The sequence below is a fragment of the Schistocerca nitens genome, chromosome 11 (assembly GCF_023898315.1).
Source record: "Schistocerca nitens isolate TAMUIC-IGC-003100 chromosome 11, iqSchNite1.1, whole genome shotgun sequence".
Classification (NCBI taxonomy): domain Eukaryota; kingdom Metazoa; phylum Arthropoda; class Insecta; order Orthoptera; family Acrididae; genus Schistocerca; species Schistocerca nitens.
In genome coordinates, this window is record NC_064624.1 from 51,348,562 (window position 1) to 51,420,650 (window position 72,089).

The window sequence follows — 72,089 nt, forward strand, 5'->3', positions numbered from 1 at the left end:
TTCTCAAATGCCTAAGTTTACTGTATGACACTTATGGCGAACGATTTGCACCACTTCTTTCCACTGCCGTCTACTGCAAAACGGCGGAAGCAAAGTTGTAGACCTAATAGTTTTACTGAGACGCATATGAATCAAAATTTAATAAAACAATTATATAGTGTTACTGCAGACAGCTGTAAATAGTCACATGGGTCCCCACAGCAAAACAGGAACCAATCTGACTTGCTCTTGGTTACCAGGTTTCAAACTGATGTGACATGCCTTCCATCCCTCTCTCGGGCAGTATGCCTCTCAGTGTGTTAGTGGCCTCCCAGGCAGGTCGATTACAAAAGTAAACACCAGTCAGTTGTCTTGAATAACAATCCTTCGTTCTCTTTTAAAGAATATGCTCCATTTTGATGCATTTCTGGATCCCACATCCTAAATTCTCTTGTCCGTGACAGTTATTATACAATGGGTTGTTCATCAGTTAGCATGCATTTCGTTTACGATTTCATTAGGTGCAGATACACTCATGAATTTATGAGTAACTATTTTGTTTCCGCAGGTCAAATTCTTTGAATGGTTTTCGACACAACCACAAAATATGATGTACATTTTCTGTTTACACTTCACATACCAGATAAACACTATACTGAATATCCATCTGTGTTAGTTAAAGATTGGTAATACTTACTGTGGCGCCTTTTTTATGTCACTAAAAATTTCATTGTTTTTCTTGCACATTCATAATGTATAGTCGCCACATTTAGTAGGACATTTTCAGTTGCAACTGAAGAAGGGCCTGTTATCCTTAAAGCTTTTTGTGCTTTCCTTTTATTGGAAAATAAAATTGAATACAAATGTATGTGGTGTTACCAATTACGAATAATCTACACAGCTGTTGTGTATGTCCTACCAAGAGAAAGACGGGATAAAACACAATCACTTCACTACCAATTGTCACAGATGAAGTGTAGCAAATCTGATCAATACCAATCACTTAATGATAACTATCTCAAGTTGTTACACGTATGATGAAATACACCAAACCATTTTCACTAATAACAAATACATAGGATATGAAAAACAAAAATAATCATTCTGAATTTGAAAACAAAGCTTAACACTTTCGCTGCAGCATCGGTGCAGGCGCGCAGCTCACCAGCGCGGCCCAGCAACGTGTGAGTGCGGGCCGGTAACGCTCGAGAGTGGGCCAGTAACACTCTGAAACGGCAGGTACCGCTCGGAGCTGACGCTCCTAAGCACCCCTGAGCCACAGGCTGACGTCAAGAACTTGTAAGATCTGCAGGATCATGTTCTCTACTGACTTAATGATGACACCTTAGATGCATTACTTCAAATGAGCTTCGATTGTATTGTGGACATGTTTTAAAGTCAGTCTGCTGTCTGACACCTATAGGGGTCACAGGCGTCACTCAAAATTCGTGGTTTGTTGGTAATGTAACAAAAAATACAATTAAACCAAGCAACAAATCCATTGCATTCAGGAAACATTTGGATTCCAAAACGCAAATTCTTAAGAAAGAAAAAAAGGAAAAAGGAAACTGGATTCATTTGAAATTATATTTACTTCAAATGCGCATTTTTAAGATTGACTCTGATAGAGGTCGTCAATTTAGTAGCATGTTTGCTCCTTCTATGAGAGAATTAGCCATCTACATTTATCACAGACGCCCAGGGGATGCCAGGAAATGTGGAAATTAGTAAGCGAAACACACCCTATGTAGAGGCTTCTCTCGTGTCCCCCATCACTTCAACTGTGGTGCTATTAAAACAAATTTAGCACAACAAATTATTTCGCAAAAAACTGAAGTGAATGCTTTACAACGCAGTAAGAAATAAGTCGACTTAACACAAAAGAAAACCTCATTTCTGAGTACTCGTGAAAAAAAGTTCTAACCTTTCACGTCATAAAAAGAAACCATGAAATGTCAAAATAAATAAAAGAATTTGTCTTTGATAATCGGAATTTCCGCGATATTATGGCGTTTTTGGTACTTATGGGAAATTATACAGCAGTTCAAGCAGTATCCAGGTTTGTCTGGGCAGGTTGTACACTCGTATGGTGTATCAGTGCGCTTGCCTTGTTCCGCGCACTTCTTACACCACTTCCTCATAACTTGCTTCTTCCCTGCAGTAGCTTCCCGCATTTGCACAACGTGTGTTTTTTGGTGATGTTTCTTGCTCACACTTCGCGGAAGGAAGGCCTTTATAATGTTCAGTCTGTAATCATACCACGTAATTTTATTTCCTGATACTTGTGTACAGATATAGAAAAATGGAAAGCTAGCCTGTCAATGACGTGAAAGAATAGTTTTTCGGCCACAGGATAGTCTTTCGTTCACATAAATAATACAATAACATCTGATCTTTTTTATCAGTCCTAGACATACACGCATTGTGCCTAATAACAGGCAAAGGTTTCGTGACTATTTGCTGGCGCACATTCATCACTTGCTCCATAACATTTAGATGTTCTGTGGAAATGTAGGAAATCTCTCGTCGATCCTTCCATTTTCCAATCATAACTCCATTAGAATACTGCGCAATTGTCTCTCCTATCCCAACTTTTGCCGATACAATGTCTTCAGGGCTGTATTTCCTATTTAATTTTAAAGTACCCATGGTGTATTTCCTATTTAATTTTAAAGTACCTATGGAAAGTGTTTTTAGGTTCAACAGAGTTGTAGCTAAATGAAAACTGTTATAATAATTATCCAAGTAAATGTGATGACCAACATGCAGCTTTTCTGCCATCAAATGCAAAACTACCTTTTCAGCGTGACCTTTCCCCCCCCCCCCCCCGAATCTCCGCTACTTCCCGTGTACACAGCACACTTATTTCTGAAACCGTCTGGATTGTTGAGCATGTAGATTTTAATGCCATATTTATTACGTTTGCTTTTTATGTATTGTGTAAATGACAATCTTCCCCTCCAAAGAATCATTGATTCATCTATTAATAAATCTCTTCCCGGGTAATACAGTTTAGACATTCTCGTGTTAAAATAATCCAATGTAGGTCATATCTTATATAAACGATCGTCTGGTTTCGGGTTTCCTGGAAGTGGTTTTTTTGCAAAATGCAGAGATCGTAATATGATCAGATACCAGTCTCTGCTTATACTTATCACTATTACTCTATTCTCAAACAGCAGTTATTCCTTCCAGTAGTCTTGCAATTGCCGCCATTTAACGTTGGTAACGAAAGACCCAGGAAAACCAGTAATTTGCCTATACTTAGAGATTTCCATTTATCCTAGTTCCCTCTTTTGTATTTTCGCTCAGCAATATGTTGACTGCGTTATCGTTCATTTCGTCAACTACAAGTTGCAGCTTTTCGTCTGTTACCAATAATCTGAAGAAATCCACAGGAGAATTGCCAGCAGGATTGCCACTTCTTCCTTTGTAAATAGGTGATATCGCATATTATGTGGTTCTATATGCCAGGACTCACCTGGATTATCTCCGTGTGACAGGTCAGGCTCTTTTTTGTCGTCGATTTCCACACAATCGTCGTGATCCGTATCGTCAGATTCGGAACTGCCACGAAACAGATTCGAAAGCTGTGCTTCCACGCTATCATCACCCTGCAATTCTTCTGCAGCCTCTAAATGACAATCTCCGTGGTATGCCTCGTTCTCACTATACAGAAAATCACTGTTGTCTAGTACACTAAGTAACTGTTCCTCTGTCAATTTAACACTTTCCTACTCCTTTTCAAATTGGAAGGCCCAGGTGTCGGTTCATTATCCGCCATTACGAAAAATATAGTTCAATAACTGACCAAACAAAACAACTAGACTGAGTAATACGACAGTGAGCGCAGACTCTTATAAGCGTCAGCCGCAGGGAAAGTGTTAAGTACAGAACTCCAAAAACGTCATGTTTACATGTTTATTTACAGAAAGTATAAAAATAACCAGAATGAAAACTTTTTAAACAACACAACAAAAAAAATTCTCATTTGAAGCATTTATTTACTAGCATAAATATTATTCACTTGGATTAAATTCATGTAATTAATAATCACATTCTAAGCTGTCTGAAGTGTTGTTCTTATGTATGCCAATACCTGGAACCAAACTGTATCATTAAACATTTACCTGTTTAATTTTGTATAGTGTTTACACAGTATCAAATGCTGAATATGTGATTAAGAGCTTTGGTGCATAACACATGTCTACGTTATATCTTAATCATGTACAAAGCTTTGTGAAACCCAAAAAGTATTTCACAGAAAATGTAGCTACTCTGCATTGGTGTGAAGGGCAACCAAAGATGACGAATTTGTTAGACTACACATTTTACCAACTGCCTCATTTATTTGATTATGCATGAATGAACAAAACGTTTATGAACACTGTCCACCAGGAGACTGAATGCCACATGTTGCAGGCACAAGACACTGTAAGCAGAGTGTGAGTATATAAGCAGACCACAGATCAACAAGGAATTATTCTAGCAAAGATATGGGTTGCCAACATACAACACTAATTATATAAGTGACTTTGACAAGGAGCAAATTGTTCCAGCTTGGCAGCTGGGAACTAGTGTCAAAGTGAAGCTGGTCTGATGGTAGTATGCTACCACTGCAAACGTCTGTGGAAAGTTGCTGAAGGCTGATAAATCCAAAACCTGATGAAAAGGTGAAGAACACAACACCTCATAACAAAACATAGAGGTCACGAGCTTTACTGCTCCATGAAGATGGACAGGTGGCAATATGTGGCATATATAATGACAAAAAGCAATGATGGTGCAGGCACACACATTTTGCAACACAACATTCAGAGCACATTGTTCAACATGGGCCTCCACAACATATGGCCACTGTATATTCAATACCGATAAAACAAAATTTTCAATCACAATTGCAGTTGGCGAGGGACAATTGAGACTGGAATGTAGGTCAATGTAAATGTCACCCACCAGAATGAGTGACATTTCGTCTTACACCAGGCCAGCAGGCACATTTAGATATGTCATCATCTAGGTGAACGGCACCACTTGCAGGCATTCACTTGGGCCCCCATGGGACACCCGTTAGCAAACGAATGCACGATTGTAGCTGCAGAGTAGATGACTGTTATTGCAACTGATTATATTCTTTCATGCATGAAGTGCTCTCAGATGGTGAAGGCATCTTACAGCAGAGTAACTGCCTATGTCAAGTGACTATGATAGCTCCACAGTGATGTCTCGCCCACGTAATTTATCCGATCTGAAGCTGATAGAATACATCTACAATACTGTCAGGCAATAGGTCTGCACTCACAAACCACCTGATGGAAATTTACAAGAAGTAAGAAAACTATGTACAGCCATATTGTGCAACATACTTCCAGAAACCTGTCAACAACTGGTCAAGTTCATGCCATGCAGAATTGTTGTTGTATTGTATTCCAAAAGTGGACCAACGTGATATTAAGCAAGGGCTCATAATATTTTGGCTTATAAGCATATATATGTCATTATAAGATTATTATTAATGGATAATTAGTATTAAAACAACACAGATTGCACATACTATTAATTACATAAAACATACATCTCTTGACAAAGCATACATGAATAGAATAATTGCCACAATCATCTTTGGTTGGCTGGTTTAAGGAGTAAAGGGAGCAAACTACAGTCATCAGTCCCAATTATCTACCTCCACAGTTTAGTTTACTAGCCTGAATTTAGGATGTGCCATAAATATATTTTGGCTGTCACTGTATCTATGATGCAGAACTGCAGGTATTATATGATGACTATCTTTCGACTAATAAGAAGGAAACCATCACACTTCCTTACCCATACACTGAATACTCCATGTTGCTTCCGATTACTGACATAGGTGAAGGATTAATCCAATACAAAAAATAGCAGCGTAAATGACAAAAACACATTTGATTCACTTTTCAGTACAATTTAGTACTACAATTTCATGACGTTTCACAATATATATTTATATATTGTCACACTATCTATGAATCATCTATAATACACATTTTTTGCGCCTTTTTTCAAAATTCTGGCATATTTTAATGTTACTTCACAAGCAGCACCAATTTGATTTCTCTCTGAAATATCCATTATTCTATAGAACTTGTGGGTACCAACTGGACCAACCTAATAGCTTAAAGTAACACTTTTTTGTGGCTTCTTCCTGATATTCATTACTTCACATGTCTTGAGAGAACACAACACAGCAAAAGATTTGCCACAAATATCTCATTTGTATGATTCTGTTCTAGTGTGAATTAATGTGTGTCTTTTGAGAGTAGCCATCACACCAAAAGATTTGCCACAAATATCACATCTGTGACATTTCTTTCCAGTGTGAATTAATGCATGTCTCTTGAGATTACCCACCTCAGTAAAACATTTGCCACAAATATCACACCTGTGAGATTTCGTTCCTGTGTGAATTACAACGTGTTTCTTGAGATTACCCAGCACAGCAAAAGATTTGCCACAAATATCACATCTGTGAGATTTCTTTCCAGTGTGAAATAATATATGTGTCTTCAGATAACGTGACCAAGCAAAAGATTTGCCACAAATATTACATTTGTGTGGTCTCTCTGTAGTGTGTATTAACACATGATTCTTCAGATAACCTGCACTACGAAACGATTTGCCACATACCTCACATTTGTGAGTTTTCTTTCCAATATGAATTAATGTGTGTTGCTTGAGATATTCTGGCCTAGCAAAAGATTTGTCACAAGTATCACATTTGTGAGATTTCTGCGCAGTGTGAATTACAGAATGTCTCTTGAGATAACCCAATACAGCAAACGATTTGTTACAAATACCACATTTGTGGGATCTGTTTGCTGTACGTAGAACAGCATGGGAACCAGCTGTCGGTAAAGTTCCATGACCACCTGGTTTCTCAAAATCATGTCGTATATGAGCGTTACATGTGTCATTACAGGACTTTTTAGAAGGTTTCCAAGTTTCCTTACGTGAAGATTGCTCAGTGTCTTCTGTGAGAGAACGTTCTATCTCGCTATCTAAGAGGATACTGTTCTCCTGATTGCCAGCAGTAAGGACTCCATAATTCTCACTCATTCTCAAATGTTTTTTCAAGCTAAAATTACTGTAAAATACCTCACCACACCATTTACAAACATACATAGGAGGTTTCGTGCCATCAATGTGCATGAACACATGCATTATGAGTCTGTATTTTGAAGGAAAGCTCTGTAGGCAGAAATTACAACTAAATACATTAAATTCCTTTTCTGTCATACTACATTCATATCTGGTGCTAAGCGAGCTATCCTCATCCATAGTTAATTCTTGTGTATGAATACCACACTCATGTGTTGACTTCTCTCTCCCTCTCTCCAGCTCATTCTTGACCAGTCCATGGTGAACAGTTTCTTCAAACGAAATCCCACAGCTCCCACTAGTACATTGAATCAATCTGAGGAGTGAGGAGGAGAATGTTAAACATTGATATGTACAAACCATAGAAACTGTACGTCAGTGTCCAGAAATCCAGGACCATAGGCCAAAACTCATAGATGTACTTACATACAAAATCAGACATTCAATAAATGTTAGCGATTTAAAATTATAATATTCTACCAGAAGGAAGGAAAGGTAAATCAAAGGCGGTTTAAAGAGAAAATAACCAGAGGAAATTCAATAATAATCAATATGATTCATTGATGATATGATTTGGAACTTTTAGGTAGATTGTTATAATTTTTTTAGTGTTCCTCTTCCATCATAATAGCTCTGCAAGTGCCTTTGATTTCGAAAGAAATTGATACAACCACCAATGATTAATTTATTTCACCAAGTAAAAAAGAATTCTTTATTGTTTGATTCCTAGTGAGTCAAGAACTAGCGCAATCTCGAATATTTTTACTGGCTATCTAGTATAACTGCCAATCAGTTGGGTAATGACTGCCATAATTTTAAAAAAATTAAAAAAAGCAATTTGCATACTCATGAATGAGCGTGAAGACACATTTATGGATCTTTTCAGTCTGTGTTTTTGGCACTGCTGCTTATGTGAAGCCTTGAGCAAATAGAAATACTATTTGGAAAGGTGGAAACGGTTGTAAATTTGCCAGTACACTTAGAGCTAGCCATTTTGAAACATATGTACATCTTCCCAACAGCTGGTCATGTGGCATTCCAGTAGAACCTTGAATGAATCAGACCCACATATCAATGGCCACCTCACCACCCATCAGACACAGTGCAGGCTAACATACTCTACTGACTGTCAGCGATGGCTGCTGGTGCACAAGCTACCCCTGTAGTATTCTGGTGCAATCATTCCACAAGCAATTAAACTCTTTCCCACAGAATGGAAATGAGATGCCTTTCAGGTTCACATTATGTGCATAATGTTGGGAATTGAAGATTGCAAACTTATGAGGGCATGCATGCTCCAGTGTTTTTCCTTGTATTCTGATTGTAACTTGTGACTATTCTGCATTGTGTTGGATATATATACATTTTTTTGGCATGGTATACAGTAAATTTAGGATGTTTTTTAACTATTACCTGGTATCATACGAATTTTTACTGTATCTGGCATCATTTTTGTCAGATTCTAGACGTTAACAAATGAATCAGTACATACTGTCTTAAATTTTTGGATTGTTTTCATTCAACTAGTTACAACATGTATTTTCATACACATGGAAGTGAAGCAACTGAATATTAATAACGAACAAGAAAATTTAAAAAAATGCAAATAAGGTTCCAGATAAGTACTCCCCTATGCTTCTTAAGATATCAGAAATAAAGTTTTTAATCATAATTTTTATGCTACGCCAGTCTTTGATAAACAACCGAAAACAAGGAACACAATTTCTGGAAAACTTTAAGAATACACAAATTTTGATGTTAATTACCAATTTTTTAAGCGGTCAGAATGTAGATATTATGTAAGTACTGGGTCGTGGTGTCTCTCATATACTTAATCTTTACTCCGCATTTCAGAAGTTTTCTTGGCAGGTACATCCATTAACTAATCACACATTGATCTGGAAATGTACAAGCACTTTATCAACATATATAGTACAGCCTGGAAAGTGATATTGCTGATGGTTTACAGTACAGCTCAAAAAGTTTGACACTATGGCAGCTGCCTTTATTTCATTCCTTTATTTCTTTCCTTTCTCCTTCTCTCTATTCTCAAATTGAAGAGCTGTTGCTATGAACAAATACAGTTACTTTCCAATACTGTGTAAAATATTATATCTCATTCCACCTACTAAGAAAGGATTATCTATTTATTTGATTTCAGATATGAAGACTGCTGCGAATACAAGGAATCCTATAAGTGCTTAGAAACATCAATATCATGCATAAAAGATATATTCTTTTAAACGTGTTCTTATATTATCAAAATTTTGTTTCACCATTGTTAAATGTCATCTAAAATATCTTGAGTGGAAAGTACACCCATTTACTTGTTGAACATCGGGATTCCTATCTAATGCTTTACCACTAATTCACAGGCCAGGAATTGACAAGAGCAACAAATGGCTTGGCTCTGAGCACTATGGGACTTAACAGCTGAGGTCATCAGTCCCCTAGAACTTAAAACTACTTAAACCTAACTAACCTAAGGACATCACACACATCCATGCCCGAGGCAGGATTCGAACCTGCGACCGTAGCGATCACGCGGTTCCAGACCATAGCACCTAGAACTGCTTGATCACTTCGGCCGGCCAAGAGCAACATTATGCTGTCTTATGTCAGCATTGGTTTGTGGTTGTACATTTCTCCATTTCAAAGTGTATCCCTGACCATAAAAGCACTCATCACTGTGATATGTCTTTGTTCTCTGTTCCTCTGTGGACATCGTCATCATTATCATCCAATTTGTGTTATGAATTGGTATCACCACCGATTTCTATTACATAGCCTTGATGAATATCACTGTCTTCCAGAACTTCATCATTCATTTATCCTACATATATGTTGAAGTATGGTTCACTTACTCTCATAACTCATGGACAATAGCAAGCCTTTTCAGGCTGTTTTGAATGGTGAGACAGACGTGACACACACTCCAATATCGCGCAATTTAATTACAAGAGACTGAGAGAGGTCACAATTATCACACTGTAATAATCAAGAAAACACGAACTGCTGATAAAAAAGCCTGGTGAATGATAATCACAGAACTTGTATAACATGTCCTTGACAGATCACAGCGCCTATATTCTGAATTTACTAAAGGTCAAATTGTATGAAAAGCACCCTGCTCTCATAGCAAGAAGTCGATATTAAGCATACCAAGTGGTTGTAATTAAACTGACAGTGTTTCAAGCACTGCAGTGTGGGTTGTATACATGGCACAATGCTGAAACATCACAGAATGTTCATTAATTGGCGTCCTTGCAGAGTATGCTGAAAAATTGTAGTTGCGCTACTGCCACCAGATGGAAATATGGCGCTGTAAGTAGTCAGAATGTGTAGTCGGTCCAGAAAAGTGGAGAAACAATCAAATAAATGATAACAGAGATTTTACTATGTTTGTCAGGATATGGTCAGAAGTTGTGTGTTCAAAATAGTCAGTGACTCAGCAACATGCTGCATACATAACATCGTATGGTCAACAGCTATGTGCAGCATATCCAGTGTAATCAGACTGATATGTCATCATATACTATCCATCAGATCAAGAGTAGTCTGAATACATCCCCAATAGATATTTCAGATATCTCAACATCCACGTCACATAGGTTTAGGTCGGGGATCTCGAAGGCCACATATCTTGAAATTGCCTGGATATAATGTGACTGATACTGAAGGTTCTGCAAAGCATATATATTTCACTTGGCAACTAACATGTAGTATCACCCCATGGTGCAGACACTGCTGTGTGTCTGAAAAGGTGGAATCGTGTTTCATAGCAAAGTCATACATAGCAGATGTCACTGTATACCTAAAAGGTCTGTGAGGTCTCATCATCTCCAAGAAACACATACTGAGAATTAAGGCACTTGTGAAACCACACCACATGGTCGTATAAGCTGAGTGCAGTGTTCCTGCACAACATGTGATAGAAGAGAAACCTGTGTGACAGTTCTCTGCATTCACTGCCCCATGTGGCGTAAAATGTGCCTTGTCGTTTGAAAGAATATTTCCCAGCCACACGTAATCCATTTCTATTCACGCCACAAAAACGAAGGGCGAAGTCACAGCATTGTAGACTCTCTTGGGGCTTCGTTTGTAACACATTCTGAATCTTGTAGAGATATGTCTAAAATATCCCACAAACACGTCTGAACTGATTAGCAGGGGTGAGAGCGATTTCCGTGACGCAACTCTAGCCATTACTGCAGAATTTGAGTCGTCTGTTGCATGGTCGGCCATAGCTAAAAGCAACTTCAACAACTGCCATGGGAGTGGGACACCTTGCTCTCCCTGCTGCATCACGTAATTCAATTGTTTCTCCAAATGTCTTGATCGTTCGTACTCCTTAGCACATATACTGACATGTGACCTCTTCACTGAGGTTTCTTCCAGCGAAATTCCTTCAATGTGGAGCTACCGCTCTGATAAAACAACTTTGCCAGCAGTTCACGGCCTTTTTTCTTCACAGCCACTGCATTTCATGTGGAAGACTTATACCTTATGTGTATGTGAGCAAGAAAAACAAATTCCCAGATTTTTCAAGATTTCCTAGTCAAAAACACACTTTTTCAGGTGAACAAACTTTTCACTTGGTGAAAATACACTTTCCATGAAAAGTGATGATGTATTTTCAGTCAGAGCTGTAAAACTGATCACTCATTTAAATGGTGAAGGATTTATACACTAGTATACAACCTTCTGGCACTTCAGCAAACGCAATCTAGCAAAGAACAACGAGTTTTTGAAAGCACTTTGATACACAGCATCATGTACACTGCATAATTTCATATTGTGAAAGTATAAACAGGAATTCCAACAAGTACACCGTGGCAGCTTCCAAAGCACTGAAATCAAGATTTTGATTCACTTTTGTCAGCCTATCATAGCTTATGTAATGCGATATCTCCAGCCAATGACAGCAGATATTCAGAGCATATGAAATGTGATGTAGTCAGCCAACAACAACATCATTGTTAAGCAGTGCAAACACACAAATAGAAAAAGTTGATGACTTTAATTAATATACATACAGCATCCTGACCCCCCCCTCCATGAACCATGGTCCTTGCCATTGGTGGGAAGGCTTGCGTATCTCAGTGATACAGATAGCCGTAATGTAGGTGCAGCCGCAATGGACGGGTATCTGTTGAGAGGCCAGACAAACATGTGGATCCCGAAGAGGGGCAGCAGCCTTTTCAGTAGTTGCATGGACTATAGTCTGGATGATTGACTGATCTGCCCTTGTAACACTAACCAAAATGGCCTTGCTCTGCTGGTACTGCGAACGGCTGAAAGCAAATACAGCTGTAATTTTTTCGAGGGAATGCAGCTTTACTGTATGGTTAAATGATGATGGCGTCCTCTTGGGTAAAATATTCCAGAGGTAAAACAGTCCCCCATGTGGATCTCCGGGCGGGGACTACTCAGGACGACGTTGTTATCAGGAGGAAGAAAACAGTCGTTCTACGGATTGGAGTGGGGAATGTCAGATCTTTTAATCAGGCAGGTAGGCTAGAAAATTTGAAAAGAGAAATTGATAGGTTAAAGTTACATATAGTGGGAATTAGTGAAGATCTGTGGCAGGAAGAACAAGACTTCTGATCAGGTGAATACATGGCTATAAATACAAAATCAAATAGGGGTAATGCAGGATTAGGTTTTATAATGAATACAAAAATAGGAATGCGGGTAAGCTACTACTAACAGCATAGTGAATGAATTATTGTGGCCAAGATAGATACGAAGCCCACGCCTACCACAGTAGTTGGTTGGTTGGTTTGTGGGATTAAAGGGACCAGACTGCTATGGTCATCGGTCCCTTTTTCCAAGTACTAAAAACACCCACAGAGAGCCCGCATCTCGTGGTCGTGCGGTAGCGTTCTCGCTTCCCATGCCCGGGTTCCCGGGTTCGATTCCCGGCGGGGTCAGGGATTTTCTCTGCCTCGTGATGGCTGGGTGTTGTGTGCTGTCCTTAGGTTAGTTAGGTTTAAGTAGTTCTAAGTTCTAGGGGACTTATGACCTCAGCAGTTGAGTCCCATAGTGCTCAGAGCCATTTTGAACCCACAGAGAATAAAAATGAGTAACAGAATAGAGCACAGACGACACAGAACAAGAGAAACTCAGACAAAGACCAGACAAAACGAACTAAAATCACACAGTGTGTGACGGTGGTTGGCCGACTATAGAAATAAAAAAGGAAAAGCCAACCACTTAAAACACATTAAAAAATTAGTTTAAAACCAGAGGCCAAAGGCCAGAATCAACACAAAACAATAAGATAAAACAGAAACACTTAGATTAAATGATAAAAACCCCCTGCCCGAATAAAACGTAAAACTAAGTCAGCCGTAGCAGAGTCATCTGTTAAAAGGGCAGGGAGCGTGTCAGGCAGTGCAAACGACTGCCTGAGCGCAGCTAAAAACGGACACTCCAATAAAATATGAACCACTGATAAAACGGAGCCGCAGCGACATAGAGGTGCATCCTCACGGCGCAATAAGTGGCCGTGCGTAAGCCGAGTGTGCCCAATGCACAGCCGGCAGAGGACAACAGACTCCTTGCGGGAGACCCGCAAGGACGACCGCCACACAGTCGTCGTCACCTTGATTGGACGGAGTTTGTTGGGCGTGGGCAGATTGCGCCATTCAGCGTCCCAAACCGAAAGAACTTCACGGTGTAAGACTGCCCGCAAATCAGTCTCAGGGAGGCCAATCCCCAGAGATAATTTACTAGTGGCCTCTTTCGCCAGGCAGTCAACATTCTCATTGCCAGGTATCCCGACATGGCCTGGGGTCCACACGAAGAGCGGCCGCAACGCGCAAGAGTATGCAGGGACTCATGGATAGCCATCACCAGACGAGAACAAGGAAAACACTGGTTGAGAGCTCGTAAACCGCTCAGGGAATCGCTACAGATAATGAAGGACTCACCTGAGCAGGAGCGGATATACTCTAGGGCACGAAAAATGGCGACCAGCTCAGCAGTGTAAACGCTGCAGCCATCCGGCAAGGAACGTTGTTCGGAATGGTCCCCTAGAGTTAGCGCATACCCGACACGACCAGCAACCATCGAACCGTCAGTGTAAACAATTCCAGAGCCCTGATACGTGGCCAGGATGGAATAAAAGCGGCGGTGGAAGGCCTCTGGAGGGACTGAGTCCTTCGAGCCCTGTGCCAAGTCAAACCGAAGGCGAGGGCGAGGAACACACCATGGGGGTGTACGCAGAGGTGCCCGGAAAGGAGGTGGAACAGGGAAAAAACCCAGCCCAGAGAGAAGCTCCTTGACACGTACGGCGATCGGACAACCCGATCGGGGCCGACGGTCTGGCGGATGGACGACTGACTGCGGGAACAGGATACGGTAATTTGGATGCCCGGGCAAGCTAAAAACATGGGCCGCATAAGCAGCCAGTAACTGTTGGCGTCTTATACACAGTGGAGAGACACCTGCCTCCACTAGTATGCTGTTCACAGGGCTGGTGCGGAAAGCACCAGTGGCAAGGCGTATCCCGCTATGGAGGATTGGGTCCAGCACCCGCAACGCAGATGGGGAAGCTGAGCTATAAGCCAGGCTCCCATAATCCAGACGAGACTGGATTAACGCCTGGTAGAGCCGGAACAGGGTAGATCGGTCGGCGCCCCAGCGGGTGTGGCTCAAACATCGCAGAGCATTGAGATGCTGCCAACACGCCTGTTTGAGCTGCCGGATATGAGGCAGCCAAGTCAACCGGGCATCGAAAACCACCCCCAAAAACCTGTGTGATTCCACCACTGAAAGACGTTCGCCGTTAAGAGAAAGCTGCGGCTCCGGGTGGACAGTACGTCACTGGCAGAAATGCATAACGCAGGTCTTGGCTGCCGAAAACTGGAACCCATGAGCTACAGCCCAAGACTGCGCCTTGCGGATAGCGCCCTGTAGCTGACGTTCAACAGCTGCAATGCCAGTAGAGCTGTAGTAAAGGCAGAAGTCGTCAGCATACAGGGAAGTGGAGACAGAATTTCCCACGGCCGCAGCAAGCCCGTTAATGGCTATTAAAAACAGGCAGACACTTAAAACAGAACCCTGCGGCACGCCGTTCTCCTGGACATGGGAGGAACTATAGGAGGCTGCGACTTGCACGCGGAAGGTACAATACGACAGGAAATTGCGGATAAAAATCGGCAGAGGGCCCCGAAGACCCCATCCATGAAGTGTAGAAAGGATGTGATGACGCCATGTCGTATCGTACGCCTTCTGCATGTCGAAAAAGACAGCGTCTAGGTGCTGACGGCGGGCAAAGGCAGTATGGATGGCCGACTATACGCTCACCAGATTGTCGGCGGCGGAGCGGCCTTTACGGAACCCACCGTGAGACGGAGCCAGAAGGCCCCGAGACTCCAGTACCCAATTCAAGCGCCGGCTCACCATCCGTTCGAGAAGCTTGCAAAGAACGTTGGTGAGGCTAATGGGGCGGTAGCTGTCCACCTCCAAAGGGCTCTTGCCCGGTTTCAAAACGGGATGCCCTCCCGCCATTGCAACGGAAACTCACCCTCGACCCAGAGACGGTTGTAAAGGTCGAGGAGGCGTCGCTTGCAGTCCACTGAAAGGTGTTTCAGCATCTGACAGTGGATGCGATCAGGCCCAGGTGCGGTATGAGGGCAAGCAGCAAGGGCACTGTGAAATTCCCACTCACTGAATGGAGCATTGTAGGATTCAGAAGTGTTTGTGCGAAAAGAAAGGCTCCGACGTTCCATCCGCTCTTTAATGGAGCGGAAGGCCTGGGGGTAATTCACAGAAGCGGAACTCATAGCAAAATGCTCTGCCAAGCGGTTTGCAATGACGTCGGAGTCAGTACAAACTGCGCCATTCAGTGAGAGCGCAGGGACGGTGACAGGGGTCCGATAGCCGTAGACGCGTCGAATCTTGGCCCAGACGTGCGATGGAGTGACATGGAGGCCAATGGTGGACACATACCGCTCCCAGCACTCCTTCTTGCCTTGGCGGATAAGGAGGCGGTCCCGCGCACGCAGCCGCTTGAAGGCGATAAGGTGGTCTATGGAGGGATGTCGCTTGTGACGCTGGAGCGCCCGCCGGCGATCTTTAATCGCTTCGGCGATCTTTAATCGCTTCAGCGATCTCAGGCGACCACCAAGGCACAGCTCTCCGCCGAGGGGACCCAGAAGAACGGAGAATGGCAGATTCGGCGGCAGTAACGATGCCGGTGGTGACTGATGTAACCACCGCATCAATGTCATCAGTAGAGAGAGGCTCATTAGCGGCAGCGGAGGAGAACAAATCCCAGTCAGCCTTATTCATAGCCCATCTGCTAGGGCGCCCAGAAGAGTGACGCTGTGGTAGTGACAGAAAGATCGGAAAGTGGTCACTACCACACAGGTCGTCATGCACACTCCATTGGACAGACGGTAAGAGGCTAGGGCTACAGATTGAAAGGTCAATGGCGGAGTAGGTGCCCTGCGCCACACTGAAGTGTGTGAAGGCACCATCATTTAACAACGAGAGATCGAGCTGCGACAATAAATGCTCAACGATGGCGCCTCGACCTGTTGCCACTGACCCACCCCACAGAGGGTTATGGGCGTTGAAGTCGCCCAATAGCAAGAAAGGTGGCGGCAATTGGGCGACCAGTGCAGCCAGGACATGCTGCGAGACATCACCATCCGGTGGAAGGTAAAGACTGCAGACGGTAACAGCCTGTGGCGTCCACACACGTGCAGCGACAGCCTCTAAAAGTGTCTGGAGAGGGACAGACTCGCTGTGCAGAGTGTGAAGGACATATATGCAGACGCCACCAGACACTCTTTCATAAGCTGCTCGGTTCTTATAATAACCCCGATAGCCACGGAGGGCGGGGGTTCGCATTGCTGGAAACCAAGTTTCCTGGAGAGCAATGCAGAAGAAAGGGTGAATGCTGATAAGTTGGCGGAGCGCAGCTAGATGTTGGAAGAAACCGCTGCAGTTCCACTGGAGGATGGTGTTGTCCATGGCTGGGAAAGGCGTCACGGGACTGGGAAGGCAGATTACGCTGCTGGGTCACCTGCTGCCTCCGATGGAGCACCCGTGCAAATGCTATCCATTGCGTCCAAGGGACCGGCGAGACCGAGGTCCTCAGCGGACGCCAGAATCTCCACCTCGGCCTCAGACGCAGAGCTGGAAGGTGGCGGTGGGGTGGCAGACACCGCGAATTCCTTGGGCTTAGAGCTCTTCTTCTTGGATTTCTCATGCTGCTCCTTGGGTTTAACTGGCTGGGAAGGCTTCACCGATTCAGTCTCCGGGACTGAGGAGGATCGTGAAGCCCTTCGACCAGCTGGTTGCGGGCACTTACGCCACTGTCGGTCGTCAGTCTTCCCACTGGTGGAAACCTGGGAAGGGAGAGACCCAATGGACCCCTTGCGAGCGTGAGAAGCCGAAGAAGTTGGACACTTCTCCGGCTTAGAAGCAGGGACGGACGTCCCTGATGGGGGGGATGGTGTTGCCCCTGAGGTAGGTGGCGCAGGAGCAACCTGGTGGGTAGAGCCCCCCACTGGCAAGGGGGCAGGAGGAGTTGTACCATTCAGCGATCCGGCCGGAAGTCGCGAAACTGAGGGGGCGAGCGCAGGTGTTGTAGCAGCGGCATAGGATGATGTCATTCTCACAGGATGTAATCGGTCGTATTTCCTTTTGGCCTCAGTATAAGTCAGTCGGTCCAGGGTCTTATATTCCATGATTTTGCGTTCTTTCTGGAAGATTCTGCAGTCTGGCGAGCAAGGTGAATGGTGCTCCCCGCAGTTGACACAGATGGGAGGCGGAGCACATGGAGTATCGGGATGAGATGGGCGTCCGCAATCTCGACACGTGAGGCTGGAAGTGCAGCGGGAAGACATATGGCCGAACTTCCAGCACTTGAAGCACCGCATCGGGGGAGGAATATAGGGCCTGACGTCACATCGGTAGACCATCACTTTGACCTTTTCCAGTAACGTATCACCCTCGAAGGCCAAGATGAAGGCACCGGTAGCTATCTGATTTTCCTTCGGACCCCGATGAACGCGCCGGATGAAATGTACACCTCTGCGCTCTAAGTTGGCGCACAGCTCGTCATCAGACGGCAAAAGAAGGTCCTTATGGTAAATAACTCCCTGGACCATATTTAAACTCTTATGTGGTGTGATCGTAACAGCAACATCCCCCAATTTGTCACAAGCAAGTAACCGTCGTGACTGGGCAGAGGATGCCGTTTGTATTAGGACCGATCCAGAGCGCATTTTTGACAAGCCCTCCACCTCCCCAAACTTGTCCTCTAAATGCTCGACGAAGAACTGAGGCTTTGTGGAGAGAAAAGACTCCCCATCAGCTCTCGTACAAACTAAGAATCGGGGCGAATAACTGCTACTGCCATCCTGAGATTTACGTTCCTCCCACGGTGAGGCCAGGGAGGGGAACGTTTTCGGATCGTACTTCTGAGCATTAAATTGAGCCCGAGAACGCTTAGAGACTGCTGGCGGCTGGCCACCAGCGAGAGACGATGTACCACGCTTCATTGCGGGTCATCCGCCCTGATGCCACCTACTCCGACCAAGGGCCCTCCCCACGGGCGCCACCCAGCCACAGCAAAGGCCACCTGGCAGGATGGCCATTGCCGGGAGTCCCAATACCCCAGGAGGATAGGCATCTACTCCTTGGCATACGTGGGGAGTTAACGGCGCAGGCATCAGTAGAGCGATCCCTGTGTTCTCAGGGGGCTACAACCAAGAGGGTACATGGCGGCCCCACCACAACGGACTGGCTACCGTGCTGGATCTTAGGTGCAAAAATGTCCAAGGTCGTCGTCGCAGGTAAAAGCAACACTGCAGAGTGCAGCGTGGTAATCATACCCAACAGATGGAAAACGAGCGGGACACCATTGCAACGACGAAAAAGCCAGCTAAAGGTCTCAATGCACGACGGATACAGAGCACCATGTAAGGCGCCCTTCCCCAACTGGCTCGCTCTGCGGAATAATTTAGAAAGATGGAGGTCAAACCCGAGAGGGGACCATCACATAAGGCCGAAACATTTGAGACTCCTTTTAGTCGCCTCTTACGACAGGCAGGAATACCTCGGGCCTATTCTTACCCCGGACCCGCAGGGGGGTACCACAGTAGTAAAAGTTTATATGCCAACTAGCGCCGCAGATGATAAAGATATTGATGAAATGAATGATGAGATAAAATAAATTATTCAGACAGTGAAGGGAGACGAAAATTTAATATTCATGGGTGACTGGAACTCGATAGTAGGAAAAGGAGGAGAAGGAAACGTAGTAGGTGAATATGGAATGGGAGTAAGGAATGAATGAGGAAGCTGCCTGGTAGAATTTTGCACAGAGCATAGCTGAATCACAGTCAACACTTGGTTCAAGAATCATAAAAGAAGGTTGTATACATGGAAGAGGCCTGGAGATACTACGAGGTGCATTCAAGTTCTAAGGCCTCCGATTTTTTTTCTCCGGACTGGAAAGAGATAGAAACATGCGCATTGTTTTAAAATGAGGCCGCGTTCATTGTCAATACGTCCCAGAGATGGCAGCACTGTATGGCAGATGGAATTTTACCGCCAGCGGCGAGAATGAGAACTGTTTTAAATACTTAAAATGGCGACGTTTTACTTACTTGAACAGCGTGCAATCATTCGTTTTCTGAATCTGCGTGGTGTGAAACCAATTGAAATTCATCGACAGTTGAAGGAGACATGTGGTGATGGAGTTATGGATGTGTCAAAAGTGCGTTCGTGGGTGCGACAGTTTAATGAAGGCAGAACATCGTGTGACAACAAACCAAAACAACCTCGGGCTCGCACAAGCCGGTCTGACGACATGATCGAGAAAGTGGAGAGAATTGTTTTGGGGGGATCGCCTCCAGAGTTGGCATTTCTGTGGGTTCTGTGCACACAATCCTGCATGACGGCCTGAAAATGCGAAAAGTGTCACCCAGGTGAGTGCCACGAATGCTGACGGACGACCACATGGCTGCCTGTGTGGCATGTTGCCAAGCAATGTTGACGCGCAACGACAGCATGAATGGGACTTTCTTTTCGTCGGTTGTGACAATGGATGAGATGTGGATGCCATTTTTCAATCCAGAAACAAAGCACCAGTCAGCTCAATGGAAGCGCACAGATTCACTGCCACCAAAAAAATTTCGGGTACCCGTCAGTGCTGAAAAAATTATGGTGTCCATGTTCTGGGACAGCGAGGGTGTAATCCTTACCCATTACGTTCCAAAGGCCACTACAGTAACAGGTGCATCCTACGAAAATGTTTTGAAGAACAAATTCCTTCCTGCACTGCAACAAAAACGTCCGGGAAGGGCTGCGCGTGTGCTGTTTCACCAAGACAACACACCCGCACATCGATCTAACGTTACGCAACAGTTTCTTCGTGATAACAACTTTGAAGTGATTCCTCATGCTCCCTACTCACCTGACCTGGCTCCTAGTGACTTTTGGCTTTTCCCAACAATGAAAGACACTCTCCGTGACCGCACATTCACCAGCCATGCTGCTATTGCCTCAGCGATTTTCCAGTGGTCAAAACAGACTCCTAAAGATGCCTTCGCCGCTGCCATGGAATCATGGCGTCAGCGTTGTGAAAAACGTGTACGCCTGCAGGGCGATTACGTAGAGAAGTAACGCCAGTTTCATCGATTTCGGGTGAGAAGTTAACTAGAAAAAAATCGGAGGCCTTAGAACTTGAATGCACCTCGTAGAAGGTCTCAGATGGATTACATAATGGTAAGACAGAGATTCAGGAACCCGTTTTAAATTGTAAGACATTTCCAGGGGCAGATGTGGCCTCTGAGCACAATCTATAGTTTATGAACTGTAGATTAAAACTGAAGAAACTGCAAAAAGGTGGGACTTTGAGGAGATGGGACCTGGCTAAACTAAATGAACCAGAGGCTGTAGAGAGCTTCAGGGAGAGCATTAGGAAACGACAGACAAGAATGGGGGAAAGAAAAACAGTAGAAGCAGAGTGGGTAGCTTTGAGAGATGAAATAGTGAAGGTAGCAGAGGACCAAGTAGATAAAAAGACGAGGGCTAAAAGAAATCCTTGGGTAACAGAAGAAATATTGAATTTAATTAATGAAAGGAGAAAATACAAAAATGCAGTAACTGAAGCAGGCAAAATGGATTTCACACGTCTCAAAAATAAGATCGACAGGAAGTGCAAAATGGCTAAGCAGGGATGGCTAGAGGACAAATGTAAGGGTGTAGAGGCACATATCACTAGGGGTAAGATAGATACTGCCTACAGGAAAATTAAAGAGAATTTTGGCGAAAAGAGAACCACTTGCATGAATATCAAGAGCTCAGATGGAAACCCAGTTCTAAGCAAAGAAGAGAAGGCAAAAAGGTGGAAGGAGTATATAGAGGGTCTATACAAGGACGATGTTCTTGAGGACAATATTATGGAAATGGAAGAGAATGTAGATGAAGATGAAATGGGAGATATGATACTGCGTGATGAGTTTGATAGAGAACTGAAAGACGTAAGGTGAAACAAGGCCCCGGGAGTAGACAACATTCCATGAGAACTACTGACAGTCTTGGGAGAGCCAGGCCTAACAAAACTTTACCATCTAGTGAGCAAGATGTATCAGGCAGGCGAAATACCCTCAGACTTCAAGAAGAATATAATAATTCCAATCCCAAAGAAAGCAGATGTTGACAGATGTGAAAATTACCGAACTATCAGTTTAACATGCCATGGCTGCAAAATACTATCGCAAATTCTTTACAGACGAATGGAAAAACTGGAAGAAGCCGAACTCGGGGAAGATCAATTTGGATTCCACAGAAATGTTGGAACATGTAAGAGGCAATACTGACCCTACGATTTATCTTAGAAGATAGATTAAGGAAAGGTAAACCTACGTTTCTAGCATTTGTAGACTTAGAGAAATCTTTTCACAATGTTGACTGGAATACTCTCTTACAAATTCTGAGGGTGGCAGGGGTAAAATACAGGGAGCGAAAGGCTATTTACAGTTTGTAAAGAAACCAGATGGCAGCTATAAAAGTCGAGGGGCATGAAAGGGAAGCAGTGGTTGGGAATGGAGTAAGACACGGTTGTAGCCTATCCCTGATGTTATTCAATGTGTATATTGAGCAAGCAGTAAAGGAAACAAAAGAAAAATTCGGAGGAGGAATTAAAATCCATGGAGCAGAAATAAAAACTTTGCTATCTCTGACAGAATTACAATGTCGTCGGAGAACTTCAAAGGACCTGGAAGAGCAGCTGAATGGAATGGACAGTGTCTTGAAAGGAGGATATAAGATGATCATCAACAAAAACAAAACGAGGATAATCGAGTGATGCTGCGAGTATTAGGTTAGGAAATGAGACACTTAAAGTAGTAAATGAGTTTTGCTATTTGGGGAGCAAAAGAAATGATGGTCGAAGTAGAGAGGATATAAAATGTAGACTGGCAATGGCAAGGAAAGCGTTTCGGAAGAAGAGAAATTTGTTAACATCGAGTATAGACTGAGGTGTCAGGAAGTCGTTTCTGAAAGTATTTGTATGGAGCGTAGCCATGTATGGAAGTGAAACGTGGACGGTAAATAGTTTAGACAAGAAGAGAATAGAAGCTTTCGAAATGTGGTGCTACAGAAGAATGCTGAAGATTAGATGGGTACAGCACACAACTAATGAGGAGGTATTGAATAGAATTGGAGAGAAGAGATGTTTGTAGCGCAACATGACTAGAAGAAGGGATCAGTTGGTAGGGCATATTCTGAGGAATGAAGGGATCACCAATTTAGTATTGGAGGGCAGTGTGGAGGGTAAAAGTCGTAGAGAGAGACCAAGAGATGAATACACTAAACAGGGGGAGATGAAAAAGCTTGCACAAGATAGAGTAGCATGGAGAGCTGCATCAAACCAATCTCTGGACTGAAGACCACCACCACCACAACAACACATACAGCATAAGCACAAGGAAAACTTTCACATATAATACTGACTGTCAAAATTGTTTTGCTGTTTCTCTCTGAGGGTATGGTCAAGCTTATATTGCAGCAGATGAATACTTCTGACAAGTAAGATTGTAAATTTCACTACTGTGCACCAGACACTTTGTGGGTTACAAGGCTGAATATATGTTATATCGAGCACTTCGACTTTTTCCATAGTAATGCCTGTTACACATGAAATCGCTCAAGATCTCACTTCGCAATTTTTGTGAAAGGTAGCGAAACTTTTAGCTGGAATTATTGCTTAGTTTGTAATCTATGAAGCAACTAAAATAAATGGGACAGACTAATCTTGAAACAGTGTCTTTTTTAGCATGTGTTACCTTTTATGACACATCAAATGGAAATGTGATAAGTCAAATTCAACATAATTCAGAAAGTCTTTTAATTTGATCAAATGTTGGTTGGCTGTCATACTGTAAATGCTATTTAGGAAATGATCAAAGATTTCAGTGGCTGCATAATTCACCTCTTTCTGTGCCAAAGTCAGACTTAGCCCAGAGTAGTGAAGATCATCCATTCCTCTGGTGTTGTAACAATGCACTTTGCTGTTACTTGTGAATTGGAATCCATTATTAATAACCAATTCCATAAGTGAAGATAAAAATTGTGGAGGTACTGTGAATACCCCTAGTTCCTTAACCAAACATTGACAAGGTAATCTTGGGTGGAATCGAGCTATAATTCTCATCACACTCTTTTGTGCAATGAACACTTTTTCTCTTAATGATGAATTACCCCAAAATATGAAGCCATATTAAAACAGTGAATAGGCATAGTAGATTAATTTACTGATACGTTTATCACCAAAATTTGCAATAACCCAAAGAGTATAAGAAGCTGAACTCAAATGTTTCATCAGATCATCAATGAGTTTCTTCAAATTCAATTTCTCATCAATACACACACCCATAAATTTTGAAGATTCTGCCTTAGCAACAATCTTTTGTTCAACATCTATACTTACCAATGGTGTTATGCCATTTACTGTACAGAACTTTATATACTGTGTTTTCTCAAAATTTATTTAGTCCATTTGCAGAGAACCATGGTTTCCTGAAAGACATCATTCACTCATAATTTCCTCAGATAATTCTTGTTTGTTCAGTGCAATTAGTATACTCACATCATCAGCAAAAAGAACTACTTTGTATCTTCAAGAATTTAGAGTGGCAACTCATTAGTATATTTTAAGATCAATAAGGGAACAAGACTGAACGCTGTTGGACACTGTTCTTCATACCTCTGCAATTAGAAGACTGCTGACTTTTACAGACTACTGGACTGTTAATTTCATCCTTCTGCATTCCTCTGTTAAATATGAATTAACTCACTTGTGCACTGTCCTACTCGCATTACGATACCGGAGTGCATCTATAAGAATTTCATGATTCACACAGTCAAAAGCCTTCGAGAGATCACAAGAAATCCAAATAGTTGACATTCAGTTAATCACAGCATTTTATGCCTTAACAGTGAAAGCATATACAGCAAATTCTGTTGAAAACCGTTTCTGAAAATCAAACTGTCTTTTGTTAATACTTAATTTTCAAATATGTGAAACTACTATTGAATACACTACTTCCTAAGAATTTTGCAAAATGCTGTCAGACACAATGCACACACCTATGGAGTTTTTAATAACTTTTCTTAATAGAATGCAACAGTTTTTGTAATGTTTGAGTCTTTCTGTATCATCACTCCTTCTAACTATAAGATAAACTGAAGAGCTAAAGAAAATGGTACACCTGCTTAAGATTGTGTAGCACCCCCACGAGCACACAGAAGTGCTGCAAAATGACATGGCAGGGCCTCAACTAACGTCTCAAGTAGTGCTGGAAGAACTGACACCATGAATTGAGCAGCGTTGTCCATAAATCCGTAAGAGTATGAGTGGGTGGAGATCCATTCTCAGCAGCACATTGCAAGGCATCCCAGATGTGATCAATAATGTTCATGTCTGGGGAGTTTGGTGGTCAGAAAAAGTGTTTGAACTCAGAAGAGTGTCCCTGGAGCCACTCTGTAGCAATTCTGGACGTGTGGGGTGTCACATTATCCTGCTGAAATTGCTTGTCCGTCAAAATGCACAATGGACATGAAGGGAGGCTTATGTACATGTCACCAGTCAGACTCATACCTAGACATATCAGGGGTTCCATATGACTAACTGCACATGCCCCACACCATTACCGATCATCCGCCAGCTTGAGTAGTCACCTGCTAACATGCAGGATCCATGGATTCATGGGACTGTCTCCATACTCGTACATGTCCATGCACTAAATACAATTTGAAGTGAGACTCGTCTGACCAGGCAACATGTTTACAGTCATCAACAAGCCAATGTCGGTGTTGACGGGTCCAGGCGAGGTGTAAAGCTTTGTGTCATGCAGTCATCAAGGGTACATAAATGGGTCTTCATCTCCCAAAGCCCATATCGATGATGCTTCATTGAATAGTTCACACACTAAGACTTGTTGATGGCCCAGCACTGAAATCTGCAGCAATTTCTGGAAGGGTTGCACTTCTGTCATGTTGAACAAATCTCTTCAGTTGTCATTGGTCCCATTCTTGCATGATCTTTTCCTGGCCACAGCAATGTTGGAGATTTGATGATTTACCCAATTCCTGATATTCACAGTACACTCGTGAAATGGACACACAGGCAAATCCCCACTTCATCGCGACCTCAGAGATGCTGTGTCACATCGTTCGTGCACCAACTATAGCACTACATTCAAACCCACTTAAATCTTGATAACCTGCCATTGTAACAGCAGTAACCAATCTAACAACTTTGCTAGACTGCTGTCCTATATGAGTTGCCAACTGCAGTGCATTCTTCTTCCTTTTTACATGTCTCTGTACTTAAATATGCAAGCATATACCATTTCTATGGTTCATCAGTGTTCATTCCACTTTTCTGTTTCAATGCATTTTTATCCCTTTAGTAAGCTACAGTATGCTAGATGCTTTCTAACAATTATGTTTCTCTGTTTTCTTAGGGAAATTGTTTTCAAATATATTCACAACGGTATCATGAAATAGGTTCAATTTTAAATTAGCATCAGGTTCATTGTACACCTCATCCCACTCTGTCACAAGGTTTCCCTAAAATTTGCTATTGTTAAATCGTTAATTCAATGCGTTTTGGAGTACTGTTTTGAATAACTGTGTGGAGCTATGTCATATACTGTAATTAGCTGTGCATCATAATCGGAAAGGCCATTCTTAATTGGAAAAGCTTTTATTTGATTAAATTTATCTTGTGTCTATAAGAAAGCTGTCTATCTGGGTACTGCTTTCCTGTACTACCTGATTAGGAAAATAAGTAATTGATGTCCAGTTGAAAGAACCATGTAATACTTCAAGGACATCCTTTCTATCCAACTCTTTCAGAAAATCTCCATTGAAATCATAAATAATACTCTGCTTCCCACTGTGTAGTAAATAGCACAACAAAGAATCCATATTTTTCAGAAGTAACTGAAAATTTCCAATTGCAGACCTATACACTGCTACAATTGCAAAAGTGCCATTATTTATTTAAAGCTCATTGGCACATGCTTTTATATCTTGCCCCACACAATGTCTTTTAGTTCCTAAATTTTGAACACCATGATAAAATTTAACATATATGGCAACTCCTCCTCCCTCCACAATGTCTCTACTTACATGTGCTGAAAGCTTATATCCAAATACATTTTCCTTTTCCACATCTGTGACAGTATGATGTTCACACAGGCATAGTACATGTATCTCACCTTCAATTTTTGAGTATTCTAAACAGACAAGAAGCTCATTTACTTTGTTTTTTAAATCCCTGATATTCTGATGCCATATACTAACATTATTTCTCACTGTACTTTTATGAGAATTTTGTGATACACTAACATTTTTCACTGTGGATTTATGAGATTCTTGTGATATCTTAACAACTCTAAGAGGTATTCCCATGAGCATCTGTGACCCTCTAAAGATTTTGCTACCATCCCAACCCATTTACCCTTCCCTCTTCTACTCAGATGCAGGCCATGCCTTGTGAAGTCCCACCTAATAATAGTATCAACATGAACCAAAACCATGGCTGACAAAGTTGCCACCCAAACCAGCTGATCTAACCAAATATTGATCCTCCTTACGAAGCTGTTCAATTGTGTGAAATGCACTAAGCTCACATTCCTATGGTTCAGGTACTGCTTTTACCAGGTCACAGTCAACATTGTAGCCCTGATTCTTGTCAATATTGTTTCCTGCTCCACCCATTACACATCATCATCCTGCTTTGTAAAAACCTTACACAACGATCCTATATCCACCATCACTTGACTAAGACACACACAGGGCTTGCCAAAACTTGTAACCTGTGATATGTACCAGGAAAAAAGATTGCTTGCTTTCATAAAATTTGTGCTTCTCTACATCAGGGAGCAACAAGTGTTGCCTGAGGAAAGTCAGCTTTCACACCCTTGGCCTCCCCTCCATTTTTTCTTTTTTGGGTACCCATGAGAAGCCTTTGGCCTACTCTGGCTTTGACCGTGGCTCTAAGATCGCACTTTAGGCACAGTGTCATTTACACCACAGGTGTCTTCAGAGTAGCATCATTAGAAGCAATGACTACCACACACAGACACTCATCATTGGAAAGATCATGTGGTAATACTGTGCTTAATTCATGCTGCTGTTGGCAATGCTTTGCAGCTTTTTTTTTATACAATCACTTATGCGCACTGGATGGAAGCATGTGTTTGCGAAGAGAGCAGCGATTTTCACTGGTTATTATTGCCATTTTTGTGTCAGATTTAAGATGATTGGGTTCCAAGACACAATGACAGCAAAGGGTAAACAAATTTCATCACCACATTAAAAACAATGGTTTTGGCATTGTTTTTAAGGTGGTGGTGAAATCTTATAGGCATTACAGACTTCAAAAGCAAAGGCCCCTGGTGTTTGACAACGAACTTTACCAAGAATATTTGCCCAAGCAGTCAAAGAAAACCTTTTTTCAAGAAACCAAGTTTCAAGCTTCATGGAAAAATGTTAGTGGTAGATGAACTTATCGATTTGGACGATTTTCAGGAAGATTTTTTTATTGTCCTATACTGGAATTATACGACCATAGGAAGTATCGTACAAGGCAAAAGATATATGATGTTATGAATTATAAGATTGCTTTCAGGGGGCCACCAATCGAGAGGAGGAATTCTGAAACCTATGGGATACACATACAGAAAACGCAATGATGATAGGTGCAGTCTGATGGAGAATCTGATATTGTAGTATCATGTGATACTTCTCTAAGAAAAATTCACAGCATCAGAAAAGGACACCATTGTTGCCCTACCATTTATTTTGGTAAGACCTGGCTCTATTGAAATTAGGCCATAAACCACATCTGTCAGAATTCAAAGAACAATGGTGGGTCGAAAGTATTGATTGACAAAGGAAATGCACTTACTCACTGTCATGCAAGATGCTCTGCATATGGCTTTACCAAAAGTTATTATTTACATCCTGTAAATCCAATGATTATCATGGAGAAATCAACAGTTATTTATTTAAACACTTGTTTTTACCTCTATTGGTTTTTCAAAGAGAGTTGTGTGATGATCATGGAAACACCTTATATCATTCAAGCATAATGGAAAAATTTCCTAGTTCTAGAAAAGGGCGAAATTCCACAGTAGCTGGAAGAGAAAAACAACTCAATTTAATGCTGCTATAGCAAAGTGGAGATATTGGATAAAGTCCGGTGCCAGTGGCACCTTTATAATCGATACAAGGAAACTGACATCTTAGCAGCAGAAATGGACCACGAGGTTGTGAGACTGCCCCTGATTACTTTCATCACAACCTCAAACAAAACATGTACACCCTAGTGAAAGGAAAGGCCGTTTTCATAAGTTGCACACTCAGAATGAACAATGTTCAGAATTTACCTGAGGAAGCAACTTGGTTAGGTGTGTAAAGTTTATCGATGTGGGGCAAGACAGCCATCAGGCATACACTGCGTGTGCTTGTATCTTTCTTGGTGTTACTTCCTAGGAGCACAAGATCTTCATTTTCTGCTTCAGATTAAGACTAACTGCTTTGGTATTCACATAACCAAAACTGAAATACCTTAAAATTAAACAAACGAGCAGTTATAATGTGTTTACCTGTATTATATCTTCTAAAACACACAAGAATACATTACTAGGGAGAGGTTGTTGTTTCACAATTTCTTACCATTTCCTTGATTTAAGGTTTTGGAGCTGTAATAAGTTGTTTGAAGTAGATCATTATCCGATTCTGATGGTGGTATCCTTACCGTAACATGTTATCTGCCAGTTTTGGATATTGCAGTTTTCAAACGGGTACCATTTAATGCCTTGAGCATCATGTGCTGGACATCATTGTCTGATTGTATAGTTTGCTGTGATCGGCTTGACAGGTGGCTTCCAACTTGTGGCGACTAAGCTGTGCAGTAAGCATATGGTTTGGGGAAGTGTGCAGAAAAGGTAAATGGGGTGCCATTTACACTTATCCCTCTAGCCATCATTTTCGCTGCTCCAAGTACTGTTAGTCTACTTTCAATAAAAGAACAGTAAGATTTATTCTGACATTTAGTTTCTGCAACATTATACCTGGATGAGGTCGTTTCCAGGGGTGATGGGATTTATGTGACTTCTATGAATACTCTGTCTGAACAGGCCTTGGAAGGCCCAACAGTACTGACCAACTGCCATGTCACCGTCAGCCAACAGGAGTAATTGGATGCAGATACGGTGGGGCATCTACTTGGTACACCATTCTCTCAGCTGTAGCCAATTTTCATGCCCAGAGCTGCACTTCTCCATCACATTGTTCAACTGGCCTAAAAAGGTATGAGTGCACACCACTTGCCAATACTGCTTGGCAGACCCAGATGGTCACCTGTCAAACTGCTAGCCAAGGCCATCAGCCCAACTTTATTGGTCTGACAAACTGGTGTTAGACTGTGGCATGGCTGTTTGCAGACTCCTGAGAATGCAGAATCCACATTCCACATGTGGCAATTATGTACATAACAGGTTTGTAACAGATGTATTAATTATCACTACCTGACAACCAAACGATATATCTAGATTTTCGTGGCCCTCTTTTCCCATTGTCTGGGTGCTGCCTTCATGTTTATGCCTAATATAGCATCTTCTATGAGCTATCATGGTTTTAATAAACCATGCTCGTTGCTTTTCATTCTGGTATATAGTTTGGTGAACAACTGATAAAATGTATGGAATGTACTTCACTATACAAAGGTTTTCTAGACCTGAAGTAGCATAATGTTCTCTGCAGATTATCAACATTTGAAGTGACACCAAGCTGCATGCAAGACTCCTGCTGTAGATCAACACTTTTAATTCCACTACAAGCCAAGTGCACAAACAGTGTGGACTGCCTACATAACGGAAGGTGAGGGGAGATGGAGGTGGGCAGTGAGGGGAGGTGGGCAGTGAGGGAAGTGAGGTAAGGCGGGAAGTGAGGTAAGCGGGAAGTGAGGTAAGGCGGGAAGTGAGGTAAGGCGGGAAGTGAGGTAAGGCGGGAAGTGAGGTAAGGCGGGAAGTGAGGTAAGGCGGGAAGTGAGGTAAGGCGGGAAGTGAGGTAAGGCGGGAAGTGAGGTAAGGCTATTGTGACAGTGGGAAATCAGGCAAAGAGAAAAGTGAGGAAGGCCAGAGGGAGGGAGCAATGCCAGATATACAGGAGGAAGAGAGGGGGGTCAAAGGTAGGGAGGGGAGGGATGCCACAGGGGGAAGTTAGGCCAGAAGTGAGGCCTGAGGTAAGGGGAGAGGGAGAGGGAGGGGGAGAGGGAGGGGGAGGGGTAGGGGGGAGGGAGAGGGAGAGGGAGGGAGGGAGGCCACAGGCAAGAGAAAGAGAGGGAGACCACAGGCAAGAGAAAGAGAGGGAGGCCACAGGCAAGAGGAAGAGAGGGAGGAAAGGAGGGAGGAAGGGAGGGAGAACAGAAAGAGGAAAGGGTGAATGGGGTTAAGGGAGAAACAGGGTGGGGAATGAAAGTAAAGGGGCAAATGGGGATAAAATGAAAAAGTGGGGCAAAGTGGGAATAAGTGGAACAAAGGGGGAATGAGTGGGGCAAAGGAGTGATGAGTGGGGCAAAGGGGTGATGAGTGGGGCAAAGGGGTGATGAGTGGGGCAAAGGGGGGATAATTGGGGCAAAGGGGGGATAATTGGAGTAAAGGGGGGGGTAAATGGGGCAAAATGGGGGGAAGGGGGAAAGGGGGGCAAAGAGGGGAAAGGGGGGCAAATGGGGGAAAGGGGGGGCAAACGGGGGGCAAAGGGGGACAAACAGGGGGCAAAGGGGGACAAACGGGGGGGCAAAGCGGGATGCGGGGATGCAAGGGGGGCAACGGGGGACAAATGGGGGCAAAGGGGGGCAAATGGGGGCAAAGGGGGGAAATGGGGCAAAGTGTGAAATGAGGAAATGGGGCGAAAGGGGTAAATTGGGCGAAAGGGGTAAATGGGGCGAAAGGAGTAAATGGGGCGAAAGGGGTAAATGGGGCGAAAGGGGTAAATGGAGGAAAGGGGGGAATGAGGGAAAGGGGAGAAAGGGTGGAAAGGGGAGAAAGGGTGGAAAAGGTGGAAAGGGGAGAAATGGTGGAAAGGGGAGAAAGGGTGGGAAGGGGAGAAAGGGTGGGAAGGGGAGAAAGGGTGGGAAGGGGAGAAAGGGTGGGAAGATGGGAAATGGTGAAAAACGTGGGACTGGGGGAGGGGGGGAAAGGGGAGGGCAGGGGGGATGGGGGGATTGGGAAAGGGGGACAGGAGGAAAATGGGGGCAAAATGGGTAGGGGGACAGGAGGGAAAGGGGGGACAGGAGGGAAAGGGGGGACAGGAGGGAAAGGCAGGACAGGGCAGATGGGGGGAAGGGAGTACAGGGGAAAGGGGGGATGAAAAGAAATATGCTCCTGCCCCCTATTTGCACTACTACTAATTTTGCATAGACCACCTCCCATTGCAAGCAGCTTTCCTCTTGGCATTTGTAGGAGCAATATTTGGCTCCAGTTTGCATGTATGTTATGTTTCACTCATATGAGCATCTGGATGCAAGCATGAGCACCACCACCCTGTGGCCTGTTCTCCAGCAATTTGCATGAAAAACACCTTGCCTTATGCACCTTACACCTCTGCACCCACAAGGTCATGGTGCTACAACTAACATGCATGACGTTGTGTTGGAATTGTTTAAGATGTCTGCCCATGCAAGATATGGTCTAGTATTGGTCTGCCTATAACTGTCATTATGGTTTGTTGCTATTATATCAGCAATATGTTGTAGGTTTTTTTTAAATATCTATGCACAGCATTCTCTCACAACATTTGCATCCTGATGAAGTCATCTAATGAAAATACTTAGAAACAAAAAAAAATATCTGCTATTCTTAGATTTTACTGCTAAGTGTTCAATTTTCTATATTGAATTTAGTTCTTGTCCCCAGCACGATGCAATGGATGCACTGAGGTTGAAGATATCGAGGCAACTTGCTGCTGTTGGTGTGGTATTCTAGAAAATTTAATGAGAATATTGTTAGAAATGATGTAAACAGCAATTCGCTCTGAGACAATAGTCGGTTACACCACCTGAAGGGCCTAATCCAATGCGCAACAAGTATGTAAGACGATGACAATGATAATAATTATATTAATAATAATTGCCTACATCTGCATTTCACAATTACGGGCCTGGCAGAGGCTCACTGAAGTACCTCCACTCTACTTCTCAACTGTTCCACTCTCGAACTGCATCCAGGGAAAACCAACACTAAACATCTTACTGAGCAAGTTCTGTTTTCTCTTATTTTATTGCGATGATCATTTCTCCTTATGTAGATGGGTGCCAACAATATATTTACACATTCTGACAACACAACTGGTGATTGAAATTTCATGTGAAAGACTTGCCACAGCAAAGACCGCCTTTGTTTGAATGACCACCACTGCAATTTGTGTATTTTAACACATTCTCCCTTATTTAACTATAATACAAAGTGATCTGCCCATCTTTGAACTTTTTCTATGTCCCACACCGCACTGCAATACTCCAGAAGAGTGATGACAAGCATAGTGTAAACAGTCTCTTCAGTAGACATATTACATCTTCTAAGTGTTCTGCCAATAGATTGTAGTGTTTGCTTTGCTTTCCCCAGTGTATTATCCATGTGACTGTTACAATTTAAGTTATTCATAACTGTTATCCCTATGTATTTAGTTTAATTTACGGCTTTTATATTTAGTGGATTCGTTTTAAACTCCTTGATGACTTCACACTTTGACTATTTAGTCAATTGCCATTTTATGCACCATACAGATATGTTGTCTATCACTTTGCAATTACTTTTGATCATCTGATGGCATTACAAGGACGTAAATAACAGCTTCATCTGCAAAAAATTTAACAAAGCTGCTACGTTGTCCCCTAAATCATTTATGTAGATCAGGAACAACATAGGGCCTGTAACACGTCCTTGGGAATGCCAGGTACGAATTCTGTTTTGCTCGATGACCTACTCAGTTATTATAAACTGTGACATTTCCATCACGAAATTACGAATGAATTCACACAACCTGGAGAATAGTCCACGGGCACACAATTTAATTAGAAGTTGCTTCTGAAGAAGTGTCAAAATCCTTTTGACAATCTAAAGATGTGGTATCAATTTAGTATCAACTGCCCACAGCACAAATTACTTCATAAAATAGCTACTCCTGTTTCACAAAAATCATGTTTTCTGAACCCATGTTCGCTATTTACCAATAAATCGCTTTCTTAGAGGTAATACATAATGTTCACCCACATTATATGTTCCAAAATCCCGCTACAAATTGGCGTTAGTGATAGGAGTCTATATTTCGGCGGATTACTTGTTTTTCCTTTCTTGGGTGCTGGTGTTATCTGTGCAAGTTTCCAGTCTTTGCGAACGGATTTTTCTACAGTTGAGCAGTTGTATATGACTGCTAAGTATGGCACTATTGTATCAGCATACTCTAAAAGGAACCAGACTGGTATACAATCTAGACCAGAGGCTTTGCTTTTCTTAAGTGTCTTCAACTGCTTCGCTACACTGAGGGTATCCACATCTAATTTACTCATTAAAGCAGTTCTTTTTTATTACAATTCTGGAATATTTACCCTGTCTTTTTGTGAAGGAATTTAGGAAAACCGTCTTCAGTAACTCTGCTTTAGTAGAACTGTCATCAATAACACCACCATTGTTACCATGCAGTGAAGGTATGACTGCACATTGTCACTGGTATACTTAACATACAATTAGAATTTCTGGTTGTGTGCCAGATTTCGAGACAGTTTCGTTTTGGAAGCTGTTAAAAGCCTCTCTCACTCAAGTTTGCGCTAAATTTGGAGCGTCTGTAAAACATTGCCGATTCTGTGGATTATGCATTCTTTTAAGTTCGGTATGCCTTTTTCTGCAATAGTCTTGTGACCTGTTCTGTGTACCTTGCAGGATCAGTACCACCTATTATTAATTTATTTGGTACATGTCTTTCAGTTACAAATGATATTATTTCCTTGAATTTAAACCACATCTGGTCTAAGCTTACAAAGTCAGATCTGAAGGAGTGGAGATTGTCTCTTGCAAAGGCATCAAGCGAATTTTTATCTGTTTTGTTAAGTACATGTATCTTGCTTTTTTTTTCTTTTTCTTTTATGAGTTGGATGTTTCAGCATTTGCTCTTGCTACAGCAACCCTGTAGTCAATATTCCCTGTATCTGTCATCATGTCCCCTGTTTGGTCAGGAATATTAAGAGGTCAGGCTATGTTGGGTTGGGTTGTTAGGGGAGAAGACCAAACAACAAGTTCATCGGTCTCATCGAATTAGGGAACGAAGTTGGCTGAGCCCTATCAAAGGATCCATCCTGGCATTTGCCTGGAGTGATTTAGGGAAATCACAGAAAAAAATGTCTCTGAGCACTATGGGACTTAACTTCTGAGGTCATTAGTCCCCTAGAACTTAGAACTACTTAAACCTAACTAACCTAAGGACATCACACACATCCATGCCCGAGGCAGGATTCGAACCTGCGACCGTAGCGGTCGCACGGTTCCAGAGTGTAGTGCCTAGAACCGCTCGGCCACTCCGGCCGGCGGAAATCACAGAAACCTAAATCAAACTATGTTTTCGCCACCATTTACACACTGAGCGGGCTCCTGAACAAGTTGTTCAGAATAACTTTCTGAGATGCCACATTTTTGGATGACACTTTATGCTACCACCAACATTCTGGAAACATCCCCTGGGCTGTGGCTAAGCCATGTCTCTGCAATATCCTTTCTTTCAGGAGTGCTAGTTCTGCAAGCTTCGCAGGAGAGCTTCAGTAAAGTTTGGAACGTAGGAGACGAGGTACTGGCAGCAGTAAAGCTGTAAGGACGGGGTGTGAGTCATGCTTGGGTAGCTCAGTTGGTAGAGTACTTGCCCGTGAAAGGCAAAGGTCCCGAGTTCGAGTCTTGGTCCGGCACAGAGTTTAATCTGCCAGTAAGTTTCAGATCAGTGCACACTCTGCTGCAGAGTGAAAATCTCATTCTGGAAATATTCATGTACTTTCACCAACATATTGAGGGTAGATTGTAGTCACCACCAACTGTAATTGTATGAGTGGGGTACCTATTTAAAATGACAATCAAGTTTCCTTTCAACTGTTCAGCAATGAGTCAGAGCATCAGTAAAAGGAACCAATTATTAATTTATTCCAGTTTTCAGGTAATACCTCTATCTGTACTAACTCACAGAAACTATCTACTTCAACTTCACTTCAAGGCAAACTACTACTAACAGCAATGAACACTGTATTCCCTCCTCTCCTAAGGGGTGCCATTATTCATCTAACATTGGAGCTCCCAACTATGAGTTACATCACCCTCTGTGAGTGCCCACATCTTGCAGGTCGAGAGGCTTCCTCCGGAACAGGGCAAGCAACTTCATCTGGCTCATGGAATTCGTCAGCCACAGAAATCACCTGAAATCTGTTCCTCAGACGAACTGCAGAGGTTCTCTGGTTGGTGCCTCGGAAAGTCTTTCGCTGCCAGCCACACTGGAATGACTTCCCATTCAACCACAGGTGAGAGGTCAACCTCATTATGGGCAGTACTTGACGTGGCCACAGCAGTGGACTGATCGGGGACCATGTGGGTCATTCTAGATGTCATGTGACCGAAACCAACACTGCCTGGAGCTGTGAGCCAAGAGTCAACAACTTGGCTCACATCTGAACACAGCATTACTGTTTCTATCCATACTAAAGCTGGCACTATAAATACGCAGACACACATGATATATAGCAGTTGAATCTAGGGAATGCTGACAAAATTTAAAATAAATTGCTTCACATGAAAACGTGTCAGCTCACAGTACTCTGATACACTGTTGCTGTTGTGAGTGCTACCACTCGACTGGGTGACTGGGTAACTATTACAAGTGATTCTTGAAATACAAAATAAATGGGTAACATAATGCAAACAGCACTTCTATGCACTACACAGTTAATCACGTGTAGAACTGTGCCTGTTAAATACAAAAGTGTGCACAAAATATGGGAGTTGAAGCTAAATAATAATAATAATAATAATAATAATAATAATAATAGTAATAGTAAAAATAACAACAACAACAACAATAGTAGTAGTAGTAGTAGTAGTAGTAGTAGTCAGAAAAATACATTCAGAGCAATTGATAGATAGTTCACTCACTTGGGAGAGAAACGTCAAATGTCATGTCATGGCAAGTCATGTATCAATAGTCCCTGCAGCTGTTGGTGATAACAGAGTGAAAAAAAGCAGATAAGCTTAATTAACGATGTGTGCTATCCTTGTAGGTGAGGTGAATTAGTTGCAGCAGCAGGCACTTGATGTCAACACAATGCCACACAACCAAACCTATTATTCGAATACCAATGGCTGCAAGTTTATTAGTGTCAGTATGATATCAAATAGAAATTCTAAACAGTGGTAGTATTTGAAACCATCAATTTAGTGATACCAAAGTTATGTTATCCATGGATGAATGATGATAATTAAGTGATGAGACAATGCAGATTTCAGCTTTGTTCCACAGGTACATATCCTCTCCCTCAATGATACTGGGTGATCATAGAATCACTGTAGGTGACTTCCCTCACACAGCTAATATATTTAATAATAGAGAGTGCACCGATCTTATGGAGCAAACTTATATGAGTTTAATGAATGACAGGTAAGCAATACAACATAATCTAAAGTGTTGGAAAAGGTGGCAGTCACATATCTACCGATTCCATGACACTATGCAGTAATCTACTTTAGTTAGCTCACCAAACTCTCCATGCATTGGAAAAAAAAACATAGCTCAACTCCATGTTGCATTCTGTGCACTGATGGAGGTAGAAATGTATGATTTGACACTACCAGATGTGGGCAATGAACTACAATCTTGCTGAAGTTTGTTTACATACCCAGCTATAAGTAAGAGTTTATAAAACACCTCCATTCAAATGTAAACAGACAGTTACCACCATAGCGAAAACATCTCACTACAAGGGTCTTGTTGCAAGTGATTGATCCTACAATGATGGTGGAAACCAGAATAACAACGCAAATGGATCATTACTTCCTGATACAACAGATTTTTTGGTTGATGGAGCTTTGTGCCGGAGGAAAATAATCTAGTTCTCATGCTGTTGATATATCCTGAGGGATTCTGCTTCGATGTTGAAATATATTTTTCAAAAACTGTGTTTCACTATAAATATCAGCTACTGCAGGAGATTTTACATGGAATTAAGGAACTAACATACTAGACAGTCAGCAGAAGCAGTGATATTCCACCACAAGAAAAAATAAAACCAAATTTATATTTTGTGGTGTCTATGTGGAAAATCAGGATGATGTCTGCAGATATTTCTGCTTTGGTTGCAATGTGCAGTTTAGCATATTTTATTTCAGCAACACATACTTCCTTAAGGATGTGAAAGCAGATTGCTTTCAAACAGGACAATCTGAATTTAAACCACATTTACCAAGCACATGTAGGCACTGACACGGCACTCAATGAATTTGTTACATGTGAGGATTGCTTGAACAACTCACTAAAAATGGCTCTAAGCACTATAGGACCTATAATCTGAGGTCATCAGTTCCCTAGACTTAGAACTACTTAAACCTAGCTAACCTAAGGACATCACACACATCCATTCCTGAGGCAGGATTCAAGCCTGCAACCATATCAGTCGCACAGTTCCAGACTAAAGTGCCTAGAACCACTTGGCCACAGCAGCTGGTGGAATAACTCACAGTATGGCTTTCTGGTGATAGATAAAACTAGTAATCTGAATGAAGGTCAATAGCGATGAAACTTCAATGATATTCTTCATGAAAGCCAGTGGCTCAAACAGCAACTGTATCAGTATACTGTAGACTATGGACAAATCCTCACGCATGTTGCACATTCATTCAGAGAGCACAAAGCTCATTCATTTATTTGACAGAAAAATTGAGGCAACCAACACTAAATTACTGGAACTGGAATGGCTGAAAGAGCTGGCAAACACTACTGACAGAGTGACACGAGCAGAAGAGGAGAAGGAGAAGGAGAAGGAGAAGGAGAAGGAGAAGGAGAAGGAGAAGGAGGAGGAGGAGGCAGAGTAAGACTGTTACAACAGAACATATGCGATCACCAGGATGAAGCCATAGATGTTATGTACGTACTCAATATGTTTAACTGAGAATGCAGTAAGAGCTGAGGATAAGGAATTTGAAAAAATGCGTTGTCTATTACAGTCAGTATTCTTGAAAACTGGAAATGTCAAAAAGTATACCTCAAACGTATAGGTGCATATATTCAAATATCACACATAACCAATGCACATAAGATCCCAAAAGGATTACTGAAATTCTCAAAGGATGACAAATACAAGAATGCAATTAAACCAGCACTAGTAGCTTCACAAACTACAGGTAAATTGGTTGAAATTCAGCATGAAAGACTGAACAGGCTACCCCTAGAGTACATACATTATGATGACCCGAATGAAATCATAGATCAATTACGACTGCTTATACCTTCATGTACTGCAGGGGATGCAGGTCACAAGAACGAAATATTATTGATCACATCCAAGCTTTGAGAAAGACACACCATTGAGTAATTATGGAGACAGCTGTCCATGAGCTTCAGAGAATATTTCTGTGCAAATGTGATAATACGAGGAATGGACGATTTACAGCAGGCTGATCTCTAAGACATGAAAGACTACCCAAAATCCAGTAGTGGTTCCAAGTACATTCTAATGGTCAAGGATACATATTCCAAATTTGCTTGGACCTTACCTGTGAAGGCAAAGACAGGGAAGGAGGTTTTGAACAATTGTTGCAGACTGGAACAAACTGGTTGCCCAACAACCTTCAAACCTATTACAGAGGTGAATTTTACAACAGGCATTTCAAAGCACAAATGGAACAATATGGGATAAATTGCTATTCAGCCATCTCACATTTGAAGGCTAATACTGTTAAACTGTTGAACAGGATGATCAAAAACCAAATGTGAATGCAGTTTGGTTTTCAACATATGTACAAATGGCTGACCAAACTACCACAAATCATTGGCAAGTATAATTGCATTACTCAGCATACAATTAAGAAGGAATCTATTGATGTCATGGAGGAACATAAAGAAATTACAGAAGAGCTCTGAACTGAAGGTGTTTCTCACAGAGCAGGTCATAAGACATTGAGGGCATTGTTGAAATGGCCAATTACTGGGCAAACACTCACAATTTGATATGCAATCAGAAAAGTTAACCTCAAACCATGCTGTAGTGTGATATGAGAGCAAGGAGACATATGAACAGAGATGGAGGTGGTGTTCTTGAGAACCTGCCATTCGAACTTTATATCTCTGGATACAACTTCTGTGGACCTGGAACAAAACTGAAAGAGTGTCTAGCTTATAGTAATAAGGGATTTTAGGTACTGGACAATACATGCAAAGGACACAATAGTTTACACTACAAATAGAGATTATCAAACTGCAGACCAAACATTCATTGATAAGGCTGGACATATAATCCAAGGAAAGAATATTGGTATAGTACAACATATCACTGCATTTGTGGTTAATAAGATAAAGTCAGTTAAACATAAGTTGTGTACTGGAATAACTTCCAAACCAATAATGAAAGCAGCTAGTCACACACTAAAGAAGAAGAAAAGACCTAAGAGATATTTTAAAAAAATTTCATCCTATCAGTGATGTCAGTGGCGAAAGGTGCTTTGAACCAGAAAGGAGGAAGGAAATGATGTGATAAAATGCCCAGTGTCCTGCCAATACCAAAGATGTCTGGCGGAAGAGTTCTGTTTCCAGTCCCTCAGTTTGATGGGCTGACAGCCACTGGTTGATTACTTGGTAGGGGAGATGGTGGGGGGTGCCACTGCCATTTCTCAAGCTTTAAAGAATTCCCAAAACGCTGAAAAGCAATTGCAAGAAGCTGAAAAGCATAATATGGCCATGGAAGCTATCGCTATCAGCTGAGGCCTATATTTAAAACCATACAGGAAGAGGCTTGTGTTGTACATAAACAAGTCTATGACAATGCTACTGATGAGATGGCTTACATACATACATCTGCCTACACTCACCAAAAAATTCAAACAACGACACTTCGCAGTGTGTTCATGTAGGATACATTGCCTGAGGTAACACAGTACACGGTAATCCAAGAAATGTGGGACTGTCAGTTCAGATGTTGTGGGGGGATATGGAACTCTCAGTGATTTAAGGCTGCCTGAAGAATTGTGTCGTTACCTCACTGACAGAAACCAGGTGTTGTACAATTTTCGACGCTACCAAGACCAATTCATATATCTGAGGAAATTTCTGCCTGATATTTCTCCTGAAAACTGCATAAAAAACAAGCAGTATGCAAGTCTCTGCATCACTTTATCTTCTATCAAATGATCTGGCCACAGTCCCGTTTTTCCGCAGGAAACCATTGATGACATTTGTTAACAAACTGACGAGATGGAAGACTGCCAAACAGTGCATTCAAAATCCACATTGTGCAGTGGTCAGGAGATTGTGAGACTCAAGCCACAAAACCAGCCGTCCATGAATCGTATGTTCCATCACCTTGCAAACAGTGGTGAAACAGGCGGTAGCTATAAGGGAGGTGTTTGTCCTTACTGGGATTTGGTATCGGTATAACGGTGGCTTCATGCCAGCATCTGGTAAACGTGCCCTCTGCCCAAATGTGATTGCACGTACAAAAGGAGAAAATGCTTGCCCATGAAAGAAAGGTGCTGCAACATCTGCAAGTGATTTCCATTTCGTACTGAGGCAGGAGACTGGGATGAAGTAAGACCATGGTCTAGCTGCCTCATAGTAAAGATGAGATTGTAGCATTCACAATTCTGAGAGCAGAAGGTATCAGCTAACTCTCCTCCATTCACTGTTGAGGCAGGAAGGTCAGATGATAGTGGCTAGAGCTCTAAATCTCTGCAAAGTAGTGGCCCAAGGTAACGAAGATAGCAATAGGGTCTACAATAACATCATCCATCATGGTCATGTCACAAATCAAGGAACAGACCTTGGTCACAGAGAGAGACTGGATGTTGCCCCACATGATGGAAGAGGAAGTGAAACTGTTAAAAGAAACAGTAATCAAAATCCAGCTAGCTTTTTTGGTACCATGACAAATGTGATGACACTGAGCATGCAACTGTTTATAATGAATACAATTTGCCATCATAGGATGACTGTTAAAAATGCAGAGAGCATGTCTCCGCATGCAAATCACATCACTGGATGCCTCAGTCCAAAACAGGACTGGGACTAATTGTGGTGAACATGAAGTGCAAGGCATGGAACATTCTGCAGCACTAAGGATAGCGTCTGTAAGATACTTTAGCTGGCCATCACAGCTGCGGAAATGTTGTTGATCGAAGGTTGCCAGAAAGAGGTAAATCCCCCAGTCAGCCTTAGAAAGCTGCCAACTGGGTCTACACTCACTTGGGGTAGGAGTCAGCAAATGGATAGCACATGGGAAATGGTCGATCAAGGTTGTGTCAGAGAGAACAGACCACTTGAGATGATGGGCGAGCTGGATAGTGCAGAGCAAGAAGTTAAAATGGAAATAGGAGCATGTGAAATCTGAAAGGAACGTGGGTGCTCCATGTTAAGTGAGGTCTGCCAAGAGCGAACATCTTGGGCAGGTTTTCCCATAAGCCTCAAGGGTGACAGTGAGAATTACAGTCACAAACAGCAATACGGGGTGAGGGAGCTGTCCGATGTGCTGGAGTATGTCTGCCCTGGTGACAGCAAATGACAGAGGGCAGTACACATTAAAAAGAGAAACGTGAAATGATGAAGGAAAATGCAGACTGCAACAATTTGCAGCAGGGTGTTCGATGAGATGGTATGGTTATGAACATCATCCCAGATGACCAGTATGAGATTGAATGCTGTCCTTGTAGTGGAGAAGGTCAAATTGGACTGAAAGGAAATGCGAGAGTCAAAGCAGTTGCCATGATGCATTTTTGTTTCTTGAAAGCAGAAAAGTGGACCCTGCAATTCCATGTGCAGCAATAGTTCCTCCTATTTGGATCTAATGCTGCCTATGTTGGTTCAAATGGCTCTGAGCACTATGGGACTTAACATCTGAGGTTATCAGTCCCCTAGAACTTAGAACTACTTAAACCTAACTAACCTAAGGACATCACACACATCCATGCCCGAGGCAGGATTCGAACCTGCGACCGTAGCAGTCGCGCGGTTCCATTGGGGAAGAGTCATAACAGGGATTGGGGAGGAGGGAGCAAATGAAGGGTAGCCAGAGGAGAAAAATCATAGATGGTGTGCACGAGCAAATGGGAGGTCAGCATTGCGAGGGTACCACATGGTCACACCATTGAAGAGGATCACCAATTCAGGGAAGGACAGAACCTGCCTTTCCTTGATTTCTTAGAGCTTTTACAGTTGGCAATCGAAGACTCTGATGTTTGTCGGCTGGAAGAACATAGAAATTCTTCACAGGAGTATTCCTTTTCTTCTTACTGGCCTGCCAGTTGTGTAGCAAGTGATTTTGCTGCCAGGGCAAAAATTTGGTGGCTTGTTGGGCACCTGCAGGAGAAGGAGATTGGGATACTAATGTGATACTTGGCGATTTCACAACTGCAGTACTGAACTGGAGATCACAAGTCTGCATGGCTATAGCCTTTGTGAAGCAACAATGCATAGCAAGAATGGTACTAAAATACAGGGCTTTTGACTAGCTAACAATGTGCTAGCGACAGGGTACAGTAGTTTTTCCTTCACCTTTATCTTCTACATGGCCCACTCATTGAGGTACATGGGCTACTCATGGGATGAGGTGGCATGGTTGCCATTACAACTGATACAGTGGAGAGAAGGAAGTGGGCAACCACCCTCATGAGCATCTCTACCCCAAGTAACACAATTGGCAATGTTTTCACAGGGCAAGTGAGTGTGGTTATAATGTTGAGACTGGTAGCAACACATCTGTTTTGGATGCACGGCCGGACTGTGATGGCTTCATGACATCATCGTTGTCGCTGTTGTTGTTGTGACCTTCAGTCCAGATGTTTAGTGTATTCATGTCTTGTTCTCCCTCTACAATTTTTACCCTCAATGCTACCCTCCAATACTAAATCAATTATCTCTTCATGCCTCAGAATGTGTCCTACCAATTGATCCCTTCTTCATAGCCTGCCTTAATCTTTGAGGAAAGCTCTACTCAATCAAATGACAGGAAAAAAGAGTGCATGTGTGCATTAAGTTTGCATCAATCTTTTTCATTACCAAATGGACTGCAGTGACGCAGTGATCAGAGAGGATTTCTCCCTCAATCAGACCATCAAACAGCTGAGTGCAAGTAACAACACACAAAGAATTCAGCATACAATGGTCCTCAAAACGAACAGGATAACTATGGAGGAGCAAAGCTGTTTTCAGTTGTTGGGCTTAAACTCACAACTGGTTTCCAGAAGCAAAGTCAAAATATGTAAACGAGAACGAGATTTCACAGAGCCTGCAACTGCATCAACACCTTTCCAAATAATACAAGGATTAACTGTAGCAAAGAACTGACCTTAGGTACATGATACCATGAGGAACCAATGTGCAGCTAGGAGAGTCTTCAATCTTTAACCTCACTCTGTTTAAGATTAGTAGATGTAGACTGACATGGTGACTGGCTCATTGCAAAAAAATCCCTCACGATTGCCAGCAGCTCCAACTGTGAGTCCCCTCAGAGGGGGGCTCAACCACTTTAGATGACTGTTCACACCTCAGGTCTCCGAACAGACACACCAATTGACATCTGGGGAGGTAACAGATCAGGCAAGCAGCTCTCCCTGTGCCTGGCCTGTACCAGGGGTATATGCGAACCCTACCTGTCAACCGAGTGAGGTGGCACAGTGGTTAGCACACTGGTCTCAAATTCAGGAGGACAGTAGTTCAAACACGTGTCCAGCCATCCTGATTTAGGTTTTCTGTGGTATTCCATAAATTGCTTCAGTCACATGCTGGAATGATTCCTGTGATAGGACACAACTGACTTCCATCCCCATCCTTCCCTAATCCAATTGGACCGATGACCTCACTGTTTGGTCCCCTCCTCGCAGACCAACCAACCTATCTGTCAACCCATGGCTGGGAATTACATATTACCCAGTTCCCTGTCATGCATAAGATGGACCGGCCTTGAGGAATGCACAGGGAAGAAGAAGAATCAAAGAGACCTGGAACACCAAAGTGGAGGAAGGAGAGGAGATGGAGAACAAAGAGAGAAGGAAAAAATCAATCAGGGACTGTTCTAATGCCATGCTATTGAAACACATTCCTGAAATCATCCAAAACATGAACATCAAGGATGGAGTAAAAGAATAGCAGGACGGACATGCAGCACATAGAACGATGAGGTGCTGCAAAGGCTGGGGGCCCCATGGCCAAGCAAAAACTCACCAAAGTGTGGTGAGCATCTGAGTAGGGGAGGGGGGGGGGTTATTTTGATCCTATGAAAACATACTTTCCTCCTATGACCTGCACCTAATGATCAGTACACGTTTATTAGCACAGTTGGGTGAAACACTGGCCTTTGGCTCCACTTCTAAAGCACTAATGGTCATTGGGTCTCAAAACAAATAGTCAATGGCTCTTGCAATAGGTCCTTTAGTCTTTTTAGAGAATTTTTCTGTGGCAGATTTTCGAAACTGGACATCATCCAGGTGCCCTCAGTTAGGTATATGTGACAGAGGAACAATATTACTGTCTATACAATGAATGAGGATTAATTAGTTAAGTCTTCATAACATTACTGAAACTGTCTCCAGCTACTTAAGATACTTCTTGATGATGGCCTGTAAACTGTCAATACTACAAGTTTGTCTGCTTCCTGAGCATTACTGCAGCAAAGCATTGAAAAAGATGTTCAACACTATATTCCGTAATGTATCATGGCTGGGAATTAACTCCAGTCTGTTGATATATAGCCACTCACCCTTTCTTCTTACTTGCTTTACAGTAGAATAACATTAGCCAGTGCCCATCATGATGAATTTGTTGAATTTGAGATTTTTTTATGTGACATTCTGTATTAGGCACACTACAGCTGCTGATATTCCAACTGAACTTTCATTTTTCTGTTGCATATTATAAGTTGGTTCTATTTATTCAGAAGTGATCACATAATGACTGTTGTAGAGAATAGCATTACTGACTGTACTGCCTTGTTATGTTGTAGCTTACTGGTAGTACTGAATAATTTTAAAAGTGCATTTCATATCTGAAGTACTTCCACATGCAGTAAATAAAAATTTATATTGCTCAAAAGGTTCTGCAGTAGATAATGAAAACTTACCTTGCATTACTGGATGCATATCTTGTTGAGGTTGCCACCTGAAATATTTCAAGAAATGTCCAGTGATTCAGAACTGATAAGAGTAAATAAATAAAATTCTACTAACACCCACCAACATCTGAGTGGTCCGTAAGATCCTGTATGTGAAACTTGAAAATATCATTAAAGAAAACATGATACGCAAAATGTTGCCATTATTGAAACAGAATATCAGTGTGACTTCACACTTAATAATTCCACCATTCGTTTTTGGTCCTGTAAATAACTATGCAAGCCAGCAGGGCAGTTGTAACCATAATTCCCAACTAGATGACTCAAAAGAAAAGTGGCCAAAGACATCTTTCATCTGTCATGCACTTATGCCTTGCAGAAAATTTTCTTTTACTTATTTCATTATGAAAATTGTTATTCACAGAGGGGTAAATACATCATAACAAGTGACCCAGTTTGGCCTATTTGTTCTGGGCAGCTCCAAAATAACTTGCAAGGATGAGGAGTGTATTCTAAACCCAGCTGTAAAATTCAAACCCAGAACTAAGTACAAGCTTGCAACATTAAATATACAAATATTAGCAAACTGAAAGTACTGTCTGACATTGTAAATTTGCTACAAATTAAAATATTACCATTACAAAATATCAGATTCACCAATGAAGAAATGCCAGTTACTCATGATTATATATTGTTCACAGGGAAAACTAGGAAGAAATTCATAAAGCTATGCCAAGACTAGGCTCTGCAATCATAAATGGAAAATCTGTTCCAAATTTTTCAGTGCCTTAAAAAACACACTCTCCCTGTAGCATTTTAATATACAAATGAAAGACAGACAAAATTAATGGCCACACACCAATAAATCAGGATAACAAGAATAACGGAGACAAAGTAAAACAGTTTTGAAAACAATGTTGAGAAGAATTTGATGATTACCAGAGATAAAATATAAAAATTTTATTACATTTTAATCCTCAAACTGGTAGACAATGGAGATTAAAACATTTCCTGCCTAAATGGCTATTAAATGTATTTACTCACTACTGGAATTTTGACTGTTATGCCATTCTCAAGTGACACCTCACTATGAAGTAAGTCAAAGTTACTAAATGTCATACCTGATGCATGGGGAGTATAAATTAAAAAGTGCAGTAGGACATGACTTTTATAGATATTATTGCATGAAATGCTATGTCATTTTGCAGGCATATAGATGACAAAGACTCCCTGTCTTATTATCAGTATGGAATTTGTAAACATGGTTAACACAAGGAAAGTGTTGTCTGAAAAGGAATTATGAAGCATCCAGACACCACAATGAGCTACCACTTGAGAATGGTACAACTGCCAAAATAACAGTTTTGATCATACGTTGGATAACAGTCCAGGGAGAAAATATTTTCATGAATAAATTTCTGCCTGACTATGGATGTAAGAAAAAAGGAAAAACTGGTAAGAAAAAGACTTTAGAAAAGTTATTTGCAGCTAATCCTCCCCCCATCCCCACCCCCCCCCCCACACACACACACACATTGCTAAAATAATATGATTTGAGAGTATCAGATGGCTCAACTGCCAATAAGCATAATTCCAAAAAGATAATGAATTTAAGATTCTCAGATGATTAAAAGAAATTTCATGAAAAGCATGAGGAGAAAATTACATAACAGCCCAAATTCTACAAGACAAGAGATATCAGGCGTGGCTTAGGACAGGTATGTCCTGTGAAGGACAAATTAATAAGAAAGATGTGAAAGAGCAAAATACTATTGAATATAACTGTAAATTTTAAAAAGGCTATGACAATAAAGCAAGGCCAATTTTATTCAAAATTCTTAAAGAATCTGGAATACAGAAGACAATGACTTTCAGCCCCATTTGAGACTTTACCCAAATCAAAGGACTATATCCATTCTTGTTTCAGTCTATACTTGAAAAAGAAATCACTGAACAGGAGAGGTTGTCAGACTGTAATATCAAAAGTGGAGTAATACTTGGTAGGAAAACGGATAATGTCAAAGCTCACTGTAACTTTTGTAGGTGACTTACCACTATTGGCAGTGTAGAGAAAGCACAAAAATAGAGAGAAAGAAAAACAGTAGGAAAAGCATGACTAAAAATCTCCTCTGATAACAAGCAGTAATAACTACGAACAATGCTGCAACATCCAAATCAGGTACAAAGTATGGAAGTATCGGGGAAAATGCAATTTAAGTATCTACAAGAAATCATCCAGCCATTAGTGGGGAAAAGAAGCCACCAGAGCAAGACTATGAAAGATGGATTTTCCATTTTACTTAACAAAAGATGTTTATAATAAAAATTCATTCTCTAAAATTGCAAAGCTTCTAAGGGAATCATTTTGACAGAATGCACATCTGCCCCAAAAATACTTATTTTAGGATCAATAAAAGGTGGCAAAAATTCAGAAAAAATAAAGATATCAGGAAACAGAACAACAGTACAACCAAATAAATTTAGAAACAATACAAACCTTACAAAAACAAATAGTAAAAAACTGCAGACAACATTACACAAAGAATACTAATCAGTCCTAGTATACTGTCAAGAAAAACTGTGCAGTATTAATAAAGCTTAAAATAGCTCACTAGGTTAGGAAAGTGCCAAAGAGCTAGAAGAAAGTGGAGTAAGTAAGCAAGAAATTGAGTACCAAACTAAATGCGTAAATAGAAATGAAAGGTCATGAAGTCTCCCAAGACAAAACAGTTCCAAAAATACAAGGTAGAAATTGGACGTCAGAAGGATGGGGAAGAAAAGTGAACAGATGAAGGAGTAGCATAAGTAAATGTAAAACCTTCGCTGGCCTGTAATGTTAGAGAACGGAAAATTTTAGTTCCACATTTGTAATACCTTCTGAGTAAAGCACAATTATGATATATGTACTGCAAAAAAATGACTGCAAGCAGTTCCAAGTCTCTCAATTTAAAAGAAGCAAATATGCAGAAAAATAAGTATCCAGAATGTTACGTTGGGCTACAGCAATGCTCAGAAGTATTTTATAGTTGTGGAGTTATGCTGTCAGGACTGCTGGCATGCAATCACAATAGAGCAATGCACATAACTTTCACTCCATGAGAAGCTTCACACTGCTGCAGTTACATATCTAGTGAACGCGCAAGGTCGTACAATAACAAGGTAAGTAAATATTCCTTTAGCTCAAAAGTATTATGTAACTTGCCTTGATGGTACAGTATTCATTAACTATTGTTACTTGGGCATTCACTCAATGTTTGTTTACTTGTTATTATGACTAGACATATACCAAAACAGAACACTCGCTTGATGTGAGACAAGCTGTTTTGCACATTTTGAAGATTGGAAGGTAGCATGTCTAGCACTGATAGTGTCTATGGCATATCACAACTAACACATGTGCACAGTCAGTGGTAAAAACAGGAAGTAACAGTAGCTAATAAGCCAAGCTCGCGTCATCCTCAAAAAAGAACATGGAGGAAGAACAGAATGATTTGTAAGCAATCAGCTGCTGTTCCAAGAGGAACAGCTCAAAAAACTAGGGATCATCTGAAGCTAAACTTACAAGTGTCTACCATAAAAATTCACGCAGCAGCATGTGATTTACATGTAGATGACCATCACATAAACCCATTCATAAATTCAAAAAGTAATGACACAACAGAGTTTAGAAAGAAACACCAAGCTTGGAATGCTACAGATTGGCCTAAGGTTTTATGGAGTAACAACAGCACATTTAATATATTTTCTTCTGATGGTGTGCAGTGTATATGCTGACCAAAAGGCTACAAGGACAAAGAGGTATAAGGTATAGATTATTAAGCATGGTGGCGGAGGTGTTTTTCTAGGGAAGGTGTTGGTTATTTAGGCCAAACAGAAGACCAAATTGCTTGTTTCCTGTACAGTGACATTTCAGAAAATAATATGGTTCCATGTGTGGAGAGGAATATGTCACATAATTGGACATTTCAGAAGGACAATAATGCAGAATGCACCCCTCTCCAGGAAAAAAAAAGCAACTTTTCAGATCAAAATATCAAACTTTTGGAGTGCCTAAGCCAGAGTCTGGATATAAATTGAACTGAACACCTCTAGCATGCACTGAATTAAAGTGTTCACAATAGAAGCTACTCACACAAGGATTAATTTGCTGGTGCCTTAGTGGACACGTGGTTGAAACTCCCAGTTGACCCATTACAATAGCTTGTGGATTCAATGCCAATTAGCTGTGCAGCTGTGATCAAAGGCTATGGCTATGTAGCAAATCACTGATTTGGCAATTTGTTCTTGAGATTCCAATATAGTTTTATATGTATGTAAGACCTACAAATCACTTTTGAGTCATCAGAATTGTTATTTCTATTGAGATGTAATGTAACTTTGTTTAAATTATATGTAGATTTATAGTAAATGGATTAAAATTACATAATTTACAATTATCCACTGGTAGTTATTTTTCTATTGCACACTTTTATCTTGATGTAATTGTAACTAATGCTTTCTACAAAACACTTTTGACTGCTACTGTAGTAGTACTGTATTTACCCATGGTGAGATGTAGAAAGCAGATAATAAACAACAGTGTCAGAGTACAACCACTGTTTTGTCATGCAGATTGCTCTATTAAATCCGGTGCCCCTCCGGATGGCAGCAGAAATCCTTAACTACAGTGTGTGATGTGAGCTCACCCGATCAAATCAAAACTCATTCAAAGAAAAGAACTACCATATTTTATGGACTATAAGACATATTAATTTTCAAAGAATATAAAAATATTTACCATTTCTATTATTAGATTGCAAAACCAGACTAAAAACATTATTAGTTTATGAAACTGAACTGACCTTTAAAATTCCTGAAAACTGTCATCTGAGCTTTCTCCTCCTCCTCCTCCTCATCATGATCATGATCATGATCATCATCATCATCATCATCATCATCATCGTCCTCTTCATACATAAGATGATATTTGCTGCTATCGAGAGCATTACTTATGCCGCATTTCCTGAAAGATTTGACAATTATCTCTTCCCTCACTCTAGACCATGACTGTTGTAAACACTGACACACATTTTTGATTGCAAGCCATTTTGAAGCTCCATCAGCATGAATTCATGTCGGGTTTCACCCATCATTCATTTGTTCCAATCTTTTCTCAAATACACTTTAAATAGTTTATTTATTGAGACACCAAGAAGTTGCAATTGTGAAGTAAGTCCTCCCAGAATAACTGAAAGCTCTGTATTTCTCTGTCTCAATTTCTCTTTCATGGTAAATTTTACAAATGACTGATGAACTGATCTAGCACAGGAAGAGCATTCTTCTTCAATAAAGCACCGTTCTTTCTCTCCCACACTGTTAATCTTTGGCTTCATACCAGCCTTGTCCATCCCACCTTTCTTTTGACACTGAATAATAAGGCACTGTAAAGACAGTATTTTCTCTTCATACTCTTGTGGCATTCTCTGAGATATTTTGGTTTTTGTTTGCATGTAAAGTCTACGATGCTTCATAAATCTTGATGCCAACCAACTCCACCCTTTAGATCTGTTAATTACCACTTGAGAGCTACTTTACAACCATGTATATGTCTGCTTGTGTCTGTATATGTGTGGATGGATATGTGTGTGTGTGCGAGTGTATACCTGTCATTTTTTCCCCCTAAGGTAAGTCTTTCCGCTCCCGGAATTGGAATGACTCCTTACCCTCTCCCTTAAAACCCACATCCTTTCGTCTTTCCCTCTCCTTCCCTCTTTCCTGACGAGGCAACAGTTTGTTGCGAAAGCTTGAATTTTGGGTGCGTGTTTGTGTTTGTTTGTGTGTGTATCGACCTGCCAGCGCTTTCGTTCGGTAAGTCACACCACCTTTGTTTTTAGATATATTTTTCCCACGTGGAATGTTTCCCTCTATTATATCGATATCAATATATCATTATCTAGTTGTGGCCATTTTGCATTAGTCATCTATTTGCATTTTTAGTTACATCATTTCTTCTGTTTCTTACAAGCCCACCAATTGTGAATTTTTTTTCTGTTGCTGTAGTGCCAAAATGCTACTTAGCTCCTCTATTTCCAGGTTCTTCTGCATATGCTATTACTTTCAATCTATAGCCTGCATCATATGAATACCTTTTATTTTTTTCCATTACAGAACTAGCTGCTAAAAAAGAAGTTGTACTGTTACTGATAACACAAATCACTTTCAGCTCAAGTTCACTGCACTGTAGACCACATTGATGCATCGTAGGCTAGACAGTTTTCTGGGTTTGTGATGGCAGGGCGGGAGGAAGACAATTTTAGCAAGAATTTGAATCCCCACAACTCATGTTCATCACATCAGTGCACTGCTGCTACCAGCTAAATCCAATGCAGCCAGGATCAGAAAAGTTTCTTGTGGCATTGAATCGTTGGCCATTTTTATGATTAATGGGAATTTTAAATCAAAGACTGGACATATTTATATTAATTTCGAGTGTAAGATAGAGCTGAATTTTGAAGGCAGTTTTTTGAAGGAAAAAGTGTGTCATATAGTCCATAAAATATGGTATCAAGTCTTTGTAAGGAGCGCTGGAAATTAATTTGGACAAATAAATATGATAACTGAAAATTCATCGATCATTCAAACTTTCATATACTACAGGTAAGATAGTCATGTGAATCCATCATCTGATGCAAAGGGTTGCTTGACAATGAATATTTTCCACTTAATTTTGTAACATGCACAGAATTGCATTTAATATTTTGCTCTGGTGAACTCAGATTGTCCTAAACCAAGAAGAAGGCCCATAACCTGCTATCCATTGAATATACTTGCCAGTGAGAAAAGGGTAACGGCAACTATGAGACAGCATTTCAATCCATATTCATACAGCTTTTGCACTAGTATCTTCAAGGAATCTTAGGACTTTTCCAAAGTCAATGCTATGATAGCAAATGGAACTTTTCTCACACAGTTAAATATGCTCATCATCTCAGCGACAAACAAAAGATGACTGCTACCAAAGTAAGTGAATAATATCAATAAAAGAAGTATTCAAAAAATCAAAAATTATAATTATGCTGACTTATCTCTCAAAAACAAGATGCACAGCCAACTGTCATTGTATCACTTTCAATACAACAGTGTTATATCAAGTTGTTTACCTCAAATTCGTGTAGCACTCTACAGTTTTTAATTCAATAATTTTTATAAGCAATGACTGCAATAACAAGAAATTATATTTTTCTTAAGCCAACAATGCCACAAGCATAAACAATACATCAAACTGTACAGCAAACACATACAGTTTGCCTGGAACTCAACTGGATCTGGAGTATCCAGAATTTGATTAAAACTACTCAATTAATTTGACCAGAACTAAATATACTCCACAATGCCACATACCAAAAAACAAAGCACACTGCACTGTTACCTTTTTCCTTAGTGACTTTGTGTTTAGCTATTACATTGACAAATTAAGTATTATGCAGTGTGATCAAGATGTGTGACCACTTAAATTAGCTGTAATTCAAACTTGAAATGCGCTGCATAATAACCTGAAGCACCACGTAAATGAGCAGAAAATTATATCTCACTGATATGACACTTGTGTATATAGAAACATTTCCTTGTATTTGCTTATTCTAAATACTGCTAATGTTGGAGATGGACAGTTTTGTACACCTCTTATTTACAAACACAGTATTGTTTAATATATTGTAGAATAAAGCAGTGAATTGAATGTCAGAACAAACAACAGACTACAACTAGTTCACACTGGTGTTTGAACCTGAGGAGGAATTTTTATCAATTCAGACCCTTATTTTAAGAAGAGAAAAGCATACTTGCAACGTATCAGCCAAAGCAATGGATACCACATGAAAATTTTGGCTGTAATTCTGATAGTACACAGTTAAGACCTTTTAAATGAACAGCTTTTAAAATTGGGTGTCCACCAGATTTTGTCACTTCCTCTGTCCCACCACATCTGCCTGATGCCTGAGTGCAAAGTACTGTACACTGGAGTGTCAACCAGAGCTGACCTTTTTGTGGCATGTGAAAGACAATGGCATAGGAGAGGGGATGTCGGCATCTGCTCAACATATTGTTTCAGAACATGTTATTCTTGAAAAGTAATATGAGTACATAATATATCAATCTAGGGCATATACACAGTTCATATGGCACAGGGTACCCACACAGTGTGTGGTGGCTTGCCGAGTATGTGTGTGAATGTACATGTAATGCAATACTGTTTGGAAAAATTGAAACACTACAACGAAATTTATTCCACTGATTATGGACCTGACACTACACAGATTATTAGCATTACAGACCTGTAAATGCACTGTGACTGTGGAAATTCAGTACAGAGTAGCACTACCATGTACTCAAATCAACACTGCTAGACACACAGAGCATGTAATCAAAGAGTGCCTGAATATGCCACTGGGGAACACTCAGCCTTGTGGTTTGTTGGTGTGTCCACAAATCATCAGCTGTGGCTGCAGGAGGACCTGAATGAACAGGTTGTCGACGGACCATATCTCAGACATGTTCAATGGGCAACATGTTAGGCATATGGGCAGGCCAGGGAAGCAGTAGTACCCACTGTATTTCAAAGAAAGCTTGCACATTCCCTGTCACATTCTGATGGAAATTGTACTGCTGAAATATGACATTTGGAACAGTCTGCGCCGGCCACTGTGGCCGAATGGTTCTAGGTGCTCCAGTCTGGAACCGCACGACCACTACGGTTGCAGGTTCAAATCCTGCCTGAGGCATGGATGTGTGTGATGTCCTTAGGTTAGTTAGGTTTACCGTATTTACTCAAATCTAAGCCGCACTTTTTTTCCGGTTTTTGTAATCCAAAAAACCGCCTGCGGCTTAGAATCGAGTGCAAAGTAAACGGAAGTTCTGAAAAATGTTGGTAGGTGCCGCCACAACTAACTTCTGTCGTCGAATATATGTAGCGCTTCGCAGGCACAAAGACAAATACTGGCACCAAAACCTCTGCGTCAGTAAATAAATAAATGAAAAAGGTGGAAGACGAGCTTTTTTTTTCTCCGCCCAGAGTTTTCACCACTGCATTTTCATACATTATCCAACGAAGTAAATACAAATTCCGTATTGTTCCTCTTCTAACTTTTCATTTCAATGTACTACGAAAATCCGACTGGCAAGACTGTTTGGGATATTTGTCAATATGGCCACCTCTGCTTTCTGAATTTTTTCCTAACTGTGAGAAGAAATGGTTGCTAATAGGAACTTTTATGAATTGTGAATCACATGCAGTATTCTCTTCACCATAAGAATAATATGAATATAAACATTTTGCCATGTATTATTTCATGTTTGCTGCTATCTCATTTAAATCCTGTCCGCCTAATAAACTACAAAACTTGACAACAGCAGACGCGGAAGAATAAACATACCATGTCATGTTTATATTCGCATTGCTCTTATGCCTAATAGTGATAGTCAGAAATGAAGCACGGCAATTGACGATTTTTAAAGCTAAGATGACTCTAATTTCTGTGCATAATGTAATGTACTAAAGAGGCGTCTGCAAAGATTTTCAAACGGAAAAATTTTTCACTAAATTCTCGATCAGAACATCTTCTATCATACGCAGTCTATTATTTGGTTCTTGTTGATCATTATCAAACAAAGCAGCAGTTTAAGTAGCAACGAATAGCAGTCTCTTGCCATTGTTTCGCTAATGAGACGATTCCTCTGTTTTTTTAAATTGTAAGCGGCGGTAGCGTGCACAAAAGCAAGCCATGCTACGAGCGGCGACAGGCCGTAAACCCTCATTTTCAGAATGCGACAAACAATGCATGACACAGTACAGTAATGCATTTTCAGCTTTGAGTGACGGAAACACCTATAACAAAGAGAACTGCACTTGTCAGATCAGAGAAAAATAAGCAATCAATTCAAACCAGACAAAGCACGTGAAAAAGGAAGGGTACCCGTATAAATATGGACGGAGCACCTGACGCATAACAACGGCTACCTGGTAAAGTTTAGCTGCTAAGCTTACGACTCGAACCAAACTACTACAGCTGTATCGTCATTCATTCAACCTAAATTGTCTCTCATATTACAATGGACCAACTTTGTTTCGATTTGGAAGTGCGGCCTAAAACTTTTCTCTCCCCTTGAATTTCGAGTCTCAGATTTCAGGTGCGGCTTAGATTCGGGAAATTTTTTTTTCCTCGATTTCGAGTCTCATTTTTCAGGTGCTGCTTAGATTCGAGTGCGGCTTAAATTCGAGTAAATACAGTAAGTAGATCTAAGTTCTAGGGGACTCTTCACCTCAGATGTTAAGTCCCACAGTGCTCAGAGCCATTGGAACCACTGGAACAGTCTGCAGGAGAGGCAGTGCCTACAGCTGTAAAACCTTCCAGATGTAGTGCCAGCTGTTCATATTGCCCTCATGATATAGAAGGTGAGATTGCACATTACATGCAATGGCACACCAAACCATCACACTTGGCATTTGTCTGCAGTGCTGCTCAACAATACAGTCTGCCCAATCGTGTTCACCAAGGGAGAGTTGAGCATTTATGTAACCATCATGGCAAGGAAGTTCAAGCAGGACTCCTCTGCAACTACTACGTTTTGCCACTCACCACACCACTGCCATCATTTACATGTTCTCATTGCAGTTGCAGTGTTGGTTGGTTCTGGTCGATAGAAGCTAATGCAATGGCATGCATATCACCAGTCTTGCCCAAAAAAGACAGTGCTAAACTGTCAACAAAGATGTGTCCATACACCTCGCAGGGCTCCAGAGTCACACCAACACTGTGTTCCAAGCTGTTCTGTCACTTATGGCCAAGCGAACAAGATGGTTGTCATCTCATGACAGGATCACATTGTGTCCCCCAATACCCATCACCTCTGGTTACACATCTGCCTCACTGTTGAAGCAGTGTGTCCTGTTTGAGCTGCAATATCACAGAATGGTGTATTAACTCCTGGATACCAATGATACTGTGCCATTTCAACAAACTCACATGGCAATACTTCACCCTGCAAAACTGGCAAGGCATAGTGGCACTGGATTATACATTTCCATTTCGTATGACTACTCTGCACCAACTGAGTCTACATCTAAAAGGGTAAGTCAGTTATTATCTGCAATTTAGTTATATTTTTGTTTATTTTGCACTGATAACGCAGGTTTTGTTTATTTGTTGTTATATCTTTGCAATTTTCAAGCTGATAGGTTAGTTTCGTTATCGCTGCCGTGCTGTTAATCATGGCTGCTCCACTGTCTATTTACATCAAAGAAGAGCAACGTTCAGTGATCCGTTTTTTGTGGTCAGAAGGCATACCAGGGGCCAAAATTCATTGAAGACTTTCGGTACAGTAGGGGAACAGTGTTTTGCCACAACGGAGAGTCTACAAAAGGATTGAAAAATTCCGAAATGGTCGCACAAGTGTTACATACGATGAAGGAGCCAGATGACCATTTACTGCCAAAATGAAGAAACCATTGAGTGTTAAAGTGAAATGATTCTCTTACACAGACGATTAAATACTGACGAAGTGGCACATCATCTGCAAATTAGTCACAGTTCTGCCTATGAAAACATCCACAACAGACTTGGGTTTCATAAAGTTTGTGCAAGAAGGGTCTCAAAACAATCCACACAGTTGCATAAACAAACGCGCTTGGACATCTGCAAAAAAAACTTTGGATCGCTATAGATAACAAAGAGGACAACTTAGACAGGATCATTACTGGTGACAAAACATGGATCCATCATTACGAGCCGGATGGTAAACAGCACAGTATTGAATGGAAACATCCAAATTCGCCATGCAAGAAAAAGTTCAAGACCCTGCTGTTCACAAGAAAACTGATCCTTATGGCTTTTTGGGACACATAAGGTCCAGTACTGGAACATTATGGGGAAGGGGCACAACAATAAACAGTGTACATTACAGTGAGATGCTTACTGCCAGGCTAAAGCCTGCAATTTGAAGCAAACACCGAGGATTGCTGTCAAAATGTGTTGTGTTGTTGCACGACAATGCTCGTCTGCATATTGCTGCCCACATTGCTGAAACACTCCAGAAACTCCAATTTGAAAGTACTGGATCATCCTCCATAAAGTCCTAATCTTGCCCCTTCTGACTATCACTTGTTTGGTCTCTAACAGGCATTAAGGGGCTGTCAATTTGCCTTGGATGAAGCAGTGAAAGAAGTGATGCATTAATGGCTTGCATCTCAACCAAGAACCTTCATTTATGAGAGCATCAGGAAGCTTGTAAAACAATGGACCAAGTGCATTGAAACGCAAGGAGACTATGTTGAAAATTGATGTTCTTGTAAGCTTCCTATTTTATTAAATAAAATTATATAACTACTTTGTGGATGATAATTGACTTACCCTCATACCTCATACATGGATACTCTGCAAATCACACGTAAGTGCATGGCAACGGGTTCATCAAGCTGCCTTCACAATAATGCTCTATTATTCCAATCTTGAACAGTGTGTCGAAAAAACAAACACATCTTTCCGTGCGAGTTCTGATTTTCCTTATTTTATTATGACGATAATTTCTCCCTATATAGGTTGGTGTCAATAAAATATTTTTGCATTCAGAGGAGAAAGTTGGTGACTGAAGTTTCATGAGAAGATAGTGCTGCAACAAAAAATGCCTTTGTGTTAACGATGTCCACCCCAAATCCTGTATCATGTCAGTCTCATTCTCTCCCCCATTTCTTGATAATATTAAATGTGTTGAACGTCTCTGAATTTTCTCAGTGTACTCCATTAATCCTACCTGCCAATGATCCCACATTGCACAGTCATACCACAAAAGAGGAAGGACAAGCATAGAGTAGGCAGTGTCTTTAGTAGCTCTGTTGCATCTTCTCAGTTTTCTGCCAATAAAACACTCTCTTTGGTTCACCTTCCCCACAGCATTTCCTATTTGTTATTTCCAATTTGTTTGTAATTGTAATTCCCAGGTACTTAGTTGAACTTATAGCCTTCAAATTTGAGTGATTTATCATGTAACTGACGTTTAATGGATTCTTTTTAGTGCACTCATGTGGATGACCTGACACTTTCCACTATTTAGGGTCAACTGCTCATTGTCACACCATACAGATAACTTTTCTGTATTGGTTGGCAGTTTGTTTTGATCTTCTGATGACTTTACTGACATAGATAAGGAAGAGTGAAGGGCTTGTAACACTACCCTGGGGAATGCCAGCCATCACTTCTGTTTTACTCGATGACTTTCTGTCAGTTACTATGAGCTGTGACTCCTATCACAGGAAATGCAAACCCAGTCACATACTAGATATGATATTCCACAAACATGCAATTTGACTACAAGCTGCTTGTTAGGTATCGTGTCAAATCCTTTCTGGAAATCTAAAAATACAATATCAATTTGAAATACTCTGTCTATACCACTCAAACATTCTGAGTAAAGAGCTAGTTGTGTTTCACAAGAATAATATTTACTAAATTCGTATTGATTGTATTCCAATAGACATTCTCTTTCAGGTAATTCATTATGTTCAAACACAATATATGTTCAAAAATCCTGCTGCATATCAATGTTAATGATATGGGCCTATAATTTAGTGCACTACTCTTGCTGCCTTTTTTTGTGCATTGGTATGACTGTGCAGCTTTACAGTTGTTGGGTACAGATCTTACATTGAGTGAGCAGTTGTATATGAATGTTAATTATGAAGATATTGCATCAACATGCCCTGAAAGGAACCTACCGTATTTACTCGAATCTAAGCCGCACATGAAAAATGAGACTCGAAATCAAGGAATAAAAATTTTCCCGAATCTAAGCCACACCTGAAATTTGAGACTCGAAATTCAAGGGGAGAGAAAAGTTTTAGACCCCACCTCCAAATCGAAACAAAGTTCGTCCATTGTAATATGAGACACAATTTAGGTCGAATGAATGATGATACAGCTACAGTAGTTTGGTTCGAGTCGTAAGCTTAGCAGTTAAGCTTTACCAGGTAGCCACTGCTATGCGTCAGGTGCTCCATCCCTATTTATACGGGTACCCTTCCTTTTTCACGTGCTTCGTTTAGTTCGAATTGATTCCTTAGTTTTCTTTGATCTGATAAGTGCCGTTCTCTTTGTTATTGGTGTTTACACCACTCTAAGCTGAAAATGCATTACTGTACTATGTCATGCATTGTTTGTCGCATTCTGATGATGAGTGTTCACGACCTGTTGCCGCTCGCAGCATTGCTTGCTTTTGTGCGCGCTACCACCGCTTACAATAAAAAAAAAAGAGAGGTATCATCTCATTAGCGAAACAATGGCAAGAGACTGCTATTTGTTGTTACTTGCAATGCTGCTTTCTTTGATAATGATCAACAAGAATGAAATAATAGACTGCGTATGATAGAAGATGTTCTGAATGAGAGTTCAGTGAAAATTTTTCTCTGTTTGAAAATCTTTGCAGATGCCTCTTTAGTACATTACATTCTGCACAGAAATTAGAGTCATCTTAGATTTAAAAATCTAGTCAACTGCCGTGCTTCATTTCTGACTGTATCACTACTAGGCATAAGAATAACACGAATATAAACATGACATGTATGTATATTCTTCCGCGTTTGCTGTTGTCTCACTCTAGTTTCGTAGTTTATTAGGCAGACAGGACTTAAATGAGATAGCAGCAAACATGAAAGAATACATGGCAAAATGTTTAAATTCGTATTATTCTTATGGTGAAGAGAATAATGCATGTGAATCACAATTCATAAACGTTCCTATTAGCAACCATCTCTTCTCACAGGTAGGAAAGAATTCAGAACGTAGAGTTGGCCATATTGACACACATCCCAAACAGTCTTGCCAGTCGGATTTTCATAGTACATTGAAATGCTGCTACATTCGAAGATGAACAATACGGAATTTGTATTTACTTCATTGGATAATGTATGAAAATGCAATGGTTGAAACTTGGGGGCGGAGATAAAAGCTCGTCTTCCACCTCTTTTTTTAATTATTTATTTATTTACTGGCACAGAGGTTTTAGCGCCAGTATTTGTGCCTGCAAAGCATGCCTGCATAGAGCTACATATATTCGATGGCAGAAGTTAGTTGTGGCGGCACCTACCAACATTTTTCAGAACTTCCACTTACTTTGCACTCGATTCTAAGCCGCAGGTGGTTTTTTGGATTACAAAAACCGGAAAAAAAGGGCGGCTTAGATTCGAGTAAATACGGTAATTGGTATGCAGTTAGGACAGAAGACTTGCTTTTATTAAGTGATTTAAGTTGCTTCACTACTTTGGGGACACTGTGTTCAGTAACTCTGCTTTAGCACACTTACACTGATAATATTTCAATTACTATTGTGCAGAGAATGCATTGATTGTGTCTTGCTGCTAGCATACTTCACATATGATGAGAGTCTCTCTGGATTTTCTGCCAGGTTTCAAGAAAAATTTTTGTTGTGGAAACTACTATAAGCATCTCTCACTTAAGTGTCCACTGAATTTCAGGCTTCTGTAAAAGAAGTCTTGGAGATTTTGCATTTGTTTAAATATGACATGCTTTTTTCATTGTTTCTGAAACATTGTTTGACCCACTGCATCATGCTCACCTGCCTGTTCACACAAAAGACAGCAGTACTGGGCCTACATGCATGCCACCTCTATGCCATTTAAATCACTGATTATAGTTTCACTGTTTTGCAGCCATCTTATTGTGGCATGCTACAATCCACTGCCTCTGTGTGGTTTACTTTTCAGAGTGAATAGTGTATTATTTTAACAGCATCATTGTATCTATATTCTGAAGAAATACACACACACACACACACACACACACACACACACACACCTCAAAATCTAAATAAATAACCTAACCAAATTCAGAATTACTTTTGATCGTCATTTTAAATCATCTCAATCACATTAAGAATAGCGCATCTCCTGCAAAATGAACTTCACTTTAACAGTGCCAGCCGTAAATTCTAAGGACACTAACATCCAACGGCACTGTTAATAGCAAAATAGTGCTATGCTACTACTTTAACATCACATTCATTCAATTACACAGCATCTGTGAATTGCAACATGAGAATGTTCCAAGCAAGGAGATTTCTGCCACCAGTTACAAGTTAGAGACCACACACTTTTTCAAAATGAATTAAACATAAAATAAATGACAAAACAGTATTTCACAAACCTTTTACTCCCTCAACAATACAGTACTTGTTCCTCCAGCATTATGCAGATCCACTGGGGCAGAGCGAGAGAATTTGTTCATGTGCATGTTAAAAGCTGTACTTTCAGCTGGTTGTAAATGCAAAATATTACAATGATGGTCATAATTTCCAAGCTGGATCAATTTCTAGGCTGTTATCTTGCAAGTATGATATTTTACACACTGTATGTATGGATTATAAAGATGCACATTAATTTTTACAACTTTTTTTTAAATTAACAGTTTTACCATTTTTATTATTAGACTGAAAATCCAGACTAAAAAACTTATTAGTTTATAAAACCAAACTGACCTTTAAAATCCCTGAAAGTCATACTTCTTGTTCATCATCATCTTTGTCCTCTTAATAAGTAAGATGTTCTTCACTGCCGTTGAGAGCATTACTTATGCCACACTCCTTGAAAAGATTTAACAACAATGTCTTCTCTCACTCCACACCACAACTGTTTTATCCACTGGCACACTTTTATGGGTCATTTTCAGTTCTCTTTGGTGTGAATTTATGTTGGGTTTCATCTGTAGCGTATTGACTATATTCAGTCAAAAAATATACTAGAGCAGTGAGTTGCAACAGAGCCAGCCACAGGCTGGGGAGAGTGTTACACACTGTGAAGCAAAACACAGCCAACTTGCATTGCAAAGCAGAGCCAGTATAGCAACAGCCAATGCTGCAAAATGCTAGTGGAAAGACGGAAGCCTTTCCTCACTTGTCACCAGAGAAGTGTTTAGAGTATGTGCCTGAAGCCCTACATGAACACAGTCAGGAGCATGCAAGTACTCAGCCGTTCGTGTACTAAATGATTCTCGTCGCAGTATGACAACCTACTCCATGAGACTGTGACACCTGGAGCAATATCCAGGAATGCAGTATGGGAGGTCCACTGTTCCACCACAAGACATGGCAGTCCACCCTGAATCAAGAGGGATCCCCTTGCTGGAGGAAGTTCAAATCCATCATCAGCTGTATTGCTGTGGTATCACCACAGTCACAACCAGAGACATCACTGACAGCAATATTTGAGTGATACCACACTTGGCCCTCTCCTTGCTCTGTCGGCAACGCTGGACATCTATAGTTTCACAGGAAAGGCAACTGGATGCCTCCACCAAGCTGTTCCTTATGTACTATGGCTGAGGGCTGGATTAATGAAATTAACTGAACAAATCCATGGTCACCCTGACGTATCATTTCACTAAATGGAACAATTAGAGGTAATAACCAAGGGAAATACAAAAAGTGTGAAACAGTTCGCAGACAGGATAAGGAAAATTAATGGATGTACCAGAAATGTCTAAATGTGTGTGGAAAGGGGTCCAACAGATTTGCGCACAATAGTGCAATTAGCTATAGAGTTTGAGGAGATCGAACTGTTGACTGGAATGCAGGATAAATGGACAGCATTTGCAGCTTATATATAATGTTTCAGGTGTGGAAGAACAAGGCATGTAAGGAGGCACTGTTGTCTGCCTCAGGGTAATGTGAAGAAAGTAAGAAGAAGTAATAGTTTTAGAAATACAGAACCAGGCAGGAATATGGTGCCAAATATCAGTGCAACTTCAGGTTCATGACTGGTCCTTTCCAGTAAGACTGGATGCTATGAAACCATATGCAGAGGAGGATTGTGCAATAAAAGGAATAGTAGGAAGAAAGGGTTGCATGATATTACTGGACACAAGGATGCATGTTTCAGTCACCAGTAGTGATCTGGTGAAGTATAAGCAATGGGATCCACCACCATACAGATTGTGTGGAGTTGGGGATGAAGATGTCACACTATTAGGATCAATGGGCATAGACTTTTGCCTGGATATAGTTCAATTTAAGCAATGGGTAGAGATTATGCCACACATGAGTGATGGCTATAACATGATTCTGCGATTAGATTTGTTATATCAGCATTGTAACATAATCAGTCTTTGGAAACATAAGGTGGAAATGGTTGTGGTTAGGTGAAGTCATTGCCAGTGTAGTGATGTCATGAGGTGAGTCTGTAGCAAAAGATGAACCAATTAAACCATGAACAACCACACTAATGCTTGATTCACATGACTCTGTATGTAAGAGTACTAGAAAATCACTTTCAGTCAGTGTTGAGCCTAGCTTGCCGGTAGGAATTTTGTGGGTGGTAGAACCATTGGAAAAGAATGAAATACATTGAGAGTGAAAAAAGGTATCTGCTTCTATTGATAGCACATACAACACTGGATTAACAAAATGGTTGTTAATCACTAATATGGACATCTTGGAGGAAGAATAATGGTATATGTGGAATGTTAGCCATGGATAATTGTGAGACACCATTGAAACAGCATTACAAGGAAAAATGAAGCATCTAGAAGGAAGCTGCAGGCAAGTGATGAAAAACTGCTTCTGGAATTTAAGGATTTGTTTTTTCCAAAAGTACCATTACCAGCTACACATATTATACAGCACCACATACCAATGGGAAATGAATCACGATACCGAATACCTTATTACTTGCTGCCAATTTTCAGAATACCTAAGTACTTGCAGCCAATTTTGGAGCAATTTAATGATCAACGGCTGAAAGGTGGAATACCTGAAGAAAGTAATAGTCCATGGGGGGAAGGGGGGGAGGAATAGTCACCATGCAAAAAAATCACTAGGCAACACACAAAAAGAAAGGCGTTTCTTTGGTTACAGACACCTATATGAGAAAACAATAATGGATGCCTACCTCTTCACAAACATCACAGAAACCTTCTATAGTTTATGGCAACGCAAATATGTTTCAACAATGGATCTGAAGAGTGGTTAGCACAAGACAGAGGTTGCACCATAGGAGTGACACAAACAATGTCTGGCACCCTGGGGACCCTACCATATTTGTAAGTATGCCATTCAGATCAAAAAATGCACCTGAAATGGTTTCAGAGATTGCTAAATGGAGTACTTAGATGTTTGAAACCACTGCAATGCTTAGTGTATTTTGATGACGTAATCATTTGTGGGAGTCATATGGAACAGCATACATAGCGATTAAGTATTCCAAAGGCCAAAAAGAATGAAATTAACACTGAGTATGAAAAAGTGTAATTTTATGATGGAAGAGATAGCATACCTTGGTCATATCACAAGTAAAGAAGGGGTTAAGACAGACCCAAGATTAATTAAAACTGTACATGAATTTCCTGTACTAGCATCTGTAAAGGAGTTGCAATCATTCTTGGGACTCACAAACTATTACTGCTGGTTCATAAAATAATTTGCAGATATTGCACATTTGAAATGATTGTGAAAAATGGGTATTAAATTTGAGGGGTCAGAAGAATGGCAGTATGCTTATGAGGAGCTAAAAGAAGCTTTAACATCTATTCCAATATTGATATTCTCGATTGTAATAGAGAATGTGTTTTATCATGTAATGCATAAAACAATGCACTTGACTGTATGGTGTTACAAGAGCCAAAAGGTGTAGAACATCCAATAGCGTACACTTCAATGCAATTAAATTCTCAGAAGGAAATTATTCTGCAACAAAGAAAGAGATGTTAAGCCTTATTTAAGGAATCACATATATCAAATGTTATCTGCACACTAAAAAGTTTAGAGTAATAAGAGATAATATGGCATTAAAATGTTTGCTGGGGTTATAGGATCCTTTCGGTAGGTTGACACAATGGGCAGTAAGACTATGTGAATTTGGTTTGGAAGTTACACATTAACCTGGGAAAAAGCACAGAAATGCAGATATCTTAAGCAGAAAATTAGCAATCTTACATATTAATCAAAATAACAGGGAACTACAAATTGAGGCAGAAGTCTTAGATAGGAAAGTAGTAATGACAAAATGGATGCAGTCCATAGAGGAGTTGTTAAGGCTTTCGTGGCCACTTGTTGACAAACTGCCTATTGGCTTCTGTCTCGGGTTCTTCGGCCGACGTTCATCTAATGATTTTTCTGACGTTTCGCCAGCACCACCGGCAATGGAGGGTGAAGCTTTGACAATGCCAGCCACTCGTGCTGGCGAAACGTCAGAAAAATCATTAGATGAAAGTCGGCCGAAGAACCCGAGACAGAAGCCAATAGGCAGTTTGTCATAGAGGAGTGTTTGGTAAGTATGAGGGAAAATAATAGAGCTACAAGAGGCTATGCGGCAGGCTGTAAGGGGTCAGATAGCGAAACGCTTGTTGCTGCCAGAGCTGTATTCCAAGGGTCTACGGATAATACTGAAGCAAATACCACTGGAGCTGAGGTTGGTTTTAAAACATGAGCACAAAATCTTGCTCTTTTGTTTCTGAGTAGCCATAGTATCAGAGAGAATTGATAGAGCAAAAGTTTACATTTTTGTTTCTACGCCAGTAAAAGGTAAACAAGCACATCATAAGTGTTACATAGTTCATGTATATCCCGTAAAGTGGGGAATGCTGAAGAAATTTGAAAGAGTAAAGATGCAGTGACTGTCAACTGCAAAAGACAAGTAAAGGTATGTACAAATGGAGGAAGTGAAGTTACAAAAATGCCACCAAGGGGATAACACATTATGTCCAAATATGGTAATGAGAGAGGGGCAGGATTTCTCCACAGTGAAGTTGTTAATGGAACAAATGGAGGTAAGAAAATGCAATAAAGAAGTGATCGTATCAGAGTTGTATTTTCAGCTGAACAAGGCGCATTGGTTGTACTCTAGGTCTGACAAGATGGTAGTGGTGACTCATTGTTTTAAGAAGTAGAAGCTTATTACATTTAAAAGTGAGTGGTTTGTTATTAAATGGAATGGGGCCTACTTTCATCTGCCCACCATGATTTCAGGGATAGCTCACTTGAATAATTCGCAGCTGCATTGGTACTGGCCACAGGAGTCCTTGGAAGTGCTGCCAGCTGCAAATCTAACCAGCTTAAATCAAACTCTAGAGCCAGAATTAACACAGTCTATACAGATGCTTCTGAACCAGCAGGAGGGACGAGTCTCCCAGGAAACCTTGTTGCTGCATTTAAATTCGTGTTGAGAAAACCCATACCAGAAGGAGACAATAGTGACTATTGTTATATCAACGACTACAGTAGCAAGTGTTCTGCTGAGTGTAGTCCTTATTTTGGTACACAGAAGATGAACCACAGGACTGGGCTTGGACCCAGCCATAGTTGAGGTTCCATTGGACTGGATGTCTGTAGCATAAAAGCTGCAGAAGCAAGCCAAATGGACAAGGGGGTAGTATTAAGAATAATTGATTCATTTTAGCTTTAAAGTTGGGAATAGAGTGTTACATGTGATTGCGCAACAAGCCTGGTAAGAAATAAGTTCCATGGTGTTTGAGTTAAGGAGCAGGGTAACGGGCTCTATGGAAATGTGTAAGATTACATGCTAAATGAATCTCATCTGAATATCACTGACTATGCCATGGGCCTGTGACACCTGGAGAAACATCCCGGAATGCAGTACGGGGTCTGCTGTTCAACCATAAAACAGGGCATCCTGCCCTGAGTCATGAGGGAGCCGCCTGATTGCTAGTAGAAGTTCACAGTCATTGTCAGCTATGTTGTTGCACTGTCATCACTGACAGCAGCATTTGTGTGATGCCATCCTTGTGCTGTCAGGAATGCTGGACATCTATTGTTTCACATGAGAGGCAACTGGACACCTCCACCAAGTTGTCCCTGATGTACTATGGCTGGGGGCCAGAATAAAGAAATTAATTGAACAAGTCTACTGTTGTCCTGACGTCTCATTTCAAGGGATCATTTAACACATCCATCATCCATTTGCTTCATTACTGTCTCATATACACTTTAAATCATTTATTTCTCAAAACATCAACAGGTTGCAATTGCAAAGCGAGTCCTCCCAGAATAACTGCAAGCTCTGTATTTCCCTATTGCAATTTCTCTTTCACAGAATTTTTCAAATGATTATGAGAATGATCTAGCATAAGAAGAGAATTCTTCTTCAACAAAGCATCTTTCCTTCTCTCCCACACATTATTAATCCGTAATTTCATAACAGCCTTGTCCATCCAACCCTTGTCATATACGTGAACAACACCATGTGTCAGTATTTCAGAAGGTTTTGGCACTGTTTTGTGCTTGAAAATGATCACTGGATTAAGTTTAGTTCCATCAGCACAACGTGAGAGGACAACAGTGTAGTACATTTTTTCATGTCAACTTGTTTTTATAGTTACACTTTTAGCACATTTAATGGCAACAGGTCTGCACATCAAATGTCAGAAGAGTTTCATCCATATTTTTTTCTTGTGGCTCTTTCTGAGATATTTTGGTTTTGGTTCACATGCTAAGTCCATGATGCTTCATAAACCTGTAGCCCCAACCAATTTCACTCTTAAAGTACCTTCAGTTCCACTTTAGTGCTAGCTTACAAGCATGTACTTTAATTATTTCTGTATTAATTCCAATGGCATTTTGACAGTGTCCTTGAATCCATTTCAGTAGGACAGGATCAAGTTTTGGTCATTTTACATTGAGTCCTCTATTAGCACACTTAGCCTTCTCAATTTTTTTTTTCAGTTCTTCTTTACTAGCCTGCCAGTTGCAGATTGCTTTTTCTGTTGGTGGGGGCCCGAAATGCTACACAGTTACTCTCTTTCAATGTTGTTCTGCATATGCTATTACTTTCTATTTACAGCCTGCATCATATGTGTACCTTTCATTTACTTCCATTACAGAACTACACTAAAGAGCCAAAGAAACTGGTACACCTGCCTAATATTGTGTAGGGTCCTGCAAGCTTGCAGAAGTGCCACAATACAACATGGCATGGACTCGACTAATGTCTGAAGCAGTGCTGGAAGAAACTGACACCATGAATCCTGCAGGGCTGTCCATAAATCCATAAGAGCATGAGGGGGTGGAGATCCCTTCTGAACACCTGGTTGCAAGGCATCCCAGATATTCTCAATAATGTTCATGTCTGGAGAGTATTTATACTCAGAAGAGTGTTCCTGGAGCCACTCTGTAGCAATTCTTGGTGTGTGGAGTGTCACATCATCCTGCTGGAATTGTCCAAGTCCATCAGAATGCACAATGGACATGAATGGATAAATGATGAAGTTGATTGATACAAAAGTAAAATGAAAACAATAGATTGATGTTAACTGACAACTAAAAGTTGTAAATGTTAATGGTACACCCTACTGCTGATGTAGTGTCACAAATTGGAAAGCAAATTTTATATTTATTATTTCGCTACTTCATTCAAAATTCATCATCTGCTGCACAGAGGGTGAGTGCAAAATGGATCTCACAAAACTGAAGACCTACAGGTAGACTTTATAAACAATTTTTTTCTGGTTAATGAAGACAAAATTCAAAGTGCTCATTCACAGCATGAGTGAGTGCAGGCTTCACAGGATGCATCTGGAGAGCTCATGAGACACTTTATCATGCCATCATCATTGATGAGATCTACTGCATGAAACAGTTTCTATCGCTGTGTTCTTGTACAAATTATAGATGACCTGAAGCTAAAGTCCCCATGTCTTAACAACCTTGCAATCTGTTCCGATAGATGTGCTATCCTATTTAAAACAAGTAATGTTATAGAGTCCATGTTTGAAAGTACCTGAAATGGAAATGGACTGCATTATGCTTTGCTATATGTCATGGTAAAGATGTGATGGATGCTATTGGTGGTGCAATACCCAGAGGAGTGTGGAACCAGATTGAACACATAAAATGGCATGTTGACTGGGCTAAATATTTTTATGAATGTGCGCAAACTCAGATTCAAGCAAGAACTATGTTTTATGGTATTGAAAGAGGATTTCTGAACAACTGAGTCAACAAAACTTACATTCAGGTCAAGCTTATTACTGTTATTCAAAACTATCATTATTTTCTACCTTAAGTAATCATAATATTCTTGTCAAAACAAGACTGAAGTTTAAAATAACCAAACATCCTGTAGAGATTGAGGATCCAACCCTTCAAAGATGTGCTGGCTATTCAGAAGTGTAAAATTGCTTTTTTTTGTGAAGACTCAGATGCTGCAGATGAAGACACAAATGGAACAGGTGTTGGCATGGATTTTGATCTGATAAAGCCAGGATTGATTGTCACTGCAGAAATGTTATATGAGAAAGGTATAAAACAATTTCTATGGCATCTCTGAAAATGAAGATAAGGTAATGTTTTAGAAATCCATTTCAAAAGACTAGAATTTATTCAAGCAACACAAAAGTAATCACACTTCTTTTGTTAGACCTGAATAAATGTTAACACTAATAAAGTAACCAATGACTATTCAAAAGAGCAATAGATGTCATTACTTTTGTCTTTAGAATTGGGACCTATGACAGTATTCTAAGATAATTACATATTTAAATTGTACAATTTATGTATACCTTCAGTTTTGTAGAGCACTAAAAATTGCATTAAGAATTATGCAATTTGCATGAGTCCTGTATGGAATCAAGGGTGTCCCAAGAGGGACCAGCTTTTAATATTTATCTTTAAGACTTCAAGGTTTAGGCACAATCATTGCATGCCTTAAGTATTTCATTCTTAATATAATTGTATTTTAAAGGAAGTTTCATCCCATACAGGTTTTCACGGCCGGCGTCTTCACCAGTAAGCACTTCTGGGCTAAGTTGCTGTGGTCGATCTGTAGAACTTCTTCTCCCTGACGTTTCGTTCTCAACTACGCAGAACATCTTCCGAGGTGGGTCAACGACTGGCTGCTAGGAGCTGGGGCCGCCGCTTATATGGAGATCATAGAGGGCGCCAACGCATGTCATGTGGCGTCGATGTGTAGCTATCTCTGGCTATCGTCTGTTCTCTCGATTGCAGGCAATCGATTGTCACGTGATTGATGCAACATCGACCACCATATCTTATCCAATTTTAATCCTTCTTCTTTACGATTAAAATTTTAATGATATTTGTGGATTTCAATTGCCTCTCTATACATACGTGTATAATAATGCGACGTCCTTGCTAGCACGCTTGTCTCACCAAATTTTATTTCGTGATCTCCATCCTTAAAAACATGTTCCGCTACTGCCGATTTGTCGATATGTGCCAAGTGACAGTTTCTTTTGTGCTCCGTCAACCATGTATTGATGCTTCTTTTTGTAGTTCCTATGTAAACCCTGCCACAATTACACGAAATTTTATATACCCCTGGGGTGGCTAGGGGGTGATGAGCATCTTGATCTTAGGCATTCACTAATTTTCGTAGTAGGTCTGAAAATAGTCTCCACCTGAAACTTGGCTAGTACTTTCCCAATGCGATCCGTGATGTTATGGATGAACGGAAGAAATACTTTTCCAGCTGATGGTTGTTGCTGTCTCCTATTTTTAGGCATTTTTCTATTTGGGTGAAGTGCTCGGTTAATCTCGTTTGTCGTACAACCATTTTTCGCCAAAGCCATTCGTAAATGATTTAGTTCTTCTTGTAAGTAGCCTGGTTCACAAATATTATTGGCCCTATCCACTAGTGTTTTTATGACCCACCTCTTTTGCCTAGGGTGGTGGTTTGAGTTCTTCTGGAGGTAGCGATCAGTATGTGTACCTTTCCTGTAGACCTTATGGCCTAAGGTCCCATCCGCCCGTTTGATAACTGATACATCCAAAAAGTTAAGTTGTCCTTTCTTCTCTTTCTCCATAGTAAATTTGATCTTTGGGTTGATGCTATTTAAGTGTACCAGGAAATCATTCAAGTCTTCTTCCTCATGATTCCATATTACAAAGGTATCATCCACATACCGATACCACATCGAGGGGCTTTTTTTGGCGGACTGCAATGCTTGATGTTCAAAATATTCCATGAAAAAATTCGCAGTTGCGGGGCTTAGGGGGCTTCCCATGGCTACCCCATCAATCTGTTCATAAAATTCACCATTGTACTGAAAATAGGTCGAGGATAGACAGTGTTGGAACAAGGCCACTATGT